The sequence below is a fragment of the Arachis ipaensis genome, chromosome B1 (genome assembly GCF_059453495.1).
Source record: "Arachis ipaensis isolate K30076 ecotype BB chromosome B1, ASM5945349v1, whole genome shotgun sequence".
In the NCBI taxonomy this organism is placed as follows: Eukaryota; Viridiplantae; Streptophyta; class Magnoliopsida; order Fabales; family Fabaceae; genus Arachis; species Arachis ipaensis.
Window position 1 is genome coordinate 26,452,419 of NC_142436.1, and position 64,304 is coordinate 26,516,722.

Consider the following 64,304-nt stretch of genomic DNA (forward strand, 5'->3'; position numbering starts at 1 on the left):
TCTATCCCAATCAAAGGCAAACATATCAAGTCATGTACAAATTATCTGTTCTCTATCCAAAAGGACACTTGTTGGCAATACAATTTAGTTGTTATCAATAATTATTATCGACCAAACCCATTATTATCATCAGATTCACAATTAATCATAGTCTCTAGTATATATATCTCATTCATAATTTTTGTTATAGGCCTTATACAAACCCTCACCTTTTGACATAAACCTCTGATTAAATTTTACCTACTTGCAAAGAATGTTAATGCGAAAGTCAGCAGGTATTAGTAGAATATGATTAATTTGAACATAAATTACCTAAGAAGGAGATATATATAGATGAGCTAGAAATAGTTAACTGCTTTGAAGATTCCACTAGTAATTTCTGTGTGGTGGTGTGGTATTTACAACCACACTTACTAATCAGCAAGTGCACTGGGTCGTACCAAGTAATACCTTACGTGAGTAAGGATCGATCCTACGAGGATTGATGGATTAAGCAACAATAGCGTTTGATAGGATTAGTTAGACAAACAAAAAAGAGTGTTTGAATATCCAAAAAGCATTAAACAGAAGACAAAGAAATGATTAATTTGGGAATAAAATATGGAGAAACAGTTAAGGCTTCAGAGTTATCTATTTTCTGGATTGACTTTTCTAATTAACTATTTTAATCATGCAAGATTTAATTCATGGAAAACTATTTGTAACTAGACCCTAATTCCTTAGACCTTCCTAGTCTCTTCTAAAATTCATCAACAACCAATTCCTTGGTCAATTAATTCCAATTAGAGGGTGATGATCAAATTCCAGTTTATATGCCACAAGAATCCTAATTATCCAAAAATAAGGGGATTATATGTCACGTATCCCGTTGAATACAAACAATTAGAAATTCAGGATAATATGTTTTCAAGCTATTGTTCAAGTAAAGAGCTTTTCCAAATTATACAAGAACTCAATTAGAACATGGGTCATACTTCCGTTCCACCCAAATTCATAAAATAAAGAACGAAAACAATTATTGAAAAATAAATCAAAACATAAATTAAAATAGAAAAATAATAGTATCAATCCATACAATAGACAGAGCTCCTAACCTTAACAATGGAGGATTAGTTGCTCATGATTGAGAGGAAAAATAAGGATTCAGGTAAAAAATGTACAGAGTTCCAATCTGATGGCCTCAGATCCCTTTTTATTACTAATCCTCATAATCTTAAAATCTAATTATCTAAAATTAAAAATAATATCTTTTTCTAAAAATAAGATTTGAATTTAAATTCGAATTAATTAACAAGTCTTTAACTGATGGGTGGAGACCACTTGATTTGTCCATTCTGCAGTTTCTAATCTGTACTTTCTGGGCTAGAAATTGGGTCAAACAGCCCAGAAATCGCCCCCAGCGTTTTCTGTCAATTATTCTGCAGATCGCTCATGTGACGCGTCCGCGTCGTCCACGCGTTCGCGTCATTTGTGCAGATTCCAGTCCACGCTTTCGTGTCAGGCACGCAATCGCGTCATTGCGATTTCCTCCATTCTGCGTGCTCGCGTGAGCCATGCGTCTGCGTCGGTATTCGCTGGTCATCTCCTTGGCTTCTTCTCTTTTTCTACAGAAACTTCATCAAATCCATTCGAATGCTACCTAAATTAAATAAAATAGCACAAAACTCAAAATAGCATCCATAGTGGTTAAAATATAATTAATTTTTAATTAAACTCAACAAATTAGATGCAAATTCACTAAGAAAAGATAGAAAAGATGCTCAAGTATAATGTGACGGTCATTTTCCCAAGATAGGTTTGTTCGCATAATAGAAAGATGAATCCTGCATGGTGCACAGGATCCTTTCTAATGTGGGGAGCTGCCAACATGCTCCCCGAGTCGGGTTGGTTATTAGATTCAAAATATCCAAGACAAGATCCGTTTTAGATGATGTGGTCCAATCTTACTCTTGAGCTAAATCAAATTTTCATGAATTTGGCATAGACCAAGTAGTGAAATCCTTTAGTGTTAGGTGTGTAAATGTATAGTGTGTTCATCAATCGTTGTTTAAAGCCAAAATTTATGAAGATATTTTATTTGGTCTCAAATCATGATTTACAACTATAATTTATATATAATTTTTTTATTAAAACGTGGTTTAAAACCAATAAAAATTTATGTTTGGCTGTAAATCTTGGTTTATAATCATGATTTATGTGTGTTTTGTAATTCCTAATTTTAAACCAAAATTTACAGGCATTTATAAAATTAGACAAAAATATAACTATTTTTATTTTAGACAATTATAAAATATCGTAACATACACATATATGTGTGTGTGTGTTTACTCGAGTTGTTTGAGAGTTTGAATTTGGCACTAGGGTAATCTTAAACTATAAAAAGCGTCCTTAAAATAGTAGTTGGGGATAACTACTTGCAAAGAATGTTAATGCCAAAGTCAGCAGGTATTAGTAGAATATGATTAATTTGAACATAAATTATCTAACAAGTTAATATTTACTCAAATAATTAACAACAATCAACTAATTAAAAATATAAATTAGAATAATACAGTTGAAGATCTTACACTTGTAGAACAATAAACAGAAATAAAAACAATAAACAGAAATTAGAATAATAAATACAGAATTATCAAAACAAAATTCAAAATAAAAAATATAAATAAAATTTTAAACATAGAATAATCAAAACAGAATTTAAAAAAAATCCTAAATCAAAATAGAATTAAAAAATCCTAAATATAAACTAATACATGAACTAAATCTAAAAAACAGTTAAATCTCTGATACAAACATCCTAATTACAAATTTTCTAATACATAACAAATTAAAATTAGATAAATTAGGGTTTAGGATTTCTTAAATAAATTAAAAAATAGTAGAACAGGGGAAGGACAACATACCTAGAGGGAAGAAGAGGCAGCTCCGGTGACACAAGGAGTAACGGCGACAATGATGGCAATAGTAGTAGCGATAGCAGTGGCAGAGCGACAAAAATAGTGGCGACAGAGCAACCAACACAACGTAAGGAGTCCACGCAGTCTTTGAATGCTGTTGGTGGTGGCCGACGACAGTAGAGAGACTGCCGGAGGTGGTTTGAGAGAGAGAGAGAGAGAGAGAGAGAGAGAGAGAGAGAGAGAGAGAGAGAGTTATAAAGAGAGGGAGTAGTTCAGAAATGAGGGGAAGATGGTTCACGATTCGAATTTAGGACAAGATTACCGGCGGATTTAATGCTTTGCGAATGATCAAAACGTAACGTTCCACTAATTTGGATTACCGTTGGATTTATCCACCGGTAATGATTGTGCCAAATTTTCTTTTTTTTTTTCTCCAATTATTTCTAACGAGTTTACCGTCGAAAAACCAAATCCGACAGTAATTTTTTTATCAGACAAATTTATTACCAAATCCGTGAGTAAATTCATCGGTAAATCCGCCGCTAATGTCTGACGTTAAATCTAATGGTATTCAATATTTTTCTTGTAATGCCACTACACTGCTATTCTCATTATTTAGTATCAAAGCAACAAGCTCTTAATATCATTTGATATTGACGAGCATAGAAATGTCACCTAACAAAATTCTACAATTGAAGTACTCTCCAAACAAATATAAACAATGTTTTGTTCAATTCAAGAAGCATATGATTTGGAGACGAATTTTCTTTAAGAAATGGAGTATGATATGAGCAAGGGATGTAAAATTAAAGAATAATTTGTATTATTTTTGTTAAATTCGTATAGTATATTTAGTTATATTTTAGAAGATTTTGGTGATCTTTTTTTGTTAGTTGTAGTATTTAAGAGTTTCTAAATTATTATAACGACTAGTGGGTCTTTAATTGTTATTTTAAATGTTTAGTGAGAGACTTTAATATTTAGTGGGCTGTGTAGAGACTCCATTTAGTTTTTTTTAAGAAATTTTAATGTTTGGTGTTATTTTTAATATAATGGAACAATAAACGTAACCAAGCAATAAATACTTAGCGAATTATTTAGTAAGCTTATTATCCACTTAGTACTATATAAAGAGACTCTACGAGGTATGTGAGATTATAAGATGATGAAACATGTTAAAATATACTTTTTGTCTCTAACGTCTATATTCTTTTTTACAACAAAAATTCAAAGAAAAAAAAAAAAACACTTAGTTCTGCTACGATACTCATCATAAATAAAATTCTGTATTTACACTTTTAAAAAAAAGTTGATAATTAAATTTTAAAATATAAATTCAAAATTAGATCCTATATAAATCAATCCAATCTAAATCACACTAGTTTAAATAAGATTAGACTAAATTTTCTTTTTCCAAATCTATACAGTAAAAATAAATTTTTTTTGAATCAAATCGGATTAAATTAGAAAATAAAATCAAAGCGATATAATCTATATTAAAATAAAGTATATCAATTTTATTTTTTAAATCAATCTAAACCATATGACAAATATCTACTTAGTTGTTTAACTACCTGATTTCATTGTTTATAATATAATGTAAACGAGATAAATATCATTCTTTAATTTTGCAAACAAAACAAAAATATATAATACATGGATGTAGAAAAAAGGGTATATTATCTAATGAAAATAAATATTAAAAACTTTTTTGTATATCTTAAATAAAAATATTAAGAGTTATTAAAATTTATTATTTTTTATTATTGTTTAGCCAATTAACTCACTTTTTTTAGTTAATTCTTATAGTCTAATAATTTAATGATATATTTTATCTTATATTTTTAAATTTTAATAACTAACTAAAGACCAAAAATAATAAATGTTAATGTCTCTAATATTTATCTATTATAAATCCTAAAAAATTAAAGTATCCGGTGTTAAAAAACTTCAATGCTAAAATATGAAACCAAAAAGTCACCCAAAAAAATAAATAAATAAATAAATATGAAACCAAATTTGCTTAAGCATAATATAAATAGTACACATTGGATGTTAGCCATAACGAGAAAGTAGAAACCGTTACGGACACACACTGCAGTGCTAGTGCTCGGAGTTTCATACCGCACCAACTCCATTCCTTCTCACCAGTCACTTCTCTCTATCTCTCTCTCTCCAACAGAATTTTTTGTTTTTCCATCTAATCAATCAACCTTCTTCTCCGGCGGATATGAGCGTCGTAAGATCATCGCCACCGCCGTGCAGCTCCGCCGTTCTCTGCAACGTCGATTGCGAACCGTCAGCATCGCAGGCGGCGGAGAACCTACGATTTTCGAAGCTCTGTGGAATTAATGCCGCTCGATTGCACGGTTCTCAGAAGAGATTGGTCCTATGCGGTGGCCGGGCGAGATGGAACTCGTTGAAACCGATTAAAGCGAAAGACGATGACGACGCCGGAAGCGACTATAGTCGCAAATGCTCAGTGATGTCCAATGAAAATGTGAAGCAAATTAAGGCAATGGAGGATTCTGACTCGTCATGGAATGAAAACAGAGCTTCTTTTTCAGGTATTGTTTCTAATTTTTAACCCTTTTTTCTTTTATTTGAATAATATCAAGATCTAGAATGTGGATACCTTTTTCTCCTTTTTGTATCTGAAATTCGTTGGTTCAGATTCTTATTCTCCTTTTTTAATTTTGGTAAGTGTTGAGTTAGTTGCCGAATAGGTAGAGAACGATCTTCATTGTTATACCGTAGAAGAATCTTAATAGAATTGTTTTATTTTAATATCTTAATTAATTAGTAAAATTTTAAATAGTGCCATCTATGTGTAATTTCTAATTCTCCACATAAAATGGTTTACACAGTCAAAGCCATAATTATTAGTAGGAAAGAGATTCCTTTGTAGCATTCCAAATGTTCCATATCACATCACATATACGAGTCTATCTTAATAAGTTGGTATTGGGAAAATACAGAAACCTTAGCCATATAAACCGTGACATATGGCCAAGGATAAGGGTCTTTGCAACGCCTAAACAAGTCAGCTTAAAACCGATGCGTATGTTCACCACTAAGCCTCCATAGCCATAAAACAAAGTGCAGTACTGCAGTTTGAGTTGCCTTTGGGATCTGGTAAACATTAGCATCATAATCATAAATTTAAATTGGGAAGATGAATGGTACGTGTTGTCGTTGTAGAATTGTTTCTTCTTTATTGCTATTTATGTTTATTTTCCCCTTCCTTTTCTTCTTCATCTTTCATGCTTCAAGAAAAGCTTTTGCACATGATTTCTTTTTTTGTGAAATTCCTTTTTGAGTGAAGCCGAAAAAAAGCTCCTCCACTTCATGGAGTTTATAGTTTAAACATTCCAAAGAGTTGACTTTTTTTTTTTCTTTTCCATGTATTGTCTAGCTTAGAATTTAGACACCTTGATAATCTAATTGTAATTGAACCAGGTAAAAATCCCTGCCAGGTGTCAAATGTCGGAAATTCAACAAACATTTTGTGGCATGACTGTCCAATTCAGAAACGTGATAGACAGCAGCTGCTGCAGCAAAGAGGTTGTGTTATTTGGTTAACAGGTCTCAGCGGCTCAGGTTTGTGGAATTTTGGAAATCAACTATCTCCGAATGTCTCCTTTACTTCATTGATTGATCAAGTAGAAATAAGAGCACAACTATGTGTGCAACAATATGGTTCTTGGCTAAAATACCCAGGAGTCCAATGGTGATTTGAGTCGTAGCTTTGATTTCATGTGATATGTTTATTGGAAGTCTGAAGTAGTATTCATCTTCTATATCCTCCCTTTTGTCAGTTAATAACACATCATCTTGTTTTGATATGTATACCATTCTCTGATTCTTTTCTTGGGCTTTTCTTGGACCCACCTTTAACAACAGGTGATCCACCCTGGTTACTCTTCAACTTTAGTATTATAATATCACTTTGCTACTGCATTTGTTTTTCAATAAACTTTTCACCTTCCTGTTAAACAGTATGAAATATGAAATGGACAAGATTAATACTGAACCAGAAAAGGTGCAGCAAATCACAGAACACATCTGTTAACTCTACATAAGATGACTTATAACCACTATAGGATTTATTGGCTCTAAAAATCCCATTAGTTATACTGTTATAACAACCACTGTATAAAGTGATTTTTTTGCTTGTCTACCTTGTAATCAAGGTCTGTACTTTTGTGGTTCAGTCTTAGCTTTAGCCTTTAGCTTATCACTTGCTAGTGAAAGTAAGATTTGAATATTGTTTGACCCTAACTCTGCTAATTGCCTAAAGTCAAGGTGAATTTTTTGGCAAAGTTAACTTATGATGTGATAGATCTTTGTCAAATTATGCTTACTGTAATTCGGCCCTGATTTTCAACTTAACATATACAACTATCTGCAACTACACTACCTATGAGCAGCAGTTGTTAGTTTCTCCTGGTGATCTTATATCATAAGGGATGTTTTAATGTGTGCTCTATGTTGCTGGCACAGAACCTGTACCCTATCTTTTCTCTGTTTGGCATTTGGGGTAAATGCTGGGTGTGACCTAGATCCTTGTATCAATGCTATGATGCAATCATTGCTACAATATGGTGTTTTTTGTTACATGCTAGAGCTGAACTTTCAAATCATTAAGGAGATTTCTTTGACACATTTAGTTGGTTTCTATTTGGAGTAAAGCTCATAGCCTTTTCAATGGTGTTTCCCTAAATGATTTATTAAGGCATTGGATATATATATTTCATGTTGTTTCCCGGACCTTGTGTTTACGTGAGATGCTTGTACACTGGACTGTCCTTTTTTTGTTTTATGCTTCAGTCTTTTTTGTTCAGGAGGATTCTTTATCTTCTCTGCTCTTTGTACTTCATGCTGTTCATCATGATAAATTTCTTCTTCTGTATTGAAAAAGAAAAAAAATCCAAACAAGTTTGAAAATTGTAATGATTAAGATATCTTGAAAATACGTGCCTGATGCAACTGTAATGTCTCTTAAATATAATTCTACAGATGTACAAAATAAAAGTGATGTCTTAGTTTCTTCAGATATCATAATGTACCATTATCTTTCAAATTTCCATATAGCGATGTTCTCTTTCTCTGATTTATTAACTATAATTGATTTTAGGAAAAAGCACTCTTGCATGTGCATTGAGTAGAAGCCTGCACGCTCGAGGCAAACTAACTTATATCCTTGATGGTGACAATGTTCGACATGGTCTAAACCGTGATCTTAGTTTTAGGGCAGAAGATCGTTCAGAAAATATACGAAGGATTGGTGAGTTTCTACTTTCCGAAGTCTTCAAATGTTTTCCCCTATATCTTCCAGGTACGTTGTATATTATTAACAGTCAGACATCATATGATTTAACTTCAGGTGAGGTAGCAAAACTATTTGCTGATGCTGGTCTTATTTGCATCACGAGTTTAATTTCGCCCTACCAAAAGGATAGAGATGCATGCAGAGCACTAGTTCCAGAAGGTGATTTTATTGAGGTATATTCCTACTTGGTTAACAATAGGGTGCTGTATGATAATGGACCTAGACAAGTGTTTCTTCATAGCTAACATAATACTCGCATATTGTAGGTTTTCATAGATGTGCCTCTGCATGTGTGTGAAGCTAGGGACCCAAAGGGGCTCTATAAACTTGCTCGAGCTGGAAAGATTAAAGGTATGTAAGTCAAATTTTCAAGGTACTGCTTGCGATAAAATTTACTATTATGGTGTTCAATTCGTAGTGTGCAAAGCCTGTACCTCTGAATTTGCTATTTTCTCATTTCTGTTCATCATTGTGGTATGTCAGCCCTTCTAAATCCTAACAGGATTGAATTATTTATTTGGTCTTCTGCAGGTTTCACTGGTATTGACGATCCATATGAACCACCAAGTAGTTGTGAGGTATGTATTTCAGTATTTATGTGTAGTTATGTTGTGCTTATTGGTATCTTTGAAGGAGGAAAACACTAGCAAATAGATATTCTAGGACTGACCATTTTTACTTCTCTTTGCCTGGGGTCCAACTTTTAAGGGAAAAGCTGCTGTTAAATACCCTGCTTTTTATTCTGTTTAACTTTCTTCTCTAGGATGTTAAAATACTCCCTTCTTTTCTGTTTATCATTTGATTGTTTGCACTTGTCATTTTTATTTTAAGGACTTGTATTATGGATACTTAACTAATAACTAGTTAGCAGGTAGTGACTCGTGTAATTAAATCAGTTAATGATTTTCCCTTTTAGCATAGCAGTTTGTTACTCAGCTTTCTGTTAATTGTTAGTTAGCTGCTGCTAATTCACTTGTATATACCTCGATTGTAACTGCATTATTCAACGAGAATCGTCATTTCTCCATTTCTTCCACATTCTCAATATGGTATCAGAAGCAATGTCTCTTCTCACTTCTGCATCACTCTCTCCGTTCTTTGATTTTCTCGGGAAAATCTCTCATTTTCTTACTCTTTCTCGTTTCTTAAAGAATGGTCTTCCTGTCTCCACACTCTTTTTCTAATAACTTGGATTTCTAATCTTGCAGATTGTATTACAACAGCAGCAAGGAAATGGTTTTAAGTCTCCTTGCGAGATGGCAGAAATAGTGATATCATACTTGGAGGAAAAAGGATACCTTAGGGCCTAAACTTTACATTAAATGGGGCCTTTCTTTGATGTTTACTGTAGCCTGTAGGCTGTGTAGGTATATTGTGTGTAACATAGTCTTTTTGTTCTTCGAATTTTATCACCCGAAATGTTGCTTTCCAGCAGTGCAAGGAAATCATCGTTTCCTGCATGTGTATTGTTTGCTTCCATCTGGTTAGAACAAATAAGGTGAAACAGGATGGAAAATATAATAAGTTTCCTTGTTAGGGAGCTCAAGGAAAATGATATATCTTTCTTAACTACCTTCTTAAATATCCTCTGAAGTTTTGGATGCTTTTAATTATTCGAGTTTTTTACTTTGTTTTTAATTTAGAAGGATTCTTAGAGTGTTAGGTATGTTAATAGGAGGACTTATCAATACTGAAGAGTATAAATAATAGGTTAAATACCCTATCAATTTTTATAGTTTTGAATTAGATACTTGTTTTAAATTTTGTAATTAGTTAATAATTTGGCTGCAGTCAAGCAAAATCAATGTATAATGCCTGCAAGCCGCTAGAAGGGGCCTAAGTGAGAGTTTTTTATGTAATATATATGAGATCTAAGTGGGATTTGAATCTGATTATCGTTTATTGTTCTAACTGCCAACATATGTAATAGCGTTTGCAAAATATTTGCCATCATCATCTGCAATATAGCAAGTAGCAAGACCACCTGATAAGACCAGGAGTCCTTATCTTGACATTTTATATTACCATGTCTATTAAGAATGGCACATCTTTAATCTCAAAAGATAATAGTATAGTGCACAAAATTTACTACAAAGTGATTTCACTGAAGCAATATGTCAGTGTAAAGCATGATTAGATGATGACACACATACGGTCCAAGAGTCCACCAGGCACCGGGTAGCACTGTGGCAGGGTCTCACGTTTTCGACGCCCTGCCTTAGTCAACGCTCAAAACTGAACATGTTATATAAGACAACAAATTTGCCAGTTATTTTATTATTGTTTGGTTTGGATTTAGTATTGTATAACTTCGACGGTGAAGCTGTTAGTAGTTTTCTGCAGTCTTCACTTTATATCGTTTACCCGGTATAAGTCACACACCGCCCTAGCGAATGTGCTCATATTTAGGGATTTGAACTTCACGACCACCCTCTCCCTCTTCTCCATTGTTCAATTGAAGATATTATTTTTACGATCTTTGACTAATTAAAGTGCGAAAGCTCATATATATAAATCATAATATCTGCAGCTGTGCACAAATGTACTTGCCCAAAACAAGCCAAGGCCATGTTCGGTTAAGGCCCTTACCTAGTCACCTTAGAAACAAGGAAGCAAAGCGACTAGAATTGGTTATGCATGAGCTCTTAAGCATAGCTACACGGAACGCAATACATTCTAATACGAAAATAGATACAACGTATATAAAATATTTTACGTGCAAAATATATTCGGTAGATGATTACTATGCGGTACGCTCAAATTGATGCGCGTGTACATTAATTAGTGAATTCATTCATGTAACTATGCTCTTAGGCTCAATTTGCCAACAAAAACCGTCTTGGATTACTAAGTTAATGGCGATAACAAGATTCAATATTTCCCTTAAAGCACAAATAATAAAAAAAAGAAAGGAAAAATTTCAAAAAGAAAAGCTAACACTCTGAATGATTAAGAATGAAAACCTCGTAAGTTGATATATATACTAGCAGAAGATTAGTTATTACAAGTCACCAGATCAGAAAGAAGAAAAGGCCATAGCACCTCGTCTTAGTGTATGAATATGATGAATGGACAAAAAACAAACCACAAGCGTCGTGGTTACAGAAATTGCCGTAGAGGTGACAGCATGGAAAGTATGAGACAATCGGCGTTCTTGCAAAGCCCAAAGCGTCTTCACAAAATCCTCAACTCCTTCCACCACCATTGCCAACACATGCGCCATCTTTAATTTAGCGTATCTTTCTCGAGCAGCAATACACTAATAATAATGTTGCAATATAGTTCTGAGGAAAATGAACACAAAAACAATAATTAGGTAAGAGAAGCTGTTGTTGTTGTTGCTGCTGCTGCTTCCGCGATGTTTCCTAAGCTTTATCCTGTTCTGTGTGTTGTTTTGAAGGTTGGGAGTGCGTGAAGAGTGCAAAGTGGGGACGGAGAAAGCATACACGTATATCTGTACGTTTATATAAGCGAATGAATGAAGCAACCAATTATAATACAATTAAAAAAAGATAATTCTCCAATATCAAATTTTTATCCTATCTATTTTTTAGAAATAAAATTTTTTATGTTTATCTTTTTTTCAGGTTAGTTATGTTTATCTTTTTTTATTAGAATCATGTAAAGATTTTAGTTGTTTTAATTTATTTTAAAATTTAAAATTATAAATAGGTAGCATTGTTCTTTCATAAAATAATAACATATAATAAAAATTATTTTCTTTCACAATTTTATTATGATATGGAGAATGTATAAGATATCATTTTTTGGTAAAAAAAATCTTTTTTTTTAATCCTTTTCACAATGAATAATCAATCTTTTAATTTAGGTCAGATCCAACCAATCCCTATTACATCTATCTAAGTAAAAATTTAACCTCAATTTTAGTTACTCCTGTTCAAACAGAAAACAACTACCATTCATGGAATAGATCATTTACTATGGCTATAATTTCCAAAAATAAATATAAATTTTTTTTATCGGCAGTTCCGTTTACGTTTCTTTTCGGGCAGCTCCGTATACGCCCTCTTTTTAGGCAGTTTCGTTTGCGTTTTTTTTTTTGCAGTTCCGTCTGCGCTTCCTTTCCGGCAGTTTTGTTTGCGCTCTTTTCCGGTAGTTCTGTCTTCGCCTCCTTTCCGGCAGTTCCGTCTGTGCCTCCTTTCGGCAGTTTTGTCTGTGCTTCTTTTTTTTCGACAGTTCTATCTGCGCTTCTTTTTTCGGTCTAGCAGTTCCTTCCGACAATTCCGTTTCCACCTCCTTCCAACAATTCTATCTGTGTTTCCTTCCTGGAATAGATCACTCTTATCGCGCTCTACATACTCTCTGAAGCTCTCTCTTATCGCGCTCTATGTGCTCTCTCACTCTTATCGCGCTCTACGCACTCTCTGAAAATCGCTGCTTGCTCTTTTTCCCTCCAGCACAACATCTCATTCCTCTCTTATCGCGCCCCTCTCTCTTATCGCGTTATACGCGCTCTCTCTCTTATTGCGCTCTACGCGTTCTTTCTCTTATCGCGCTCTACGCGCTCTTTGAAAATCAATCTTATCGCACTCTACGTACTCTTTGAAGATCGCTGCTTGCTCTTTCTCCCTCAAACACAACATCTCCTTCTATGTTTCTACATCACTGTGCCGCATGCATCTTTCTCAACCATTTCATCAGAACTATATCTAAGTTGTGGATTGTTGATATCTTTCATCCACCAGTTTATAGGAGCATATTAAATTCTTATTTTACTTTTATTTGCTATCTTATCTTTTTTTTTCTAGAAACAAAATTTGCTATGCTTATCTTTTTCTAGGTTAGCTATTAGGACGGATGTACTTGTGTTATTTAGGGGGCAAACGTCCCCACTACAATTGGAAATTTTTTTAGTAGTATATGATAATAATATTTATTTGCTTCTATTAAATTATTGAATTTGATCCCACATTATTTTTTTACTTAATTTTTAGTATTTCATAGCCAATTTAAAAATTTTATATTAGATGTTATTAGAATGATTAATTCTCAATTTAAATAAAATTTATATTTTTTTATTAGAAATCGACTCGAAAGAGTATTATTTATCTTTTTTTTATATTAGTTTTAATTTTTTTCTTAACAACTGCATGAATTGAAAGAATTTTTTTAACTATGAATCTCAATAAAAATTGTCTTCTAATTATATGAGAAATAAATTTTTAAATAAGTATTTACTGATATATATATATATATATATATATATATATATATATATATATTTCGGGTGCCATTATTCCTACTTCGGCGGCTATAGGTTTGCACTTTTACTCGATATGGGAAGCGGCATCTGTTGATGAATGGTTATACAATGGCGGTCCTTATGAACTAATTGTTCTACACTTCTTACTTGGTGTAGCTTGTTACATGGGTCGTGAGTGGGAACTTAGTTTTCGTCTGGGTATGCGTCCTTGGATTGCTGTTGCATATTCAACTCCTGTTGCAGCGGCTACTGCTGTTTTCTTGATCTATCCAATTGGTCAAGGAAACTTTTCAGATGGTATGCCTCTAGGAATTTTTGGTACTTTTAATTTTATGATTGTATTTTAGGCTAAACACAATATTCTTATGCATCCATTTTATATGTTAGGCGTAGCTGGTATATTCATGAATGACATTCTTATATAAGAATGTGAGAATGGATTTATAGTTAGTGGATTAATTTCAATGGATGAGATTAAATATACATAATAAATGATATACAACATCCCCTTCTTTTATATATATATATATATATATATATATATATATATATATATATATATATATATAAAAGAGTAATACATTAATACTACACATTCAAGTTTTTTTATGAATTAAATCTAATCAAGTTAAACAATAAAATTTAGAATAATGGTAGTTATAACTAATTTTTGTTATCTTAGACTAATTTAGTTGGACTTGGTTAACAAAAAAAATTTTGAATATGTAGCATTATTTTATATAAAAAGAAAGATATTTCGATTGTATTGTTAAGAAAAAAATTACTAAATTGTTTTAAAATATGAAATCTAAATAATAAAATTTTAAATTATATTTTATTATTTAAATTACTATTTTAGTATTTTAATTTATAAATTAGATATTTTAAAGACTAATAATGTTATATGTATATAAAAAAAAACCACATGTATATATATTAAAATAAAAAATACACATTAAAAATAAATTAAATAATATATATTTATATATAAATATATAATAATTAATGAATATTTTGATGTTAATTTTTATGTACACATAATATTTTTATTATAAAAATTATTTTATATATATATATATATATTGCCCCACTATTAATATTTTTTGGACCCATTACAGTTAGCTATGTTTATCTTTTTCTAATAAAATCATCTAAAGATTTTAGTTGTTTTAGCTTATTTTAAAATTCAAGATCAATTTAATAATTTATATAAATAAGTAGCAATGTTCTCTCATAAAATACCAACAACATACAATAAAAATTATTTATCTTTTTTTATTCTTTTATAATTTTATTATCCAACACATTCAAATGCTTTTGTTAACTAAATTTAATTAAAATTATCTAAATCTAACAAAAATTACTCTCACACATCGTAAATCACACTTCTTTCACGTAAAAAATTTCATAACACAATTTTTTTTTTTAAATTTTAACATTAAAAATTTTTAACTTTAACACAAAGTTTTCAAAATTCTTGACTTGATATTGTAGATTTTTTTTTTTGTTTTTTATTCTTTTATTTTTTTGTGCAAATTTTTGTTATTTTTATTTATAAAATTACGCATTTTTCTTTTAAAAGTTTGTTTTTATTGTCTAAAAAATAAACTAAAAAAATAAAAAATTGTATAATTCCTTTAAATTTTTTTTAAATGGTAAAATAAACAAATTTTGACAATATAAAATAAAAAAATTATAAAAACAAAAAAAGAGAGAAGGAACGACATAGAAATTTTTTAAGTTTGATATCAAAAATGTTTTATCGAAATTTCTTAATATTTTTGAACTTGATGTAACAGGTTCTTAACAATAACTTATTTAGCTTTTTTATTTTTGTTCATTTTTGGTTTCTCTTGCTTCTTTTTTTGTTATCAATTTTTTTTTTATTTTATTTTTTTGTTTTTATTCTTTTTTGAGAGAGAAAAATAAAAAAAAAGAGAAAAAGACTGAAAAGAAAAAGAAAAGGGAAAAATAAGGATATATACGGTCTGTACACGTATATAAATATGAGATGTATTATTTTAATTTGTTTGAGTTTAGTTGTGTAAATATGGTTCAAAGAGTTATGAAAGATTAGAAGAATGTTGCTGGTCTAAAAAACACAGCAGAGCAATTCTGTAGAATGAATGTTTTGGATTACAAGAAACTAAGAGATAAAAAAAAGTATAGAGGATGTGAATTAAATTTTTTTTAAAGAAAAACGTGAATTAGAATTAAATTTATTGTGATGATGTATATTGTCTAACTAACTAACTATATATATATATATAAGTCACAGTGGCAGTACCTGCATTCTCTGCAGGTTGAATAAAAAGTTGGATGCCTAATTTTTTCTGTAAAAAAAAAAAAATATTTGTTAACCCTAAAAATTATTTGTCATGTATTCCGACGTGTGTTTATATATACAATAATTAATCATTAATTTTTCTTAACAAAATAATAAAAATAGTAAAATAATCAAAATTATTAATAATGCTTTAGTGTTTTGTTTTAAGGCAAAGCAGATAGAAGAGTAAAGTTTGTGATTCCCTTTGCTTTGCTTAACAACAAAGAGTGGGTGAGCGGTGTGCCGTTCATGGAATATATAACTAAAGGTAAAACCATATATTCTTCATGATCTTCCCCAGCTAAAGAAGAAGAAGAAAGAAAGAAAAAGAAAAATTACGACAGATTTCGTAATCGATCAATAGATCATATGATAGGAAATATTTCAAGTGCACCGGGAGTACTGGTGTTCTAATTATTTTAACCGTTGATCTGAATTATAAAAAATATATATAATATATATTAATTGAAATTAACGGTTAAAACAATTGGTATATCAGTACTCGCCGATGCAATTAAAATGTTTTTCATATGATATGTCTCCTACATTTGCACTTTCTTTCCGTCCCTGAAAACAAAAAGAGAGAGAATGAACTTTTATATTGTGTAGATATTTTTTATTTTGGTACCTTTATTTTATAAACAACAATATTAGGGGACAATAATTTAAAATAATAAATTATTTTATTTAACTTAAATTTTATAATTTAATGTGTGTAATATTTATAATTATATATTTATTATATTTAATAATATTCAATTATTTTAACAGTAATTAAAAAATAAAATAAGATGAGTAATAATTAAATACAAAGTAAAATAACTTTAAACTATTTTTTTTATTGTTTATCAAATATTTGTTTTATAAAAGTGCTAGTGTGCTACTATCTTTTATGCATTTAATAGCTATGATTTAATCATAAATTTTTATTGTAATTTAACACTTTTTAGAATCTTACCATTTTTTATTTTATTTTTTGGAGTTTAAAATTTGATTACTAGGACACATGATATTGGATTCAAACTATGAAATACAAATATTTTGCTGAGTTGTTAAGTCTACGTGACGAACACATTTTAGACACAACACTCATCGATATTCGTATGACACTCATCGACACTTGTCTGATACGTGTGTCTGTCGTATACAACTATGTCTTAATAAAAAAAATTATCAGACATATTTAAATACACCTAATTACCATCACGTGTCAGCATATTTAATTTTATTTTTAATATATATATTATTAAAATAAATTTGAAACGCTCTCCAGTACAGATCAATTATCATATAGATATATAAATATTCTCTTTAGTTGTATATCCTACTGACACGTTTACTTGGCTTTTGCAGAATGGGACAGGAAGTCAGCAATTTGTGAACGCTCATAGAGAAGGTCTTTGAGCCAAGTCGATTGCATGACCAATGAACGGCACGTTGTGTTGAGTTCCGAAAACTCTTCTTTTTGTTAACGGATATCCTAAAACTCTCCTTTTCTAAACTCACTAACAAATCCTGTACACAACAGTCCGAACTCTATGCTCTGTTCATAAAGAATAAAGGATCCTACCGCCAAATTAATGAACTAAAATAAGTAATATAATGAAGTACAATTAATTATTTAATATAAATTATAATAAATTATATTTGCAACATGTTTTAATTTTTTTTTAAAGAAAAAAGAGACTCAACACTGAAAAATAGAATTTATTATAAATTCAAAAAATAAATACAGGAATAAACGAAAGTGCTCAACAAAAGTTTTAGTATTAGATAAAGAATATCTAATTTTTCATCTTACATAAACAATATCTATTTTTCTATATCGGTTTCGGTTTATACATTGTAATTAATTAAAGGGTTGATATGATACGTAAATTCTGAGTTTGAGATTTCATTTATTTAAGTGTTTTTATTAAAATTTTAAAATATTATTTATTTGTATTTCTCTTATTATCATATTTAGTTGTGTTTAAAATTTTAAATTTTAAAAATAAGAAAGGATTAACACAATTTAAAGGGTTGTTCTTCATTATTTATAAATTTTTAAGTTATAAATGAACATAATTTTTATTTTCTATTTTCGCAATAAATACTAAAAAAATTTTAATGTAAAATTTAGTACAAAATTGACGATATGATCTTATTTTCTAAGAATTTTTTTTATGGTTGAAAAATATTATAAACTTTAAATTGTTCGATTTATATTTTACATTGAATAAATAAAAAATAATATATTGACTATTATTCATACTCTGTCACAAAATTCAAAACAAGGCCTAAAATTAGGAATAGCAACACCACCCGAATTCGTGGGTATTCATCTCGTCTCTATCCGCGGGGTGGGTAATTACCCGTCCCGTACCGGAACAAATTTTTAACGGGGTTGGTTCTTGGGCGGGACAGGACAGGACCGGGTTTAGGTAATACCCGCCCCTACTCGTCTCGATATATATAATTTTAATATATAATATGTGTAATATATGTAAAATAATTAGTAAAATGATTAATAATATTATATTATATTTAAAATTTTACTTTAATTTGTGTTATATATGTGATGATGGTTATATAAATTTTGAAATTTAATTTTATTTATTGGATTTTAATAATTATAGGGTGGGGCGGGTAGGGGTAGGGCAGGTTAGGGTTCAACTTTTTACTACCCGTGAGTAGGAAGGGGCGGGTTCTATGCGAGTTATTGTAGAGCGAAGCGGGGTCGGATAGAGCAAAAACCCGCTCTATTGCCATCCCTACCTAAAATACAGACAAAGTCTAAATATAAAGACCAAATCCACTTTGCAGATGTGCTCGACCTCACGGGACCGACCTAGTGTGTAGAATGCCAGAATCTTAACTGCACATACAAATATACTCAAATATTTAAATATGAGATTTCAAGTCTCAACACCCCTAAAAAAAAGAAGAAGAAGATAACTACCTATCAGAATAGGAGGAAAAATTACAAGAGTGGCCACTTCGTCACTCATCCATTTATTTAACTCTCCTTTCCATCTTAAAAATTTTTCAATTCTAATCTATAAAAACTTGTCCAAAATCTTTGCTTACTTAAGCATACAAATCTATCTTTTGTAGGTACTATCCCACACACACACCTTCTCACGAGAAATTCGAACGGCTCCATCTAGTGGCAGAGCTTGAAACAAAATTTTGGGAGGCCAAAAATTTAACATAAAAATTTAATAATAATATTTATATTAAAATAAAATTTATGATTAAATTATTCTTTAAGTTTGTTACTAATAAGATAATAAATAAATAATTCTATAGATAAAAAATATAAAATAGTTTATAATGGTACTCTTCGAATCTTTAGGGACTTAAAATTTTTAATAATTGAATTAGAACTAAATTTTTTAGTCATTTATAATATTTATTGAATTTTTTTATCAATTTATACAAATACAATAATATCAGCACTTATTAAATATTCTAATATTTTTTATCATATAAAAATTAAATTAAATAAATAGTAAAATATAAAATAATATTAAATTAAATAAATAAAAAATACATAATTTTTTATATTTGAACTCAAATGTAGAGGGAGTGTTGCTTGTTGAATGGAGAGTTGCAAAATGCAAATAGAGAGCCGCGAAATACGAATAGAGAAGCTGCTTTTTTTGTTAGATAATTTTTTTGATTTGATTTGATTGTTAGATGATCTTTTTTTATTCTTATCTTTTTTGTTAGATAACTTTTTTATTTGATTTGATTTTATCTTTTAATTTTAATGTATTGTGAAAGCCAACAAAGGCCCACTCAATACCTAGATACTTTAAATCATAGTAAAATATATGAACCAACTGAATTATTTTTTATTTTTTGAAAAAATTCTATTAATTTTTTTATAAAAAAGTTGAGGGGACCATAACCCGCATTGTCTTAACTAAACTCTATCCCTGGATGAATGGTAATATATATTTTATATTATTGTTAAATTTATTGTAGTAGTAAAAATAATAATATAAAATACATTAATTATTTGGGAGTAAAAGCTAGCCCTTTAATCCTAACAATTTTTACATTCAACTAGTGTATGTTCCCGTATCCTGCACGGGATAATACATAAAATTATATAAAATTTTTTTATTAAAATGTAAATAAAAAATATATAGTAATTATTATTATAAATATTTTATAATTTAAAAATATTAAAAATAATTAATATTTATTTTAATAAATTTGGATTGGTTGAATAATTATCTCATTATCTGTTTAAGCAAGTATTTGGAGTTCTAATCTCACCCTTAATAAATAGAGCATCAATATGTGGTGGATTAATCCTCGACTTGTCGAGTTAGAAAATTCGTAGAAAAAAATTGTATTTTTCTTTAAAATAGATTAATTTTTCATTAATAGCAATACTTATGGACTTTTGTCTTTGTTGAAATTTACTTAGGACAATTTTATTTGTTGGTATCGTATTCATTCTTGAAGTCAAAACAATATAATCAACATTGTTACTTATTAAAACTTCACATTTTATGAAATGATTTTTAAATTTTCAAATTCCTAAACTTATGTCATTATAAAAGTTATTAGATCGATTAATATTTCTTAATAACATGGTGTACCGAAACACCATCGTTGAGTATTAGTCAGTGTGAAGAGAAACCAATAATAGCTTTTGTTATTCAATATATAATTTATTCTATTGAAAAATAAATTAATATTTCCTAAATTTATAAATACATTTTCTTCTAATTTCTTACACCATTTTATTTGACAATGTTTACCATTAAAAATAGCAAATGACCATACTATCCCACAATATATATATATAATGTGCAAAATAATTTCTTGTCTTAAAATTAATTTTGGTTAGTGAGATAAAATTGGTTAGATGTAAAATATTTAGCATTTAATAATTTCAATCATTTAAATTTTAATTACCAAAAATTAGATTAAAAATTAATTATAAATTTAATAATCGATAATATATATATATATATATATATATATATATATATATATATATATATATATATATATATATATATATATATACGGAAAAGCTCTACATACAACCGATTAGGGCTTGTAAGCATTACAAGTCAATTAACCCCTAACCCCCCAAAACACGCTACAAGTGCTACGTCCCTTACACGCGCTATATATAACTACCAAATTTAAAAGATTTATTTCCTTCTTCGTTCTCCTTCTTTCCAAATTTGCTCGTTCTTCTTCTCGCGCGTCTTCCCCTGCTTTTTCGATCATTCTTTTCTCCTCCTTCCTCACTGGTTTGTTCTTCGTCATTGACGTTAGTTCCTCTTTCTATAACTCCAGCTTCGTTTTCTTTTCGATTTCCTGGTTTCTGAAATCAAAGTTTGAACTCATTTTGAAGATAATGGATGATTCAACCTCAGATTGTCAGCTGAATCAGGGCGAAGTGGATTATGAATTTGAATCTAACGTAGTTCCTGAGGTTTGATTTACATATGATTACTCTGAATTTTGTTGCAGTTATTTGTATAGCATTGTGTAGCTGAATAATTCGTGAACATTGACTGTGAAACTAACGCGTGAACATAAATCTGTGGATTGAATCTAATGTATTAGTTTTGATTAATTATCTGCAATTTATAGCAGACGCTCGAGTGTAGATCAGAAATTTTTGGGTGTATTTTTGGGGGAAGTGTGGGTGTATTTACAGTTTATGGCTTTTTTTGTTATTTTAGTTGAGTTATTGTCGTTCGGGTGTATTATATTAGACATGATTGGGTGTATTTTTTGTTTTTGACATGGTGTATTCTGCAACCTCTCTCTGTTGATGACCAGTTTGTTCCCAAGGTTGGAATGACCTTTACCACCCTTGAAGATGTGAGGAATTACATTACGAGAGAAGTGCGAGAAGCGTGGATGTGCTTAAAGACTCATTTGATAGGAATTAGAATGATTTTCTGCTGAATTTTAGTCTTGTGGACAACAAGTGGCTTTCAGGTAATGTTTGTTTAAAATCTGCAGCAGAGGTGTAAATTTAATTTTTTTTCGGGTGTATTTATAGTCTGTGTTTGGGTGTATTCTGCAGATCTCTATGAAGACCGTCATATATGGATTGCAATCTATCTGGATCACCACTTCTGGGCAGGGATGAGAAGCACACAAAGGAGCAAGAGCATGCATTCTTTTGGGTGTAAAAGCAGTGTTCTTTTGGGTGTATTTCTGAATTTTCTTGTATTTCACATTTTACATATATATATACATATATATACTTCAGAATCTTGTTTTTATGTTATAAAATACTGTTTGTTTTTTTTTTACAATGGTTTAAGGGTTTTAAGTATTAGGGTTTAGGGTTTTAGGGTTTACGGTTTAGGTTTTAGGGTTTACGGGTTAGGGATTAAGGTTTAGGTTTTAAGTGTTTAGGATTCAGGGTTTTAGGGATAAAGCATCAGGGGGATAGATTTTTGGGTGTATATTCAACTTTCTTTGGGTGTAAAAAATGGCAGGTTATGGGTGTATATTTGGTTTGATGTTTTCCTTCATATTATAGTACCTGTAATTCATACATTTTGAATACAGCAGAGAGAGTTTAATTATTGAAAGAAATTTTACAATAAACTGGATTATAATTAGAAAATTTTTACAGCATGTGTTCAATTTGTTATAGGACTATATAACATTTACATTAATCAGTGTCAATATCCTTAGAATCTATCTGACAATTTGGTGATGCACCCTTAGCGGCGGGATGTGCATCAGGCCACCAAATTCCAAATCCCTAACAATTGTTTTCTTCTCCTCGCTCATGTTTCTGAATTTCTCACTTAACAAATGTGTTGCACACTTAAGGTCTTTGATTTGCTATAAACAAAGCAAAATTATAGTAAGATATATTTCTATTATATAAAACTGATTTCATCTAAGACATATATTTGTTCTTACATTTTTTTCAGCTAGATTTCTGCCTGCCATTTTTTCTGAAATAAAAAATACACCCATAGATATCAGTAAGATACACCCATAGATATGAGTCAGATACACCCATAGATATCAGTCAGATATCACTCAAACATGCATTAATATACAAGGTCAAGCAACATTACAAGGTCAAGTAATATACACCATGGACAAGCAAATATTAGAACAGTTGCAACTGTTGACTATATTACAGTATATCAGTTCAGAAATATACACCCAACAAATTATGCTATATACACCTAACAAAATACTCAATATACACCCACCAAATCATGCAATATACTCCCAAAAAAATCAGTTACCAGAAGAACTAGAACAACAAGAACAGTAACACCTAGAACAACTAAGAAGAACAGAATAACCTAGAAGCAAGAATAACAGTAAAACCTAGAACAAGTAGAACATTAAAAACTGTAAAATGAGACCTAGAACAAGAAGAACAGTAAAACCTAGAAGAACGTAGAAGAACAATAAAACCTAGTTCTTCGTTTTCGAAATGTGAAAAATATACAATATGAGTAAAATAGTAACGTAACGTACCTTGAGTATTATAACTTCGTTTTTTCTGGAGATTGTTGATCGAGAGTTCTATGTTGTGTTGATGGAGAGTTCTAATCTTCGCGACGAGTCCTATCTCTGCAGTTTGGAATGTTGCTCGAAAACGGACGGTTTGTGTTTTTTTCGAAGGGCTTGGAGAAGTGGAAGAGTGCGCCATTAAGGAGCGCTATTTTGCGAAGAGCAACTGTTGAGTGGGGCGCGTGTAGTTTACGTTCCATTTAAAGAGAGATGAGTGCGCGTGTGAATGAAGTGTGGGTTGGGAACTTGTAAAACTTGTAGGGCCTTTTTGCTTGTATGTGTAGCAGACCCGATATATATATTAGTACGTAAATAATAACATCTAATGTATTAATTATTTATGTTTTTGACAGAATTAATGTATAATCTATTGAGGATTGATTTATTATCCAAAATTTTTTTATAATCAAAGAATTTAATATCTATATATATAATAATATGACAAAATTAATAAAAGTTTGAGTTCAACCATAATATAAATCGTAACTGATTTGATTTAATAATTAAAAAAATAAATAAATAACCCCTTTTAAAAATATGCCAATCTAAATAATATAGATTGAAGATAAAAAAAATATAACTAAATTATATAATACAACATAATATTCCTAAAAATTTGTTTTATAGCAGATCTAATATCAAGATATTTAGCATCATCTGTGGTACAATCTAATTTTACAATTATTTAAACGTTGCTTTTATGAAAAATCGTATTATTTATTTTGAAAAAAAAATATTTACTCATTATTATAATTTAAATAGAATATAAAATAGATATTAAACCAATTATTTCTTTTAATAATTACTTAGTGACAAATATCCATCAAGGACATGAGATTTAAGAGCATACAAAGTAAATATAATACTTATAACTTTTACACTACCATGATTAGATTATTATCACAAGTCTTTTTAGCATAAATTAAATAGAACAACATATAATAATAAAGAAACAATCAAATCCAAAAATATTATAGAACACCTGTCATACACTACAACGGTGAGTATTGAAAAAGCTTTAACCATTTATTTTTTTATTAAATAATTATCATTTGTACCCATAAAAGATATAGATGCTGACAAATGTACCCATATAAGAATAAAACGACAATTATAACCACGAAAGATGGCTTCCGTGTGCCAAGAGTACCCAGACGTTGGTTACACAATTGGTCCGTTAGGGTATTCTTGGCACACGGAAGCTATCTTCCATGGGTATAATTGTCGTTTTATTCTTATATGCGTTTGTATCTTTTATGGATACAAATAGTAATTTATTCTTTTTTTTATTAGTTATCTTTTTATCTACTCTACACTTCATCTACGAATATGTTGAGGACTAAACCTATGCTTCAACCTTTCAAAATCCCATATATTCTTGCCAAACACAATATTATTATGCCTTTTTTTTATAGAAACCATTGAATGGAAGAACCGTTAGTAAAAAGATGAGGTTCTCTTATAATATGTATGACTTTTTATGATAATAAAATAAAAATAAAAAGCATAAAATAATATTGTGTATATTTAAGTTAATTTTAATTTTTTTTAATAACCAGATTTGTCATAATGTAACTGATAAACAATGACAGTTAATACAGATTGGATATGTTTTGAGTATGCTATACATTTTATGATTTTGTACGAAACAATATTAATTTTAATTTATATATTTATTATTGGGTATTAAAAATAAAAAGTATTTGTATTGTTAGTATTTTTCAAACCTTTCTCAACTCTGATCGTGATTAGGCCTAAAAGATCACCTACCTCGTTGGACATAAATGTAATCCAATCAATTTTTATCTGATAGTGCTATACATTCGCATAATCATAAGAGAATTAACTTTAGCGAGATAACAATATGGTATTTAGTTACCACATGAGTATTTTTATATATAGAATTATCAATCAATTATGTATGGCTTCTGATGAAAATAATATATTCAATATGGATATTGTTTGTTAGGTAAAAGATAACAGATTTACAAAGAAAATTAATTACAATGGGTATATTCATTTTAAAAAATATTTTTTATATAATACTATAAAAAATACCATGATCACCCTGAATTACTACAGGTTCAACTTCCATCGACAGTTGTAGAATGCCTAAATTGAGACATTTTCAGACTATAATATTTGTCAAACAAACAATTAATAAAACACTCATCCATACCTTCTCATTTTGAGTATATTTATACATAAATAAAAGAGTTGAAATAGCAAAAATGATAAAAATGATGATTTTTATAATTTTGTGTGGCTATCTATATATCGAAGACCAGAAGACTATGATTATCTAACAAAATTAATTTTATTTATTGTATTCAATTTGAATAAGTAAAAAATCATCTTATTTTATTTTAGTTCTTAATTCACATGATTTAAATTTAGTTCAATATATATGATTTGATTTGATTTAATTATTAGTGAAAAATATATTGAGAACCTATTTTATGCATAGATTTGTTATTTTAATGATTAATTAATTAATTTAATTAATTAATTAATACAGATAATTAGTATAATTAATTTGATTTAATAAATTAAAAAAATAAATTAAAAAATACTAACAAAACATTAAAAGAAATAAATTAAAAAATACTACCAAATCAATTTGATATAAATGATAATAAATTATGTGATATTTAAATATCTAATCAAATCAATTAGTTGATATCGTTGATTTATCATAATAAATTGTATTTAATGAGTTAAAAGAAACAAATCGCTAAACACTCTCATAAGCATGCATGTCACGTCAACTCCGTCATTAAGTGCAAAACCTGATTTTTATATAATAAAATAGATAATAAATAGAATATATGAGAATATGATATGAGACATATTTAAATTATGAAATTGGTATTATATAATATATTTATTTTTTCTAAATTCTTATTACTTGTTCGTTGCTAATTTTTACGTAATTACTTAATAATTTCTGCCTATGAAACTATCAACTACCTAATATTATGATTTAATTAATAAGAATGATGACATTAATATTTTTTTATAAGTCTTGTTATTATTTATAATTAGGAAATAGCCATAAATAAATTTATTTTCTTAATGAGTGTTAAATTTGTTGTCAAATTCTATATTACCTTTAAAATTTTAGCGTAATTGAGTCTAATTTCTATATTTTGAAATGAATTTACTCAAAAAAATTAATATGTAAATCACATTATTATTAGAAATTACTTTTTTAACATAATTAATGGTGCTTATTTGAACTATTAAATTTAGCTTCTAATAATATTAAAGTCAACCTATTTTATTATCTTGTGCCTTCAAAGAATTTACACGACTAACATAAAAATATAACAATTGAAAAAAAAATTTATTACAATTGGTATAATCATTTTAATAAATATTCTTCTATCTAATACTATAAGAAAATACATTGGCCACTTTAAATTGCTACAGGTCAACTTCCATCCACATTAGTAGAATGTCTAAATTGAGATATATTCATCAAACAAACAATCAATAAAACATTAATCCGTACTTTCTCATTTTGGGTACATTTATACATAAAAGAAATTATACATAAAGAAAAAAAAAAAGAAGAAAAGAAGAGTTGAAATAGCAAGAGTAATAAAAATTATGATTCTTATAATTTTGTGTGGCCATCTATATATAGTAGACCAAACAACTATGATTATCTAACAAAATTAATTTGTATTTATTGCACCTAACTTGAATAAGTAAGAAATTATCTTATTTTAATTTAGTATTTAATTCACATGATTTGAATTTAGCTTAATATATATTATTTGATTTGATTTGATTTAATTATTTAGTTGAAAATATTTCAGTTGTCTATTATATTCATAAATTTATTATTTAATGGCTAATAAATTAATCAAATTAATTAATTAGTACACACAATAAATTTGATTTAATAAATTAAAAGAATTAAATTAAAAAATATTAACAGAATATTAAAATAAATAAATTATAAAATATTACCAAATCAAATTAATATAAATTATAATAAATTATATGATATTTAAATATCTAATCAAATCAATTAGTTGATATAGTTAGTTTATCGTAATAACTTGTATTTAATGAGTTAAAAGAAATAAATCAAAAAATACTCTTAGAAGCATGCCAGGTCAGCTCCATCATTAAATGCAGAAATTCAATTTTTATATAATAGAATAGATTCACGTATAAACACTTAAATACATATTGCTTGATCTAAAATAGATGCTAAGAATTATAATTGACCAATCCATTGATAGGGTCAATTTTTTGGATATGGAGCTCGTATGTGAGCTTTTCATGGATATGGAGTTAAGGTGGGTTAGACATGGATGTGGGGCAGAATTTTGGCAGGTTTTGGGAGGAGGACTCGGACGGTCCGAGTTCTCTGTTCGTGGCTATGGTAAACCGGAAGACGCACGGTCCGAGTTAGGGGGGGGGGGGGAATCGGACCCTGCGAGATGGCATAGGGGAGGTACAACACGCAAGGTCCGAGTTGCGTGCATGGAGTGGATTCGGACCGTCCGTTTTGGCTGGGGATGGCAGAACCGGTTTATGAACACGCATGGTCCGATTTGGTTGCCTAGTATATTTTTGAATGAAGTTAACCTAGTCGGATGGTCCGAGTTGAGTATAGAGTGTATATAAAAGTGTGCAACGAGTTAACGTTTGGGGACCCTTCTTCTTCCCCTTCTTATGCGCCGCTTCGTTCCTCTGTTTCCTTCTTCTGGATCTCTTATATGCTTGTTCAAAATCAAAGGAGTGTGTAGTTAGTGTTATGTTTTTTTTTTTGTGAGTAGGAGAAATGAGTGATAGAGTACTAATAAAGGTGTATTATTTTGGTCAAATTTTATTAGAAACATCTGAAGGGGTAAAATTTATTTGTGAAAATCCAATAGATGTTGTTATTCCTTTTATCATTTCCTTTGAAGAACTGAAAGGTTTGATCTATGAAAAGATTGATTCTGAGGGGGCAAGAAAAATATCCTGTGTTCTATACAGATATCCCGTACCGGTATTTGGTGGGTTTGTCCAATTTCAAACAAGATATGTCACGGACGAAGCGAGCATGCAGGAGATGTTTTCAATGTATATTGAAAACCGGGCGCAGATCTCGTTTATCGAGTTGTATGTTGAGTTTGAACAATCTGAGGCAGACCGAAACATTCTACGGGAAGATTATAATAGTGACAGTGAAGAAGAGTTCGAAAGCAACTACGAATGTGTTGGTGCAGATGGAGATGACGATCATGGTGAGGGAAATATGGATCCGGATGTGACAGAGGTGGCAGATGCACTCGCAAACGATATGCCGTTTGGGGAGCCTTCATTCATGCGAGTTCTGGACTTGGAAGCCATGCATGTTCCGGAGTTTCCGGAATATATGACTGCAGGTACGTTAATATTTAAATTATTGTCTTTTTTATTTATTTATTGAATTATTTATGAATGAATTATTATTTATTACCCATTATTTAAGCATGCGTGGATGTCATGTATGTGTTAGACATTGAACCGGTTGACCTGATCCTATGTAAAAAAAAATTTAAAAATAGTAGGAAGTTAAAAAAATAAAAGTCAACATATGTGTTAAGTAATGTTTGAAACATATCACGTTATTTTAAACGAATATAGAACATAGAATTTAATATTTTATTATTATTTACGTTAGGGTCTGATTTATGTCATACTTGATGCAGTTAATATTGATTTAGTATGGTTTTGAAATATATATGTATTTATTGAAATTTTTCCCATGCTTGTTGTCCTGGCAGAAGTTCCTATTGTCGCAGATGGTGAATTTGCTGTTGGGATGGAGTTTAGTTCCCGGGAAGCTGTTATTAAGGCAATAAAAGAGTATACCATACGACGAAGCGTAGATTACCAGGTTTATGAGTCTGAGCCTTTGACATTTTATGCCAAGTGTACACAGTATGGGTCAGGGTGTGATTGGCTTATCAGGGTTAGTCTGATCAGCAGGAAGTATTGTTGGGTTATAAGGAGGTATAATGGTAGTCACACTTGTACCAGAGCCACCATTTCACAGGATCATGCGAAGCTGGACTCCATCACAATTGCAGAAGCAATAAAGCCATTGGTTGAGGCTGATCCCTCCTTAAAGGTAAAGTCCGTTATAGCAGAAGTGCAATCGAAATTTAACTATACTGTTAGCTATCGGAAAGCATGGTTGGCTAAGCAAAGGGCAGTAGAAAAAATATTTGGAGGTTGGGAGGCATCGTACGAAGCGTTGCCTATATGGTTTCAGGCCATGTGTCATAAGGAGCCATCAGCTGTTGTCCATTTTGAGACTATGCCTGCATACCAAGGCGATGACTTGGTTGGTCATATTCGGGTACTGCATAGAGTATTTTGGAGTTATTACCCCTGTATCAGGGCATTCAGACATTGTAAGCCAGTTGTCCAGGTGGATGGGACTCACTTGTACGGAAAGTATAAGGGTTGTCTCCTAGTCGCAGTCTCACAGGATGGCAACAACAACATCGTTCCAATTGCGTTTGCTATTGTCGAGGGAGAGACTTCTGATGCGTGGCACTTTTTCCTTAGTAACTTGCGTCAACATGTTGTCACTCGGGATGGTGTGGGACTGATATCGGACCGACACGAATCCATCAATGCAGCTGTGGAACGGAGTAACGGAGCATGGTCACCTCCTAGAGCTTTTCATATGTTCTGCATCAGGCATATAGAGTCGAATTTTCTGCGGAAATTCAAGGCACCGTACCTCCAAAAATTGGTCGTCAACATTGGTAATAATTTAAGTAACTTATTAACAGTAGTTAAATATTAATATTTGTTTTCGACTTTTATGATTTTTTTTTTCTTTGGTTTCCTCTAGGATATTCCAGGACGGTGCGGGAGTATGAAGTGCGTTACCAGCGATTACGGGAACGGGGGGAAGCGTATACCAACTGGTTAAACCGAATTCCTCGCGAACAGTACGCATTGGCGTTTGATGGTGGATACCGATGGGGTCACATGACAACGAATCTAGTGGAATGCATCAATTCAGTGTTGAAGGGTGCACGCAATCTTCCTATTACTGCTCTTGTCAAGGCAACATTCTACAGGCTAAACGAGCTTTTCACCAGAAAAAGAGCCGAGGCAGAAGCGCGGATTAATGCTGGCCATGTGTTCTCCGAAGTCGTGACCTCGAAGTTGCATGCAAACCAACTTGCATCAGGAAACATACAGGTCAGTTGCTTTGACCGGCAGAATGAGGTCTTCGAGGTGCGTGAGATGCCAAGCGGACTGGAGTTTGCAGTCGATCTACGCGCCCTTCGATGTGATTGTGGTGAGTTCCAGGTGGACCGGATCCCCTGCAGACATGTGTTCGCATGTTGCGCAAACCAGCGACTGGATTGGAAGCTATATGTGCATGATGTGTATAAGATGGACCAAGTTCGGCGGGTGTACCGAGCAAGATTTAGGCCACTAGGTAACCCGACGACGTGGCCTGCATACAACGGTCCTCGCTACGTACCGAATCCGTATCTGAGACGTGTCTCGAAAGGGCGCCCCAGGATGACGCGTTTCTTGAATGAGATGGACACGCGAATGTTACGTCGTCCTAGGCGATGTACGCTATGTGGAGCTGAGGGACACAGTCGTAGTAGATGCCGTCAGTCAGCTGGTAGAACTGCCGACGGAGATGCTCAGTAGGTTCACATTGTGGTTGGTGTGGCACGTCACTATTATGTCATGGGTTGTCATTTTGATAGAACTTGACCTGATATGTGGAACATTATGTAATGTTTTTCTGATGTTTTTATGTTAAAACGGTTTATGTATTGCAATGTGTTCCTTGTAGAACCGGCCGGTCCGATTCAACCGGATTTTATGAATGACCCGTCTGGTCCGGTTCAACCTGATTTTTTGAAAAAACCGGCCGGTCCGCTTCAATCTGATTTTTTGAATGAATTGGCCTTTTCGGTGCAATGTGATTGTAAAAATGAACCGGCCGGTCCGGTCCAATTGGGTTGTATACATGAACCGGCCGGTCCGGTTCAATCTATTATTCAAAATGAACCGTCCGGTCCGGTGCAATCTGATTTTATGAATCAAACGGCCTGTCCGGGTCAAGCTGATTTTATGAATGAACCGGCCGGTCCGGTTCACTCTGATTGTATAACTGAACCGGTCGGTCCGGTTCAATCTGTTTTTCGTAATGAACCGGCCTGGCCTGTGCAATCTGATTTTACGATTGAACCGGCCTTTCCGGTGCAATCTGAATGTATAAATGAACCGGCAAGTTCCGGTCCAATCTGCTTGTATGACTGAACAACAATAATGGGTACATATATAGCACCTGTACCTTACTGCGTACTAAAGGTTAGCAATACCTGAATAGTGTCCGTAGTGCGTAAATACTCTAAACATACAACATAAATGTAGTGCGTACATACTCTAAACATACAACATAAATGTAGTGCGTACATACTCAAAACATACTACATAAATACAACATGGTCCACGTGATTACTACTTAAATAAATAAGTTACAAGGCAACTACTTTCTCATGGCCCACTTCACATCCTTGACTAAATTCTTGCATTTCTTGGCCGCCTTTTTGAAGACAGATGGAGTGTAGCGACTAGCACTGCGACGTGGTGGATCAATCCTCAGATTGTAACCTTTGGAGGTTTCATCCGGAGTGCGTGCATGACCTGTATAGAAATTATAAAAAATAATTAAATTATGCGCAGCAGGTAATCACAGCAAGACATAAACCACATAAGATTTACTAAAAGTAAAAAATAGATGCCAGTTATGAACATAAAATAAAAAAGTAATGGAACATGTAAAGTAGAATACAAAACATAATACCATCATTACGAGATTCTTCATCCTCGTCAAACTCCTCTATTTCATCGTCATCATGATCCTCCTCGTCATCCGGGTCATCTACTAGATACGCATCTGTCTCCCTCTCGGGTGTGTTAGCATCTTCTTCAATGAGTCCCATGGATACACGGTTAGGATTCTGACTAAAAAAAGCTCCGCGTCCGTCATTACTCCTACTAGAGTCAACCGACACAAACCCCCCAGAAGCAACCGATGATGTATGGCCCGGATACCTAGCATCCAATGAATACCTACCAGCCATGAAGTCAGGCTGTTGGCCATATTGTGGTAGTCCAGGATCTGCAGACATCAACCCAAGCAACTGGCTAAAGGAACCTCCTTCTCCTGTTTCAAATTGTGAGGTACCCCAATATTGTTGACTGATTGGAACTGATGGGGGGAACTGTGTCTGAGGTACATAATGGCTTGAGGACTGAGGTTGTTCTTCTGGAATCGGTGTTGGAGGTAATATATGCGGCGAATGTGGCTCTTCTACTTCATTGTCAGCATCCATATCCTGACTACCCTCATCGGTATCCTGATTATCCTCATCCAAATCCTGATCACCTTCCTCCATATCCTGATCACCTTCATCATTATCTTGACCCACAAGATTTGACATGTTCAAGTGGTTCCCATATTTTGATCGGTACCAATGCATGTATCTATCTAGTAGATCATGTGAAGGCATCGGAAGCTCAGATAGAATGTAGTTATACCTGTTTGACCAATGCATCACCCATTTTGAATGACTCGCTTCCGTGGCCCAATTAAGATTCTTGGGCCCCTTCAGGGTTTCTCCATGCGCCTTCTCTAGATTCCGCTCCTGACTAGGTAGTCCCTGAACCAAACCAAACTGTCGCCTAAATCTATCGGTAGCATGCCACTCGACACATTCAAATGATACCAACGGAACTGTAGCACTCCAAACCACCGACTGCATGTAGATTTCAGGAGGAATGATGTTCGGATCCACCCGATCCACAGCATAAGCAACCCAAATAAACTGGAAAAAATAAAGGAACCTCAACATAACAGTCCACAAAGCCAATTACAAAGACAATGCTGTATACTTATGTCTTAGACCCTAAACATAAAACTAATACAACTTTCATTGAAACATACCTGCCCTTCCTGAAGTTCATCAAATGACTTCCTAAAGTGAGCTAACTTCAAGTATCTAAATCGTCGGTCACCACGCTCCCAGTTCCGCCACCTATTATGATATATTCAATTACCTCAGCTACCATTAAATGAATCATAAATATCAACATACGGGTACATTCTAACAAATTATTACCTGTTTGCTAGTGGAAAACTTCGAGGTTCCCTAGGTAGCGGCGATAGGTATGGCATCCTGATCCAAGCCCAACAGAGTAGAAGTGTTAGTGGACCATCTATTTCCTTGCAGTTAAAACGGGATGCACGGCATAATGCCCTGTAGAGATGTGCCAGGCATGCCGCTCCCCAACTATACTGACCAATACTACCAAAATCACGTAGCAAGGGTAGAAATTTCCAATGCACTCCTGCCCCAGACTTATCCCAAACAAGATCGTCCCGATCAACAACATAATATGGCACCTCACATACCTCTGTATACTGATATCATCAATCAACTGTAAATTTTCTTTTAAATCACGCAGCCAGGTAAGTTTTATGCAACTAGATCTACAGTCAGACATACGCGGTGCAGCTCCAAGTTGAAGCAAACACTCCGCCTCCAACGCTTCATAACTGCTCATTGTCATCCCTGTGACCGGAAGACCATCTGTGGGAAGACCAAGAATCATAGCTACATCTTCAAGTGTCACAGCACATTCACCAATGGGAAGGTGGAACGTATGTGTCTCTGGGTGCCAACGTTCAATTAGAGCATTTACCAATGCTTTCTGACACTGCACTATCCCAATCTGAGATGCATGATAGAACCCGGTAATTCGCAGATGATCCTCCACCCTTTCGTTGTACCGATCCGGAGGAAGTGGATGGTTACATGTCAACATTCTTGATTTCTACAAAAAAACATAACAAATTACTAATCAAATTATTAAGAGTTGCTAATGAAACTCATTACAAATACATATATTCCTAATCATAAATCTCAACAATATTTACAACATCCACAATAATATCGAACATTAATTAATTAATTACACTTTTGTTAAAAAATTTTTCCCCTGCAATACAATACAAAAATTTGAATAAATCTATATATGCCATCATTCATATTCTAACAACACTAATAATTAACTTGCTAATAATAATTACTACATTTAAAATTATTTAAATTTTCCCATAAAGAAATATCTAACATGGCTTAATTAAAAAAACCTTTCTAATCAACTCAGCATTAACACTTCACCACAATAATAATAACATCTAACCAAAATCGATAACAGTTACACTTAATTTCTTAAAAACACATTCATTCAAATACCATTGGCTTACAAATAATAATTATACTACAATTAAATAAATTTATTAAAAATTTACATTATGTTCTACTTACTACTACAGCCAAAAACACAAAACTAAAGAAGAACAACAACATAACCATAACAAATTTTCTTATCATGATATATATAGTTAATAATACTTAAAAAAATATTTAAATACAACCTAACAAATATTTCAAAATTAGTCATAACCATTCTATCTATTTATATTCTTCAACTACATAAATCTCTAACAACTACATAATCATAACAAATTTTCTAATCATGATTTATATAATTATTAATCTGTAAAATAATTTTAAACAAGTCATAATCATTCCATTTATGTTTTTCAAATGCATGTCTAACTAACAACAATAATATAATCATAAAATAAATTTTAATCATCATAAACATAATTATTAATCTGTTCAACATAATTTAAAATAATCTAACTAATACTAACAAATCAGTCGTAATCATTCTATTTATATTCTTCAACTGTGTATCCTAACAACAATCATAATATTGAAATTCTATTTTTTAATAACTATAACTATAAAAAAATTAAAAAAATTCAAAAGAAATTCAAAAAATACTTACATAATCAGGATCACTGAGATAGTGAATAATATGAAGCTCAGATCGATCAACATCTTTAATTTTTAATTTTTTCCCCATCAATGATGCTCCTCCACCATGCAAGCTTTCAGAGAAATGAAGATGAAGGTTTTGGGGGAGAAAGGTTGGTGAGAGTGAAGGAGGGATTCGGATGGTAAGGGAGTAGGGTTCTCCTTTACTAAGTGTGTGATGCCCACCGAATAGGGACTCAAGGGGGAAGCGCCGCGTGTACACTACAGCACTGGACTCGGACCGTGCGACTACCCAGACCGAAATCGGACGGTCCGTGACGCAGGCCAACTCGGAGGGTCCGAGTCCCTCACCAACTTCATCACCATGCACTGGACTCGGACCGTGCGTTTTGTTGCTTGAACTCGGAGGGTCCGAGTCCCACTCCCCCTGACACCACAACCTGGTTACACACCAGCCACCCCCATATCCCTGTGATACCCCAGCCCCGGTCCAATATGAAAATTAAAAAGCGTCCATTGATAAGTCTACACTTATATAACTACGTTCATTATTGACAAAAATAGCCAAACATCAAAATGGAGCCCACCACTTAAGTACCTCGTTTGTGACTCACCAAAATAACACCTATACGGCTACACCTAAAGCCACATTTGCCATGCTCTAACATCCATGGGCGAGCTTGCAGCTTTTACAAAACAAGTATCCACGTGTCAATACCTCAATCATTCAAAAGGAATATCTTTACTGTGTATCTGTATCGTATAATTGGCCAATAAATCTAAAAATAGTATATGTTATTATTTATTAAAATAAAAAATATTTTAAATATTTTATATAATTAAAATAAAATATTATAAAAATTAAAAGATTAATTTATATTTTAATATTAATAAAATATTAAATATTATTATTATTTTTTTAAAAAATATTTCAAATTTTATATATATACGTGTATTTTATAAGAATTTAAAATTCATGTGTCAGTATATCCTGTATTATATCGTATTTCATGTCTGTGTCAATGTCTGTGCATCATAAAATACAAATAATAAAAAAAATTGATATTTCAAAAGTTTATAATAAATGTATTATAAAATTAATTTAGTTTATTGCTCCATATATTCAAATTTAGTATAAGTTTCGTTCTAATTTCTTAACATATTCATAAATCTATTTTGATACGATATTGATTTATATTTAGGAATATTCATTTTTAAATTTGTTAAACGTCAACTTGGGAATATAAATGTTAAGTGATTAACATATTTTTTTTATTTTAAGCCAACATTAATCGATTCTTCTTTTTCACCAAAAGCATCTTGGCCCTGTAGCATTTCATGTGATGACAGATCTTTTGCATTAAAAAAAATTGATTATATTGTTGTAGAAAGCATAATCATTTTGGTAGATGATTACTTTGTTAAAAAATGTATAAGATAATATAAATATAAAAAAATGATGTAATAATTAATTTGATTGTTAATTTCTAATATTTCTCTAGCGATGATGTAATATCTCTTTTGTATTACTTGGTGACTTAAAAGAAAACAAATAACAACAAAGAAAGAAATAAAAATAAATAAAACTGCTTAAGAAAGGCAGTTTCGTTGAATACTACTTTTAAATTTCTTCCAAGGCAACGGAAGCTTCACTTAAGGAGAAAGGGTCCTTATTGCAGGCTTTGCCATGATGTCTGCTACTGTGTCTGCATCTCTCAAGATCAATTGGAGATCAGCACACCATTTCCAAGACATTATATCTCAGATTTTTAACACCAAAGGATCAATAAAACCAGAGTGATAAATTCCAATTTTGTGGTTTATCTTGTGTTGAATTTAGGAGATTTTATCAACTTATCTCACATTTATTCAATAGAATAGGATGCTTTTGTAATTCTCCCTAAATTTGTGCCTAAGAGTGAAAACATGCTTTTTGAGCCTTTAATTAGCTAAATTTAATTCACTTTGATTCCATTCGATGCCTTAATATGTTTGTTGAGTGATTTCAGATTCATAAGACAAGTATTGGATGGAAGAAGTAAAGAGAAAATCATGCAAAGTAGAGAATTCATGAAGAAATGAGCATTTGGAGAATTCAAGGCCACGTGCACGCGTCATCCACGCGTACGCGTGAGAAGGACATCCATGGCCACGCGCACACGTCACCCACGTGTACGTGTGAGGAGGGAATTTGCCAGCAACGCGCACGCGTCGACCACGCGCACGCGTGACACTGATCACGTGACGTCATTAAAGTGAAAACGCTGGGGCGATTTCTGAACTTTCCAGACCCAAATTCAACTCATTTCTGAAGCTATTTGATGCAGAAATCAAGATTGGACAAAGGGGGAGCAATTAGATTAGCTTATGACCATGCTTTAGGTAGTTTTTAGAGAGACAAGCTCCCTCTTCTCTCTAGAATAATTAGGGTAGATTAGGTTAATTTCTCTTAGATTTAGGGTTTAATTCTTACTTTCATCTTATTTTCTTTACAATTTCTTGTTCTATTGTCTTGATTTTCCTATTTCTTCTTGTTAATTTCTCATTTTGGTTACTTTTATGTTCATGCACTATTGTTAATTTTCATTCTCATTAATGCAATTTTGAGGTATTTCGTGTTTAATGCGCTTTCCTTAGTTGTTATTGTTAATTTCTTGTTTTGGGTAGTGGTAGATTTTATTATTTCTTGCAATTTATGATGCTTTCCTTTTATGTCTTCCAAGTGTTTGACAAAATGTTTGGTTGGATGTTAGAGTAGCTTTGAGCATTCTCGGCTTGGAAAGAGAAATTGGGCAATCTTGAGTCATTAATACCCAACTCATGTTGGTGATCTAGAGTTGTTAGTTAATATTATTTTCATTAACTCTAATCTTTTTCTAATTCAATTAGTGAGTTGATTAAGACTTTTGGATTGAGATTAACTAGTCTTATTTGATTTTCTCTCAATGTGAAGATAACATTGTACCTTCTTCCAATGTTGAAGATGACTAAATAGGATTAGCTCTTGTTAATTATTATATTATGATTAATGACTAGGATAGAAAACCTAGATTCTCAATCCTTTCCATGAATATCTCTTTTTAGTATTTGTTATCTTTAGTTGTTTGCTTTATATTCTTGTCCTTTTAATTTCTTGTTTTATCAACCCAACCCGTTAAACTCATAACCAATAATTAAGCAATCGATTCTGATTCCTAGGAAGAATGACCCGGGACTAATAGTCTCGGTTATCTTTATTGGGTTGGACTTGTGACAACCAAAATTAAACTTTTATTTGAGGATCGAATGTCGGTTTGGGCTATGCTCACAACGAAATTATTTTGTTAAATTCTGAACCGGTATAAATCCTCAACATCAAGTTTTTGGCGCCGTTGCCGGGAAATTGCAATGTGTGCTTGTTGTTGGTTATTGTACATATGTTGATTTTGTGAATAGTTGCTTTCTTTATTTGTTTGATAGTTTTGGTCTAGGAGTTTGTTTTCTTTATCTCTTGTTAGTTTTTATTTTTGTCTTTCTACTATGAATTCTCACCCTTTTGGCTATGAGTTTGGTTCAAACTATGTTGTAAGAAATGAAAGCTTCAATGAGGATATGCATCAAGAATTTGAAAATCAAAGGTGGGAGGAGTCTCATGCATATGGATACTCTTCTTGGCAACAACCTCCTCCGGTTTCTTATGTGTATAATCCAACTCTTAATGCATATCAATCTAACGGATGTGGTGACCCTCATTGTGGTTGTCAACCACAACCACCATATACATCCCTCAACAACCTTACTCACAAGCCCCATATCACCATTTACTTCCATATGATCTTAACCCATATCTACCATACCAACAACCATATGAGCCATACTTAGAGCCACCACCATTCCAACATCAATATTCTCAAGAACCATCAATCCCATATACCTCACCAGTCACCTCCATATCCTTACCAAGATGAACCACCTTCTAATTATGGACCTTTTCCCCCAAACAATGAACCCTCTCTTCTACCATCTCCTTCAAGGGATGAAGCTCTCCAAACCTTCTTGCAAGAACAACAAAGAGATATTAGCTCTTATATCCAAAGGCAAGAAGAGCAGCAAAAGGAGCTAAAGAAGATAGAAATCATGGTGGCTACCATGACTGAAGCCGCTAACCTCATGGCCTCCCATTTAAGCTCATACATTCAAGACACTCCCATTGACGAATGTGGAGGATCAACCAAGGAGCATAGTGAGGGAGTGAGTTTGGAGCTTCAAGGTGAAGAAGAGGAGTTGAAGCGAGAATCGCAACCAAGGGAGAAAGTTGAGACAATTGAGCTGGAAGGAGCGGTTGAAGAATTAAGAGATGTTGATCAAGAATTAGATTCAATCATTGATGAGTTCTTGTCCACACTAACAAATCACCTCGAAGATTCTATTGAGCTTGAAAGCAATGTCAAGGAGGGTGCGCAACCTCCAAAGCATAGGATGAATGATGAAGAATTGGAAGAAATAGAGCAAGCAACAAATCTTCCTCTTGATGATGATTCCACACCAACACATGGTCCTTTGGTATTAGAGGAGTCTTCTTCCATTAAAATTGAGGTAGATGTTGAAATAATTTCCACATTATCTCCAAGTTGTGACATGAAGAATGGAGAAGAACTAGAAGAGGTTGGTGAGGAAGTGATTGAATGTGAAGAACCTTGTCAAGAGGTGAATATGGAAGATGCTTGTCAAGAGGTGGAGGTAGTCAAAGAAGAGCACAAGGGAGTGGACTTCACATTGTCAAAGTGTGGGGAGGTCTCCCTTCCTAAGTCACCATCATCCTTTACACCATTCAAGTAGTAAAATTCATATCCTTTAGCTTTCTTATTCCACTTGAATATGAGTTGCTTGAAACGGATGGTCAACTTAGAGCTCTTTGTGGCATGAAAAGCAAGAAAGAGTTGGTTAGTGGTAGGCACCGCAATTCAAGGTTCATTATGGTTGAATCACCAAAATCTAAGTGCAATGGTTGGTGTAGTGCTCCATTGAATGGATCTAGGAGGATGTTTGGGTACCTAAATGAGAATTCAAAAGTCTTGTCACCCGGATTGAACTATGGTAGTCAACAAGAAGATGGGTGCAAGCACAAGATTTGGGACCCCAGAATTCAATTCAACAATCAACACTCTTGGGGTCTTGTCACTTGCTCAAGCTTACTTGAAGGCCTTGTGCGCCTAATTTGGGATCCCGGTGGACATTGAATATGCAAACATTGGTGGAGATTCAAGGATGAGCACAAGCATAAGCTACCATAGCAAGGATCCCATCAATTATCCAACTTAAGGACAATAAATAAAAGTGCTAGGTGGGAGACACCCCACCATGGTAAACTTTTTCCATTCTCTTGTATATATAATCAACGAATGAATTGGGTTGCCATTATTAGGTAATTTTCCTTTTTTCTATGTCTTTGTATATATTGTTTTGGTTGCTAGTTATTTGTTAAATTTATGGTTTGAATTAGGTTAGTTGTTTTGAATTGAATTTTGTTTGAAGTACAAATTTTGTTTGAGTGTTTAGTATCGTATTTGAAAAATCTTTCAAAAACTTAAAGATTTTGTTAATTATGAATTTTTGGGTGGTTTAGAGTGTTTATAAGTTAGGAGAGTGTGAAATCCTGTTTTTATGCTTCTTGTGAAAAAAAAAAAAAACAGAGGCAGCTCACGTGTGCACATGCCCGACGCTTACACGTCACATTGCTTTTCTTGCCCTCCACGCGTATGCGTGGCCGACGCGCATGCGTCGCCCGGTTTGGTGCTGCTGCCCTAGTACAAAATTCAGAGAGTTACACGACAAGTGTGCTGAAATTGCGCGTTTAGCACAATTCTGCCCCACGCGTACGCGTACTTTACGTGTACGTGTCACCCTCCTTGCTCACCACTCATGCGTGCGCACCGAGGACGCATATGCGTGGATTTAAATGAGATAACCCCTGATGCGAGGAGCCCTAGCTCATTTGCGTGAAACCCCCTTCTCCCTCTAACGTCTCTTTCTCTTCTACTTCCTTACTCCATTGAAGCTACACCACTCACCATCATCAAACCGCCGAACCACCAGCACTTAGTTCCGGCGACTCCGAACCGCCGCCGACCACCTCTCTCTCTTCCCTTTTCTCTTTTCTTCTTTCTTCTTCTCTCTCTCTCCGCCGTTTACCTTCTCCCCTACCACCAAGCACTGCCGCGGCCACCCATTGCCACTGGCGCTCACCACCCCTACTCTTCTCTTCCTCTCCTCTTCAACCACCTCGCCTGATTCTTCAAGCATTGTTCCTGAGCCGCCTCTCTTTTACGGCTCTGCTTCCCTCGCTCTGCCGCCGGTTCTTCTTCAATCGCCACTAGTAACGCCGCCTCTGGGCCGGTCGTGTGCTGCATTCCACCCCTTCTAGTCCTCTGTTAAGCCTCTTTTCTGTTTCTGCTTCCCTTCCAGGTTTCTCCTGTTTTCCTTTCTGAGTTGTTTTATTATTCTGTTAGAATAGGTTTGATTAGTTGTTTAATTTCTGTTTATTAGTTATATTAGATTAACTAGTTGATTCTAGGTGGTTAGGTAGTTTCTAGGATTTTGGTTAGTGGATTTAGGTCTGTTTTCTTTTGCTGCTATTATTGTCTGGAATGACTGATTCTCTTATGTTTTGCTAAGTGATGATGATGTTGATTTTCTTTTGGTTAAGCTATATGTTGCTGTTGTTACTATTTTGCTTGCTGCTGTTCAATTCATATGAATTTAATGTGATTTATGCTGATTGAGTACTCTGAATTCATATGATCTGAGTTTGCTGCTTGTTTGTATTACGGGAACATCCAATTTACTGCCGGGATGCTGCTAATTTTTTCTGAAATTTTTGTGCTATTAATTTCAATTTGTGAAGTGAATTCGGTACATTTTGACTTTGGCTTCATTTGGTTATTGCCAAATTCAATTCATGAATTATTCGGCTAGCATTTCCACTCTTCTTTAGTTCCCTTTATTTGAATTACATCATTGATGACATCAAGGAACTATTTGACGGATTTCTGTGTCAACTAGGACCTTGGTTAACCAAGTCAATGTGAACCTCTTTTGTGTTTTCAATCTTTCAAGTTTAAGTCAAAACATTTTCGTCTTCTTAGTTCAAGTTCAATTTCCATTTTCCTTAACCAATGAAGCTATTTTCGTAACTTTGCCATTTGACTTGAACTTGTTTCCTTTTAATTGAGGTTCTTTATATTTGTAACAATTGGTACTTTTCACTGGTGTAAGCCCTTTTGAATGGAAGTTGACTTCAATACTCTTTTGGTTACACTAAGTGCATATTTCAATTCTTTCACACTAATTCTTACAAATTTAGTGATCAAACACATTGATGATGACTTTCATTTCTTTGTGTGCTTATGTTGCATTACATATTTCATTATCAATGACTTGCAGTACAATTCATGAATGTAAGTATGCTTGTTTCCTAAACTTTTTGAACTTCTCTTGGTTAAGTTCAATAATTGTCATGCCACTAATTTCTGACCTGCTTTACTGACTTTTGATTTAATTAATTTTTTCACTTTTCTTTTTGATTTTTCTTTTTTTAAAAAAAACTAACTCTTTTAAATTCTTTTGAGGCATGATAATTACTGTTTCTTGACGAACAAGCATCTTAAACATTATTTCATGAATTCTTGGATTGTACTTCTGATTGATTGTGAATTCTGCTTTTCTTCCATTCCAAGAATTTACCTTTTTGCTCACTTCATGAGTGTACCTCAATACCCTTCTGTTTTCTATTTTCTGTCTGTTTGATTATATACTTGCTTTTCATACTTTTGCTTTGCTTAATATTCTGTATCCTGTAATTTCTATTTTTCAGGATGTCTGACAGAGGTAAAGGGAAAGCCAAGGCCAACTCCAGCAAGAGAAAGAGGTCTCAGCCATCTACTGAGTTGGCGACCTCTGGTACATCTGAGAAGCATCTTAATGAGAAGGAGAAGACTGACCAAGCTACGCCTTCTACCAACTCAGTGAAGTTTGCCAACTTATACTGTGAGCTCCGATTCCCGCACTATGAGCATCAGAAGCTTATTCTGGAGAAGAAACTAGTTGTTCCCTCCGATCTGAGGCAGTACACTAAGCATCGGATTGAGGAGAGGGGATGGGTCTTTTTGGACAGAGAGCTAGTGAGGGTGAACGAGTCTTGGGTCTGGGAGTTCTACTGTAATTTTTACAGAGTGACCCTTAACACAGTTCACCTCCGAGACAGACAAGTTATGGTCACAGAGGCCGATATTGAGGACATCCTCCACTTTCAGCATAAGATCAGTGATAAGGATGCATTCCACAAGGCTGAGGAGGAGATGCACTGCATGAGCTTTGATTGGGATGCACTGCGTAGTATAGTTGCCGAGCCAGGTGCACCTTGGGAGATGGGTTCCTCTAAAGTGACTCCCAAGGGCATGAGGTTTGACTACCTGATGAAGAAGGCTACGGTGTGGCAGCAGATTCTGTCCACATATGTCATGCCTAGTACTCACTTCACAGAGGTCCCGATGGATATGTTAGTTTTGATCTGGTGCGTCCTAGAGGGGAAGGAGCTGCACCTTCCACGACTTATCAGACAATTCATGTACCGGGCCCACATCAGGGGCAACCTCCCATTTCCATGTTTGGTCACGTAGCTCGCTGATAAACTACTATTTTGTGGTTTATCTTGTGCTAATTTGAGTGGTTTTTATCAACCTTTCGCCCACTTATTCATAAGATTTGCATGGTTTTACAACTCCTTCCTAGTTTTATTCTATGATTGAAAACCTGCTTCCCAAACCTTTAATTTGTGCATTTTTATTCCCCTTTATACCATTCGATGCCGTGATCCGTGTGTTAAGTGTTTCAGACTTTATAGGGCAGGAATGACTTAGAGATGGAAAGGAAGCTTGCAAAAATAGAAGGAGCACCAAAAATGAAGGAGGCAACCGGCGAGAAGTGACGCGCACGCATGGCTCACGCGTGCGCGCGACATGGAGAAAATTGCAGCGATGCGTGCACGTGCCTGACGCGTACGCGTGGATTGGAGTCTGCACAAAAGACGCGCACGTGTGGACGACGCGTACGCGTGACAAGAAAATTCGCCAAATGACGCGCACGCGTGACTGACGCGTACGCATGACCTGCGCGATCTGCAAAATTAACAGAAAACATTGGGGGCAATTTCAGGCCGCGTTTTAACCCAGTTTTCGGCCCAAAAACACAGAATAAAGCCAGGAAATATGCAGAGACTCAACACACATTCACATACTCTCATTACGCATAGTTTTTAGTTTTAGTTTTTGAATCTTAGAGAGAATTCTACTCCTTCCTCTAGGATCACTACAATAAAAATGGGTTTTAGCAACGCCAAATTTTGCAACATCTTAAAACCATTCTCTTAGATAGTTTTAGACAATGGTTTTTTATAGTGTTACTGTTGAATTCAAATTTTCATTATTTTACGGCAACAAACTAAAACCGTTCTCTTTGACTATTTTAAAGAACGGTTTTATAACCGTTACCATGCTTTATTTTTAAGCAACGGTTTTTTTACTGTTGTTTAAATAATTGTACAAAAGAAACGCATAAAAATCGTTGCCAAAATGCTAAACTTTAAAATCGTTGCATTAGATGATCTTATACAACAATTTTTACAGTGTTGTTATTGAAGTTCAATTTTTCATTACGTTATAGTAACAAAATAAAACCGTTCTCTTTGACTATTTTAAAGAACGGTTTTATAACCATTACAATAATTTTTTATCAAACAATAATTTTTTAATATTATTTAAATAATTATACAAATTCAAAGATACATATACAAATAATTATAAATAATCATATAAATTTAAATAATTTTTTCTATAAATATTAAATTTATAGAACACTAAAAAATTATTGTTATAAATATATAACAAATATTATTTATAGAAGAAATAAATTTATATCAGTATTATATATTTTTTATTTTCTTTTCACTCTAAAATTTAACATAATATTTTTTATCACCTCAAAAAAATTTCAACAACCTCCTTTAAAATAAAATACAAAACTGATCTTTTAATATTTATTAAATTATTTTTAATTTTAAATAAGAGTAATTACTTAAGTCTAATTTATAAATTTAGCAATAAATATTTTTATATATTCTTAAAATAATTTTATTATAATAAATTTAATTATAAATTATTATTTTATTTTATAATTTTATTAAAATCTTCCTATTATCTTTATTTTTTTTCTTAACCATACATACACCTAATTTCCAAATTAACCATACATACAGTTTAAAGAAAAGAAAAGAAACCAGAGAAAGGGGAGCTCAAAGGGGGGGGGGGAGGGGGAAAACCAGAAGGGCAGAGAAACAGGGAAGAAGAGAGGGAAGAGATGGAAGGGACGGTGCCAGCAAGGATTCCACTGCCGTCGCCGTAGAGTGGAGGTGGAGGAGTGACCGAGAGAGAGAGAGAGAGAGAGAGAGAGAGAGAGAGAGAGAGAGAGAGTCTGATGTGAGGGAGAAGAGAACGCGAAAACTAGGGAAGGAGGGAGGCTTTGTTCCGCGCCGCCATGCCTTCACGCTGCCGAACCGCCACCGCCACTGCTAGGGTTCGTTGTTGCTGCTTCAGCCGTCACCGTCGCACCCTATTCCCATTGCCATTAGGGTTTGCTGCTGCTGCATTGGTAGAGCCGCCACTGGAGGAGCCAAATAGGGAGAGGAGGTCGCCATTGATGCTGTCACAGAAAGGGAGAAATAGATGCGCGAGAGAATGTGACATGACCGAGGAGGAGCCATTCCTCTGCCACTGCTGTCGTTGGATACCTTGGTTACCGCCGTCCTTAATGGTGAGTCAGTTGTGCCCTAGTTACCAGAGTCACCATCTATGAACCCTTTGTTGCTTTGGAATGACCCTATCTCTGCCTCTAATGTTTCTGATTACACTGTATTCATTGGAATCGTTACAGCTGGAGCTTGTCACTAGGGGAGGGAAGCGACTGCACCATTCTCCTCGTTTTGACACTGAATCTCCATTCATAACCCTGTAACACTCCCACTCTTGTTCTGTTTGGCATTTTGTTTCTCTGTTATGTTTTTATTTTAATTATGATAGCCAACATCTCTGTTTTGGTACTGTTGTGTGTTGGGAATAATACACCATTCCCCCTTGAGAAAACACCTTTGACAGAGAAATAAAATAGACACAATCACAACACAAGAATTTAACGTGGAAACTCCAATTACCGGAGAAAAAACCACGGCCGTTGTCAAATGACAACCAGAGAATATCACTATGTGAAAATTGTTACAACACATAGACTTCTTTCTCTCACCGGCACCCCAGTACACCCACACTCTCTCAAAGCAAATATCTAACTACACCTCACAACACTCTCTAATAAAGAGTACAGAGGAAAAGAAAAATCAGATACAAGCTTAAAGTGTTTCTGACTGGTGCAAAAACAAATGGAGAACTTAGCCTCATATTTATAGCCTAGGCCACCCACTCCATTTGCTATCCTGAGCAATGTGGGACTAATTCAACCAAATCCTAACATTGTGTTCTATTGGAACTGTTGAAATTGTTGTTGCTGCGAGCGTAATTAGAGTTGGTGCTGCTACCACCGTTCCGGTTGCATTGGAATTATAGCTGCTGCTGCGAATTCAAAATAAATGGGTTTATCACGGTAATTCCTACGGATTCAACTAAATTGAGGTAGGGGTTTCCATTTTAAAATTAAAGGTTTTGATTTAAGAATGCCTATAAAACTTATTGAATAATTGCAAAAAATGTTATAATAATTTAGAATGACTGATTATTGAGTTTGATTTGGATTATGACTAAAATTATAATTGATTTGAGTATAGTTATGTATGGTAGTGTTGATTGGATGATTATTGTAATAATTTTGCTGAAAATTCTTATTTTGATTAATTATGTAGAATTGGTTGAGAAGTGATTGGTAAATTCTTGTGAATGAGGGAACCCTTGAAGGTGGTTAAGTCCTATTTTTAGGGGAGGTTATGTCCAAAGTTTTATAAAAATATAAGATTTAGTTAATTTGAATAGTATAAATTGTACCTAGGATGTATGATTAATAAATTGGATATTCGATAGCCAAAAATAAATGGTAACGGTGTTTTAAAGTGGTTGAATTAAATTCGTTTAAGTAATAAAAATAAAGTGAATTTAAAGATTAAGGTTTGAAGTAAAAAAGGCTTAAGAATGATAAAGAAAAGTTTAAAGAATTATATGATGGTAAGGTTAAACCGGATTTGAGTAATAAAAAGATAATTGTGTGGAAGTTTAAGGGTAAGAAAGCAATTACATAAAATATAAGGATTAAAGTGCATATATATGTATATATAAAAGGTTAAGGGTATAAATAAAGAAAAGATAAAGTTAAGGAAAATTTTAAAGAAGAAGATTAAAGAAAAAGTTAAGAAAATGAGTAAAGATAAGGTCAAAAATGAAAATATTACAAAAATATTACTCAATTTAAAAAGGACTTTTTGAATTGGTATTTTCCTATGTACATGAAAACAAACTCTACAATAAGATCAAACAATTTCAATTGAGTAAGATACAAAACTGAAATAAACTTGTTGTATTGTATTTTACAAGTTATATATCCTTTCTTAGCATATTAAATCACAACCATGTCAATGCTATCAAAAATCTCTAGTTGGCATACATTCTAGTATAATGTGCAATTGCAGTATTTTAAGTATAAATTTTAGGTATCAAGTTAATCAATATCTGACCTTTTAAGCTTTTACAAGTTGCTGGTCGTAAGATTAATTCAAGAGAATATGGTAAGAACTTTTTCAAAAACTAATTATAAAATTTAATTTAATTTTATTCTTCAAGAATCATTGCATAATCAACTCATTAATATTCTAATTAGTACTTACCATCTTTTAATTTTGTGTAATTGTTTCTTTAGGATCTTCATGGTTATATAAGATTACGTGGAGATCTTTAGCAGTTAGCTCCATATGGCTATGGTTGCTTGATCCTTTTGATGCCTTTTAAGAATTGAATTTGTTAAGTACCTATGTGCTTGTATCTATTGATGCTAGTGATACTTGTTTTATGGATGAGTAGGTAGGTAGTTAAGGTAGATATATTTCATTAGTTTGACTAGAAAATTTATTCTGTTGAAGTACTAGACTAGTAACAAAAGGAATGCTTCATTATAGGTTAGAAAGATAAGTATAGACTATGCGATCAAAGGCCAACCTTACCTATTGGGTTGTTCAACTAGCAAGATGAGGTCGATGCTGGATCAGTTGGTTGATCTTGGAGTTAAGGGAAATAAGTTAGGCAAGGTTATTGCTAGAAGCCCGCAGCTACTATTGCAAAAGTCTAGAGATTTTCTACAGGTATTTCTCTTTTTTCTATAGTCACGTGTTATATGCATGCTATTATTCTTTAGTTTTGTATCTTACTGATTCAAAATGCTTCATTTTTTTTCGTTAAGAAGCTTGTGTTCGTTGTTTTTTGCAGATTGTTCTGTTTTTTAAAAATATGGGATTGGATAGAGAAATTATTGGGAGAATTCTTTCTCGCTGTCCAGAAATTTTCCCTGCCAGCATTGATAAAATTCTTTAGAGGAAGATTGAATTCCTTTCTAGGGTTGGTGTTATTGAAGTTTATCTTCCTCGGATAATTAGAAAATATCCAAAATTACTTGTAACCGACACTGAGAAAACTATACTAGATCCGGAATTTTTTGGTTCACTAAGTATATAATTGTTTATTCTTTTTATGGTAAATGTTCATTTAGTTTTCTTTAGTAATTTGATTCAATTAGTTAAGGTTATTTATTGACACTAACATAAAAAAAATAGTTGGAACTGATTTCAATGCAACATGAGAAAACTATTGTAAATAAATAATTATATAATTAGAAAAAACCGTTGTCAAAAGTCACAAAAGAGAACGGTATTAAAACCGTTGTCAAAGGCAGCTACAAAATGACAATAGTATTAAAACCGTTGCAAAAAACAACACCAAATGCAATGCTTTTAAACCGTTGTCTTTGTGAATAACAAAACTACAACATTTTAAAACCGTTGTCTATCCAGTTTTGGTTTTAAACCGTTACGTCATGAAAGAGAACGGTTCTAAAACGTTGCCTATCTAGTAACGGTTCTAAACTGTTCTTTAAAAATTACCGTCAAAACCGTTGTCTATTCTAGTAACTATGGCAACGGTTTTTTGGTTGCCGTTCCCTTAGGTTAAAAACCATTGCCTATGAGCAATGGTAACGGCCGCATATACCACAGGTAAAAAACCGTTGCCAAAGCGTTGCCTAAAGTTTTAGGAACGGTTTTCTGATTTATGACAACGGTTTTTGACCGTTGCGAAAACCCTTATTTGTTGTAGTGGGTTCTTCACATTCGTAGTTCAGAGTTTCATGCTTTTACTTTTGGATATTGAGAAAACTCATTACCTTCGTGGAAGTTTCATTATTCTAGTTTGTTTCCTTACTCTTTTACTTTTTATTGCCCATTAACCCTATTTGGATAAGTATGTTGCATTTTGGGATTTATTAATACAAGAACCTATTTTATCTTTAATTGATTTTTAATTATTGTTTATCATTTCTTTCTTATATTTCCTTTTTAATTCTGTGAAGTTTATAATCAAGCTAATGGAGTAGTTTCCCCCAACTTGATTGGGAGTTGATTAAAAGGAGAACCTTGAGTTGGAACACCCAAGTGTTAATCCTAATGGATAGTTAATGACTGACAACTCCAGTCTCTTACTCTAATCCTTTCTTAGGAGAGGATTAGGACATGATGATATAGTTTGTTAGTTAGTTACTTGCCTTTCCCTTATTAATTAAGGGATGACCAAGTAGAGCAACAATCTCTTAGGATTGCACTTGGGAAAATCCAACAAGGATAGAACTTTCAATTAATCTTCTCCCGATCAAGGTTTTTAATTGAATTATATAAATTCTCCAGTTAATTTCCATTGCTTAATTTTATAATTATTTATTTTCCTGCTTCTCAATCTCAAAATTTCTGGGAAAACCTCTGACTAATAAACTGCACTCTTTTGTCAACTCGTTGGGAGACGACATGGAATTTCTACTCCCAGTAATCTTATTCTTAAATCTGTGATAACTCTTCTAAATTGACAAGCAGATTTTTGCTGGTTAAGAACTGTACTTGCAACGCATTTCTATTATTAATTTCTTAATCAGCCAATTTCTGCTCGCATCACTCGCTCACCGGGCTGAGGTACCTTGGGAGCCAGCAGACGAAACACCACCAGCTGTTCACGGCAAGGAGAAGGTTAATCCTTAGAGGAGCTGGGTTGGTGACCGACCGGCAACCCGGCATCGAGACCGAGCCACATCTTCAGCAGCACCTTCGGCAGGACCTTCAGCATCTTCTGTACCAGTAGCACCATCATCTGCATCACAGCCGGTCTACCGTCTTGTACAACGCCTCTTTGAGTGCATGGATCAGATGTAGCGGTGCTTGTTGCGACGTTATGAGCAGTCTGAGCGTCGCAACAAGCGATGTTATAGACACTTGAAGTTGATTGTGACTTCTGGCCACGCGGATATTCCCTCTGAGCCCGACACTCCATCCGACCAGTTTGAGGACGAGGAGGATGCCCAGCAGGAGGAGGCCCAGTAGGAAGAGACTCAACATGAGATCCCTACACAGCCACAACCGACAGAGCCAGAGCCACATCCACCCACCGGCGACGGTAGAGATGCAGACGTTGATCCCTCTCACCCGACTTGATTGAGGAAGCATCGAGGACGATGCTAACATTTAAGTGTGGGGAGGCCACCGTCATCGGTAGAATTATTTTGGTGAACCAATCCCATTTCAGACACTTTTGTTTTTATTTTGTTTTATTTTCAGTACTTGCATTTTTACTTTATTGGACTTTTGGATTCTTGTATATATTATTCGTTTTGGATACTTTTTAGGTTGTTGCATTTTGCACTTTTATTTGTATATATCTTAGATTTTTAGTTTGATTTGTACTTTTAGTTTTATATATATATATATATATATATAGTTATTTTAGTTTATTAGTTGTGATTGAAAAAAATGCGCATAATTGAGCTTAATTTATTCCGTTGCATATGAAAAATTGATTTGGTTGAAAATAAGAATTAAACTAAGGATTTTAACTTTTCACAATCACATCACATCATTTAGGGTATATATAATAAGCTTAGTTAAAATAATAAAATTTTCAAGAAATTTATCTATAGAGCACCCCAATTGATTTGAGTAAAATTTTTTTTTATAACTTGCTTGAATTATACATTGTGAAACATGTTTTTGAACTAAGAACACATAAGCATGTGAGTTTTGAGACTTAATTGTGTGGTTACATTATATAACCACTATTTTCATTCTTGTATATATTATTCTCTTTCTATGATTGCAATCTTTGATTTGTTTAATTCTTTATGTCTATTATTTTGTGTATGAATGCACTTATATGATTAAGACCATCATTTCAAATAGCCTACCCTTTTATCTTCCATTGTTAGCCAACTTTGAGCCTATGCTATAAACCCATTTGTTCTTAATTTTAGCACATTACTAGATTTAAAGTGAAAAATAATAAATGTCCCTTATTTGGATCTTTGATGAGTTTAGGCTAGTGAGAGTGTTTATCATTCAATTGTGGGAAATTTGGGAACATTGGTTGAGGTAAAAGTGTGTCTTTATCATTTTGTGGAAAATCTTGGGAATTGGGTACATGCTCATGCATTAAATGTTTAAACCATATGCATTGGTACGTTTGTATATAATTCATCAAAAAGAAAAAAATATAAAAAGAAAAAAATAATAAAAAAAGAAAAAGAAAGAAAAAGAAAAACAATAAAAAGGGGACAAAATGCCTCAAAGTGAAGTTCAATAATAATCAATGCATATGGGATGTGAAGTGAAAAGAATGCATGAATGTGTGAAAAAGTGAAGAATGGGTAGTTAGGTTTACATTAAAAAATTAAATAGGTTGTAGGTTAGGTGAGAGTTTAAGTTAGTCAAAGATCAAAATTTCAAACTCACCTAACCAAATTCAATTTTACCTTGACCCAAGCCCCATTACAACCTATGAATAAGTCCTCATGATATTTGTGTGCATACATTGAATAATTGTTGATTGTTAGATGAAAACAAATCTTCGAAAGCATGATTAGGGGAGAATTGAGTGGATCAATCCTATACACTTGAGCGACTAGAGTGGATACACATCCGGTGAGGGTTCGATTACTCAATTACATGTTTTCACCTATGATCATCTCTCATCTTGCAAGTTTATAAACTATTTTCAATAACTCAATTCAATTGTGGATTTGACTTGGTTGTTAATACCCTTAGCCCTCATGTTCATATATGCTTTCTTGGAAGTTGATTTATTTTGACCAAGTAATTGCATGCATTTAGATAGATTGCATTTAGATAGAGTGCATTTAGACAGTTTGCATTGAATAAATGTTGATACCCTTTGTCTCTTTCTTGATTTAGCATGAGGACATACTTAGTTTTAAGTGTGGAGAGATTTGATAAATCCCAATTCTGTGGTTTATCTTGTGTTGAATTTAGGGAATTTTATCAACTTATCTCACATTTATTCAATGAAATAGCATGCTTTTGTAATTCTCCCTAAATTTATGCTGAAGAGTGAAAACATGCTTTTTGAGCCTTTAATTAGCTAAATTTAATTCACTTTGATTCCATTCGATGCCTTGATATGTTTGTTGAGTGATTTCAAATTCATAAGGCAAGTATTGGATGGAAGAAGTGAAGAGAAAAGCATGCAAAGTGGCGAATTCATGAAGGAATGAGCATTTGGAGAATTCATGGCCACGCGCACGCGTCATCCACGTGTACGCATGAGAAGGACATTCATGGCCATGCGCACGCGTAACGCATGTGTATGCGTGAGGAGGGAATTTGCCAGCGACGCGCACGCATCGACTACGTGCATGCGTGACGCTGATCATGTGACCTCATTAAAGTGAAAATGCTGGAGGTGATTTCTGAGCTTTTCAGGCCTAAATCCAACTCATTTCTGAAGCTATTTGATGCAGAAATAATCAAGATTGGACAAAGGGGGAGCAATTAGATTAGCTTAGGACCATGCTTTAGGTAGTTTCTAGAGAGAGAAGCTCCGTCTTCTCTCTAGAATTAGGGTAGATTAGGTTAATTTCTCTTAGATTTAAGGTTTAATTCTTGCTTTCATCTTGTTTTCTTTACAATTTCTTATTCTATTGTCTTGATTTTCCTATTTTTTCTTGTTAATTTCTCATTTTGGTTACTTTTATGTTCATGCACTCTTGTTAATTTTCATTCTCTTTAATACAATTTTGAGGTATTTCATGTTTAATGCACTTTCCTTAGTTGTTATTGTTATTTTCTTGCTTTGGGTAGTGGTAGATTTTATTATTTCTTGCAATTTATAATACTTTCCTTTTATGCCTTCCAAGTATTTGACAAAATGCTTGGTTGGATGTTAGAGTAGCTTTTTGAGCATTCTTGACTTGAAAAGAGAAATTGGACAATCTTGAGTCATTAATACCCAACTCATGTTGGTGATCTAGAGTTGTTAGTTAATATTGTTTCCATTGACTCTAATCTCTTGCTAATTCAATTAGTGAGTGGATTAGGACTTTTGGATTGAGATTAACTGGTCTTATTTAACTTTCTCTCAATGTGAAGATAACATTGTACCTTCTTTCAATGTTGAAGATGACTAAATAGGATTAGCTATTGTTAATTATTATATTATGATTAATGACTAGGATAGAAAACTTAGATTCTCAATCCTTGCCATGAATGTCTCTTTTTAGTATTTGTTATCTTTAGTTGTTTGCTTTATATTCTTGTCCTTTTAATTTCTTGTTTTATCAACCCAACCCGTTAAACTCATAACCAATAATTAAGCACTCGATTGTGATTCCTAGGGAGAACGACCCAGGACTAATACTTTCGGTTATCTTTATTGGGTTGGACTTGTGACAACCAAAATTAAACTTTGATGAGGATCGAATGTCGGTTTGGGTCATGCTTACAACAAAATTATTTTGTTAAATTCCAAACCGTTATAAATCCTCAACATCACAGAGCAATCCTGTAAATTATTGACAATAGTAAAGACCTCCACACAGTTTGTCTCACATATAATGTCTCTTTATTCCCAGACAGCCTCGTTGTCACCTCCCTTCCAATCTCTACTAACACAAGCAAAACCAACCCAAATACCATTGTCAGGATAGCTAGCATCACAATTAATCTTAAACCCGATAACATGAAATGAAAAATATTTTGTATAATTCTCTTTTAAAATTGAATTAAGAAAAATTGTGTATTGAATTATTGAAATTCATATTTTAAAAAATAATATTTTTATTAGAGAATAATGAAAATAGTTTTGTGGATCTCATTTTACAGTTTAAAATTTAACTAATTAAAAATTTTTATCGGTATAATTAGATTAAATAAATTAATTTAATTTGTGTCAAAATATTTTAGTATTATTTGGACTTGAAATAATTATGTCACAATGTCATTCATGACAATAGGGAACTAATTGAATTAATAAGGTGAATTACATTATCAATTTATTTCATCTTCTTCACAATCATACCAAATTTATTAAGGTGAGTTGAAGAAAATCTTCTCTTCTTTTAAAAATTAGTCATATGACCATGACGGTATATTTAAATTACTTCGTTGACTCATTTGATTTAGAAATCATATTTTAATCCCTTAAAGGAGTTAGAATCCTAAGCCTTCAGAGTTTTAAAAGTGAAAAAATATTGTCCTTTAATTTAAAATTTTGTCCACAGCTCTTTCTCAAAGGTCTACGAGAACTAAGAGAAGCCTATATCTGCGCACCCTACTTCGCGGGACTAAGCAAACATCTTTCAAAAAAGGAATTGACTACTATCTTAGAACTTTATAACCTTGCTAGGTTTACTTTGAGATAGACTAAAGACTGATTCCATTTCATACGTCATATCTGAGTTTCAACATACGAAATCTATATCCTCTTTGAATCCCCTCTGGTTACTGATTGATACATAAATACCTTTTCCAAAGCCACTCGCACCGCACGCCGCGACCTGTGGGTTGCCCTGTTTTGGCTTACTAAGTCACGTGTAAGACTTGCATATTGGAGACTCTTATTAGTCAGTACAAAGTCAGCCAGGTAGAATAAGAAGGATTCTCTTCGAGGAAAGACCAATCTCCAATACCAGTTCGGCAGACAAATAAATGGCACCGGAAAAAATCCGAGTTACTTACGTATGCCAGAGGAAGTATGCCACGATTAAAGCACTCCGATCGGAGATGGACCGAATCATTTGGTTCTCTAGTCTACTGCTTCACTATGAGCATAGTGACTACCTACCATAATAGTACCCCCTAGGAAGACTAGGGATAGGTAGAAAGGGTGGAAGTCTTTAAGGACTGTTAGCTCTTACCCTTAGCTTTCGGTCGAGCTAGGCATCACTTCCTATCACTCTTAGTTGAAGGAGAGCGTAGGAAGCCAAGACCAAGAAAAGAAGATGAGCTTTCTGCTTACTTCTTTCTCTGGTCACGAAAGTCAGTAACTTAATCACTATAGGAGTGAGCATGGGTAGCGGGTACCTGTTTAAATTCGAACCGAATCAATTAAATTGGTTCTAGAACCAACGGGTAATCGAGTCCAATTCGAATCAAACCAATGGCCTTTGTTAGTGATTGATTTGAGTATCGGTTTTGGGAGTACAGAATCCGAACTAACCCATGAACCCGATCATATATTAATTAAATAAAATATATATATGGCTTTTAGTGACTTTTAGTGAGATTATTCACTATTAATATGTTTGGATTTTAATGAGTTTAGTTTTTAATGTATTTGGTGTTTAACATGTTTAGATTATTTATATTAATGTTACATGTTTATTGTACTTGTTGAATTTTTAAGATAAAAATTTAGTTTTTTTATGAATTTCAAAGTCATTGGGTATCCAATTACCCGAACCGAACCAATCCGTTCTTAATCGATTTGGTTTGGTTTGGGTACATACACAAAAAAATACAAATTCAAACCAAACTAAACTAATTATATTTTGATCGATTCGATTCTAATTTCACTTTGAACCCGAACCAAACCGACCATGCTCACCCCTACTACATGACATATATATAGTTAGGAATTGTACGTTATTGATTGTAAACTAGATTTTGTCGGTGATTTTGGATACGCACAAGAATTGGTTAAAACAAATTAAGAATTAAGGCAAGGATTAGACAGAGTCATCTTCTCTAGTTTATGTCATAGAATCTAATTGTTCATTTATTGATGTATTGATGATCTCAATGTGCAATTGAAGGGCTCCTCACTAGAAGCATAATGGCCATCTCGGAACGGCGAACAAATTAGTTAAGCCGTCGGTAAATTTAACAACGACTGATGAGTCCTTGCTTCCGCCACTGCAACTTCTTTTGCGCCGCTTTGCAATAGTTGGCGCGAGTGATTTGCTGTCGAAAAGTTGGCGCTTATAAAATGAAAAAGTTTTTATTCGTTTTACCAACTACCTATCCCGTTAACGACGTTTCAGCCATTGATGGAAACTCTTCTCATCCCTCACCAGGCACCGGTAATGAGACTAGCGAGGCTAAGTATTCGTTTTGGAAGTTTTAAAAGCTATTTTTTTAGGGTTTTTAATTTATAAAAAGTTATATTAATGATATTTATTATCGTTTTTTAGATATATTTTTTATTTTTTAAAAAATTGTTTAAAAATTTTGGAAGAAATTAAAAATTTGATTTTTTTAAAATTATTTTATTTTTTTAATTTATTATACAACTTTAAAATAAATATTTTTATATTAACTTTTTAAATATATTATAAATTATTTTAATATAAATCCTTATATTTAATTTTTTTTAAATAAACTTAATTAAATTATCTATCCAAATTGACCCTAAGTGTAATAATACTTTTTAATAACTTTATATTTGTTGAAAGTATGGAAAGCTCAACGATGAAGAACATAAAGAAAGAGAAAAAGGCTGTAAAACTCAAATATTGAAAGCGGAGAAGGATCGGAGTGATATTATTCATACATTCATTAAGGAGTGAATTAGTGTTTTCTAACCTAATAGTAAAAGCCACATGTCACGGCCTTGGACACACTCCAACGCTACCGTGCCGGCATTCGGACTTACTCAACCTCTTGAGCTAAGACCAAGTCAGCCTAACCCTCAATACTTAGCAAGAAAGCTAAGAATATAAGAGAACACAAGAGAAAGGAAGCTTTGGTGAAAGAACACTTTATTGCTCAAGTGTGGTTACAAATGATTCACACACATCCAAACTCTAACTCTCACCCCTATTTATAGCCATCCACCTCCTCAATGGATGGTTAGGATTAAATCTAATCAATGGCCTAGATTTATCATCTAGAACCTTCTTTAAAAATATCTATCCTACCACAACTTTCTAAATGTTTCTAGATTATTCCATACCACTCTTCATACTTCTATATACATCTACACCCTTCTAGAATACTCTATGACCTTCCAGAGTCTTCTAGAACCTTCTAGGATATTCCGGGACCTTCTAGGACATTCTAGAACATTCCGGAACCATCTAGAGCATTCTCAAACACTCCAGAAAACTATACAAACACTGTTAAATCTAACCTTCTAAAATTTTCCGTGACACACAACAGACTTATATACATGTTACATCACATACGCCTAACTTACTCTTCTATTTATGCCAATCTAACAATTTATTGTTGCTGTGACTAGCTTATCCTACTAACAATATTGACTTTCCTAAAAATTTTTGATTAGTTGCAAGTTTTCAAAAATTATTTTCTACTAATTCTCCCTTTTATATTTTTAAGTTTTTATTAAAATTATGCTATTTAAACTCTTTTTTTTTTTTAATTTTTTCAAATTTTTTGGTTACCTCTAACAAATTCGATAAACTATTGATTCTACTTGTAAGATTCAGAACTTTTAAAAAGTCTTAATTTAAACTAATTTCGAATCATATATTTATTTACAATTTTAATTTCATAAATTATTTTATTGAAGATAATTAAAGGTAGTTTTGATTAATTGAATTTAAAATAAATTAAGGTTTTTATCCAAACTCTATAGTTATGAATTATTTTTATATTTACTATATAAAATCTTAAAAATTAAAAAATAATGATGTTTGAATATTTAAATTAGAATTTTATCTAATTTTATAATTATTGAATTATTTCTTATATTTAAATTATAAAATTAGTAGTTGTAGAATAATAAAATTTTTATATGATAATATTTTTTATAATTAAATACTTTAAGTTTTGTTAATAAAAAAATTAATTATATTGTATTATATTTTCAATTTGAGTATTTAAGTAAAAACCAAATAGTAATTTGATACAACAAATAATATTTTAAAGTAATTTTAAGGATTCAATTAGTTTTCAAATTAAACCCCAAAATCCCTAATTCCATACACAAACCCTAACCCAAATTAACACACAATTCTTTCTTTACCCCAAATGAAACCTTAGCCGCTATCCTTCTCTTTCCCTTCGGCAAACACAACACAGCAGCAACTTCAGAAAAGAAAGAAAGAAGAAAGGGAAGAGAGGAGAGGGGGCCGCGGGAAGAAGAAAGGAAGTGGGAAGGGAGGAGGAGATCCGAGAGGGAGAGGGGCGCCGGTGGAAGGGGGAAGCTGTCTGCGCTACCACCATCCCGTCCCCATCGCCGTTCAGCCCATTGCCGGAGCAGAGACGCGCGAGGGAAGAAGGTGCCGCGAGGAGCGTCGCGCCGCTGTTGCTGTTTGTGCCGTCTTCATCGTCGCTGAGGGAAGCCAGCGCCGCCAGCGTCACCGTCACCGATCCTCTTCATCGCTGCCTTTGTGCTCGCAGTCATGGAGGGAGCTCGTTGCTGCCAGCTTCATCGGGTCTCCGCAGTTGTCATCATCGCGGACTGCTGATACGCATGTCATCGCCGCCACCTCTGAGTCCATCGCCGTCAAGCAGAGCAGTGGAGAGAGAGAGGATCCGCAAGTGAAAGAGAGAACCTGGAAGGAAAGCCGCTGCCGGAGGAGGAACCAACCGCACCGCTGACCCTTTGCCGCCAGAGAATGCCACTGCTGCCACTGAGATCCACTACCGGTAAGGGTTTTAGCTGGTTTCTATTTTTTCGAGTTCCGGGAAGATTTTTGACACTGCGTGGTTATTACAGTCGCTGTCACCGGGGTTTTGCTCGCCGCTGTCGCTCGAAGTTATTGTCGGAGCTACTGCCGAGTCGATTCAGAGTTTCGGTCACTTCGTTTTGTCATTACAGTAAGTATTTATGTTTCAAAAACTCATGCGTTAGTATTCTGTTATGTTGGTTATAAACTCTAAGGTTTGGTAACGTAGGTTCGAGTTCTGATTGTTGCATGTCGCTTTTAAGTTGTTGTGGTTGCTGCGAGAGTGGTTAGGGACTGAGGTTGCGGTTGCCATTTCTTTCGGGATGAGAGAAAATGTTCTGTTGACGCGTTTGGGTTATGGTTTCGACGAGTCAAGATAGGGGCTTTTTATGAAAACTAATTTATCTTAAATTGGAGTTGTTATAAATTGATATGAAGTGCGAAATACTTTTCTGGTAATTATGTAAGTCTTATGAATTGTCTAATTCATGTTGGATGAATATGGTTGTTTGTTTGATTGGAATATTGTCTGATTTTGTTAAATTAGAAATTTCTGATTGGTTTGGTTTTGAAATGATTTTAATACTTGAAAGTCTGAATTTCGTTTTATTGAAAGTTGATTTGGTTTTGAATCTGTTAGAAAGGGTTGAGGATTGGTTTGGTTGGGACCCAAAAAGAGTGGCCAAGTCCAAGTTTTAGGGGAGGTGCTGCCGAATTTTCTATAAAATCTGAAACTTTGTATGAAATGTTATTTAGAAAGTTTGAATTTGAGAAATCGTATTATTTAACTTATTAAGAAAATAGTATGTTTCGAATTTAATTTATTAGAGAAAAACATATGTCTTGAGTTCAATTTATTCAGAAAAGAATTACTTTACGATTTTAAATCACTTAAGAAAAGTATTATGCCCTAAGGTCGATTTTATATATAAAAAGGGTTTATTTTTTGAATTGGACTTAAGGAATTTGTTCAGTGGAGCTTTAATGAATTTACAAAAAAATGGACTTTGATTGAATGATGTCGTTTTGTGATATTTTTGAAAAAGGTTGAAAGAATTGGTTTCAAGAATGAAATTGAGATTGGTTTTGGATTTTAACTTGGTTTGGAACTTCTAATTCGCATGATTTGGTTTAGAAACTTCCTTTGAATAATTCAAATTAAGAAAACAATGATTTTTAAGATTCTTTACTGAATTTAAGGAGATGAGGTCAGTTGTTTTCCCCCTAAAGTCTTGAGACCTTGTCGTGGATTTTAATTAATAACTTTTGATTTTTAAGTGATTGAACGAATGGTTTGATAATGAATTATTTTGAGTATTTTAGAAGAGATTTTGAATTTGACATGGTTTGAAGTTGTTTGGAAGTTTTGGAAAGATGTTGCGGAAAGTGGCTCTGTTTTGAAAAAAATTGGCTTGAGAAAAGTGATTATTGGCAAGATGTGAACTGGATACATTTTTTAATTGAAAGTAAATAGGCCAAGAATAATTATCGAAATAAGGGTTTGAGCCTGTTTGATTGTTGAATATTGAGAGTGTGCAGGGTACTATATCCCTGGCGTGGCAGATTTTTCTGTCGCAAGAATGTGCCCGGCACTATATCCGTGGGTTAAGTGAGTCGGAGGTAGATTATCTCGCTCACATCCTTTCGAAATCACAAGAGTGTGCCGGACACTATATCTCTGGACCGTGTGCCGAAGACGATATCCCTGGGAGTTTCCATTTATATTCGTGACCGAAAGGCAACATCTCCATGGGGATGTGTCGGGTTGGCAGTTGAACCGACATGTGATATCACAGCTAGTAGGACATATGTTGCGCGGAATTGAACTTTGCACAACTGAACCAGCAAGTACAGTGGGTCATCCAAGTAATACTTGAGTGAGTCAGGGTCGATCCCACGAGAATTGTGAGTTGAAGCAAGCTATGGTTATCTTGTAGATCTTAGTCAGGCGGATAGAAAAGTTGGTTGGTTGTTTAAAGCGCATAAAAGTAAAATAAAGATAACGTTACTCAGCTGATAGTGTATGCAATGATATGAAGATGGTTAAGGCTTGGAGATGCTTTGTTCTTCTGGATCAATTCGGTTTCGCTGTCTCCTCCAACTGTAAATGATTTCTTCTATGGCAGGCTGTATGTGATCAACGCCTTTCTCGAGAGGCCGCCAATGCTCCTCCAGATCTGAACCCCAGGGTTAGTGTGCATCCAGTCTAATTGAGGGTGAAGCTCCTACAGTCCATTCCCCTTAGTGATCCTACTCAAAACGCCACAGACAAGGTCGAATCTTCCGGATCAGAGAATGATGCACCTTTGGCTCTAGCCTCTACCACAAAGACTCTAATCTCCCCATACCTCGGCTGAACTGGTGTTGTGAGAAGTCCCCAACGAAATCGTGGATTAGTAGTCTAAGAGATGTATAATCAAGCTAGTGGTTCATCATTGTCCGATGAAAGACTCACTCTGAACTCATGTAGAATGAGATAACCTTATGCCAGTTCAACGCATTCATAAGGATAAAGAATGAAGATACATCTTAGAATAGAGAATCAAACACGGATTGAAGATAAAACAGTAATACTTTATTAATCCATAAAATTCAGCAGAGCTCCTTCCCTCAACTTAGGAAGTTTAGAAACTCATACTGATAGAAAATACAATGTGAAATTCGAAAATATGCCAGAAGTCTCTCTCAAAAGTGTAAAAGTTCTCAAATAAATACTAGACTAATGATTAAAGATTACATAAGAAGGGTAAAACAGTCTTTTAGTGCTAAAATCTACTTTTGGGGCCCACTTGGTGAGTGTTTGGGCTGAGCTTGATTGAGATCCACATGCTAGGAGGCCTCTAGGGCGTTGAACGCTGGCTAGGGGATCCTTTTTGGGCGTTGGACACTGGTCTCTCTCCCTTGGGCGTTGGACGCCAGAATAGGACTGGAAGCTGGGGTTGAACACCAGTTTTGGGCCTTCAATTCTGAAGAAAAGTATAGACTATTATAAATTGATAGAAAGCCCTGGATGTTAGCTTTCAATAACCGTTGAGAACACTCCATTTTGATGTCTGTATCTCCAGAAATGCTCTTTCGAGTACAAGGAGGTCAGATCCTGAAAACATCTGCAGTGCTTTCTCTGCCTCTGAATCAGACTTTTGCTCCAACTCCTCAATTTTAGCCAGAAAATACTTGAAATTGCATAAAAACACAAAAACTCAAAGTAGAATCCAAAAGTATGAATTTTAAACTAAAACCTATGAAAACTTAATAAAACTTAAATAAAATATGCTAAAAACTATATGAAAATGATGGCAAAAAGCGTATAAAATATTCGCTCATCAAAGACATTCATCATATGCATTTATATGACATTGTTTAGGTATGTATATTGTAATTGGTTTGTCTATGTGAATAATTATGTTTAACTTCTAATTGCCATACTTGATGTAATTGCTTTGATTGTGTTTGAACCTCTTTACTTGTGTTTATGACTGAAATTGTTTGGATTGTTTATGTCTTAGTAAAGTATGAAAAGTCAAACTGGTTCAGCATAAAATTAATGAATCTATGCTTAGGACAGGTTGGTCATTCATACTGTTTAGGAAAAATTTTAAGATTTTTATAATAGAGGAAAAGGTTTTCTAAGTTTTGGATAATTAGCTGATTTTGCTTTTCAAATGGATTTTTTTTATGTTAACTCTTTGGTTTTCAAAAAGGCACGTAAGATGAGCAATGATCACTATACCTTAAAAATAGTTTTATTTTTATGTATATTATTATAGCAATTCTTAGTTATGATTATTTTCCCTCGCCTTTATCTTTACCAATTTTGTAAGAGGGATAGGAATTTGTGTTACGAATTTTTATAAGTTATTGTTATGTATATATATAATTCTAAATATTGTATCTGGTCTGTATGCACGTATTTATATTTTCAATGGAAAGGGTGTGTATTCGAAAGATTATACAGTTTAAGTTTTAAACAGGCTCCTATTTTAATATTAAATATGTTTAGAGTCGTCGTACTATCCAAACTATCAGAGTGGCACATCCGGAAGCGTGACATTCTGATAGTGAGGGTGTTACACTACTCACGAATTTTCGAGTATAAAAAATAGAGTGTGCAACAGTTGTAGGCTTGTAGCTTAAGTTATAAATACAATATATTTGACACTAGTCAAACAATAGTCACAATTAATTCATTTATAATTCAATTTTTTTCAAGTACTCTCAAGTATTTTTCTTCTTTGTTTTCTGAAACCCTAGAAACTTGTTTCTGCATAGTTGGTTTGCTGGGTTCATCAAACTAACACTAATCTTCTAATCTTTCACAACTCTTGAGCTATTCTCACATGGTATCAGAGTTCTTTTGCATTTTTTTCTCTATAAAAATGGCATCGGAACACCAGAAACACTTGTATTACTCCACACTTCCAGAGGTGGCGATGCTGCTTTCTGGGATTTCTCAGCCGGTGCCTTCATCTTTTTCTGGGATTTTTTCATCTCCTTTTGAGATTTCTTCATCTTCTTGAGAGTTTCTTAATGAATAAAAGAGTGATGACTCAATGATAGAAACCAATAGAGGAATACAGAGAATGGAAATATTTTCAATTTCAATGACTGATACTCAATTACCTCCTCTTTCTAAAAGCTCCTCATATTCTTTGATTACTAACACTCACTCTATGCAAACCAGGTCTAAATTTGGTATTACCAAACCTAAGGCACATACTACTATAATCTCTAAGTGTGACTTAGTAAACAATATCCTTAGAAATGTTTCTCAAGCTCTACACAACTCCCACTGGTTTCGAGCCATGAAGGAGGAGCACAATGCTCTTCTACAAATTAAAACATAGCAATTAGTCACTACTCCTCCTAATGTCACTATTATTGGTTGCAAATGAGTTTTATCTATTAAGAGAGCGTCAGA

The 64,304-nt window shown here is 33.3% G+C and overlaps 4 protein-coding genes across 4 annotated transcripts; 3 read left to right on the top strand and 1 right to left on the bottom strand.

Moving 5' to 3' along the window:
• Positions 1 to 4,958: 4,958 nt before the first annotated feature.
• LOC107627794 (adenylyl-sulfate kinase 3) lies at positions 4,959 to 9,798 on the top strand. The gene is made up of 7 exons (XM_016330621.3): positions 4,959 to 5,464; positions 6,357 to 6,497; positions 8,035 to 8,184; positions 8,284 to 8,402; positions 8,496 to 8,580; positions 8,761 to 8,807; positions 9,438 to 9,798. Exons 1-7 carry the CDS (start codon positions 5,128 to 5,130, stop codon positions 9,537 to 9,539), a joined length of 981 nt encoding a protein of 326 aa, XP_016186107.1. The 5' UTR covers positions 4,959 to 5,127; the 3' UTR covers positions 9,540 to 9,798.
• Positions 9,799 to 28,101: 18,303 nt separating this feature from the next.
• LOC148576021 (uncharacterized) lies at positions 28,102 to 30,977 on the top strand. The gene is made up of 3 exons (XM_088503321.1): positions 28,102 to 28,690; positions 29,072 to 30,064; positions 30,154 to 30,977. The coding sequence occupies exons 1-3, from the start codon at positions 28,102 to 28,104 to the stop codon at positions 30,975 to 30,977; spliced, it is 2,406 nt and encodes an 801-aa protein (XP_088359447.1).
• An 847-nt stretch (positions 30,978 to 31,824) lies between these two features.
• Positions 31,825 to 33,193, bottom strand: LOC148576022 (uncharacterized). Its single transcript, XM_088503320.1, has 2 exons — positions 32,143 to 33,193; positions 31,825 to 31,982 (listed from the first exon to the last, which is right to left on the bottom strand). The coding sequence occupies exons 1-2, from the start codon at positions 33,191 to 33,193 to the stop codon at positions 31,825 to 31,827; spliced, it is 1,209 nt and encodes a 402-aa protein (XP_088359446.1).
• A 9,851-nt stretch (positions 33,194 to 43,044) lies between these two features.
• LOC148576023 (uncharacterized) lies at positions 43,045 to 43,848 on the top strand. The gene has a single exon (XM_088502653.1). It carries the CDS (start codon positions 43,045 to 43,047, stop codon positions 43,846 to 43,848), a length of 804 nt encoding a protein of 267 aa, XP_088358779.1.
• The last annotated feature ends 20,456 nt before the right edge of the window (positions 43,849 to 64,304 follow it).

Coding starts and splice junctions, on each gene's coding strand:
- LOC148576022 (XM_088503320.1), bottom strand. CDS start 33,193: ATGTTGAGGTTCCTTTATTTTTTCCAGTTTATTTGGGTTGCTTATGCT. Junction 31,983..32,142: donor TGAAGAATCTCGTAATGATG/GTATTATGTTTT, acceptor ATTTCTATACAG/GTCATGCACGCACTCCGGAT.
- LOC148576021 (XM_088503321.1), top strand. CDS start 28,102: ATGAGTGATAGAGTACTAATAAAGGTGTATTATTTTGGTCAAATTTTA. Junction 28,691..29,071: donor TCCGGAATATATGACTGCAG/GTACGTTAATAT, acceptor TTGTCCTGGCAG/AAGTTCCTATTGTCGCAGAT. Junction 30,065..30,153: donor AAAATTGGTCGTCAACATTG/GTAATAATTTAA, acceptor GGTTTCCTCTAG/GATATTCCAGGACGGTGCGG.
- LOC107627794 (XM_016330621.3), top strand. CDS start 5,128: ATGAGCGTCGTAAGATCATCGCCACCGCCGTGCAGCTCCGCCGTTCTC. Junction 8,185..8,283: donor AGAAAATATACGAAGGATTG/GTGAGTTTCTAC, acceptor ATTTAACTTCAG/GTGAGGTAGCAAAACTATTT. Junction 8,581..8,760: donor TCGAGCTGGAAAGATTAAAG/GTATGTAAGTCA, acceptor GGTCTTCTGCAG/GTTTCACTGGTATTGACGAT.
- LOC148576023 (XM_088502653.1), top strand. CDS start 43,045: ATGTCTGACAGAGGTAAAGGGAAAGCCAAGGCCAACTCCAGCAAGAGA.